At 45.3% G+C, this 70,199-nt stretch overlaps 3 protein-coding genes and 8 non-coding genes across 11 annotated transcripts; 4 read left to right on the plus strand and 7 right to left on the minus strand.

The window, feature by feature from the left end:
* Positions 1 to 14,296: 14,296 nt before the first annotated feature.
* LOC142593331 (gallinacin-9) lies at positions 14,297 to 16,825 on the minus strand. Its single transcript, XM_075708317.1, has 2 exons — positions 16,768 to 16,825; positions 14,297 to 14,430 (listed from the first exon to the last, which is right to left on the minus strand). Exons 1-2 carry the CDS (start codon positions 16,823 to 16,825, stop codon positions 14,297 to 14,299), a joined length of 192 nt encoding a protein of 63 aa, XP_075564432.1.
* A 7,955-nt stretch (positions 16,826 to 24,780) lies between these two features.
* On the minus strand, positions 24,781 to 25,231 carry LOC142593327 (gallinacin-10-like). Its single transcript, XM_075708254.1, has 2 exons — positions 25,174 to 25,231; positions 24,781 to 24,917 (listed from the first exon to the last, which is right to left on the minus strand). Exons 1-2 carry the CDS (start codon positions 25,229 to 25,231, stop codon positions 24,781 to 24,783), a joined length of 195 nt encoding a protein of 64 aa, XP_075564369.1.
* A 16,758-nt stretch (positions 25,232 to 41,989) lies between these two features.
* On the minus strand, positions 41,990 to 42,061 carry TRNAW-CCA (transfer RNA tryptophan (anticodon CCA)). The gene has a single exon. It is a non-coding gene; the product is annotated as a tRNA-Trp (tRNA).
* A 674-nt stretch (positions 42,062 to 42,735) lies between these two features.
* Positions 42,736 to 42,807, plus strand: TRNAW-CCA (transfer RNA tryptophan (anticodon CCA)). The gene has a single exon. It is a non-coding gene; the product is annotated as a tRNA-Trp (tRNA).
* A 1,002-nt stretch (positions 42,808 to 43,809) lies between these two features.
* Positions 43,810 to 43,882, plus strand: TRNAR-ACG (transfer RNA arginine (anticodon ACG)). The gene has a single exon. It is a non-coding gene; the product is annotated as a tRNA-Arg (tRNA).
* A 2,478-nt stretch (positions 43,883 to 46,360) lies between these two features.
* On the plus strand, positions 46,361 to 46,433 carry TRNAR-ACG (transfer RNA arginine (anticodon ACG)). Its single transcript has one exon. It is a non-coding gene; the product is annotated as a tRNA-Arg (tRNA).
* A 1,768-nt stretch (positions 46,434 to 48,201) lies between these two features.
* TRNAR-ACG (transfer RNA arginine (anticodon ACG)) lies at positions 48,202 to 48,274 on the minus strand. The gene has a single exon. It is a non-coding gene; the product is annotated as a tRNA-Arg (tRNA).
* A 930-nt stretch (positions 48,275 to 49,204) lies between these two features.
* On the minus strand, positions 49,205 to 49,277 carry TRNAR-ACG (transfer RNA arginine (anticodon ACG)). Its single transcript has one exon. It is a non-coding gene; the product is annotated as a tRNA-Arg (tRNA).
* Positions 49,278 to 51,755: 2,478 nt separating this feature from the next.
* On the minus strand, positions 51,756 to 51,828 carry TRNAR-ACG (transfer RNA arginine (anticodon ACG)). Its single transcript has one exon. It is a non-coding gene; the product is annotated as a tRNA-Arg (tRNA).
* Positions 51,829 to 52,830: 1,002 nt separating this feature from the next.
* On the minus strand, positions 52,831 to 52,902 carry TRNAW-CCA (transfer RNA tryptophan (anticodon CCA)). The gene has a single exon. It is a non-coding gene; the product is annotated as a tRNA-Trp (tRNA).
* Positions 52,903 to 63,650: 10,748 nt separating this feature from the next.
* Positions 63,651 to 65,930, plus strand: LOC104036457 (gallinacin-11). The gene is made up of 3 exons (XM_009490075.1): positions 63,651 to 63,708; positions 64,653 to 64,781; positions 65,803 to 65,930. Exons 1-3 carry the CDS (start codon positions 63,651 to 63,653, stop codon positions 65,928 to 65,930), a joined length of 315 nt encoding a protein of 104 aa, XP_009488350.1.
* Positions 65,931 to 70,199: the final 4,269 nt, after the last annotated feature.

Genomic DNA, 70,199 nt, shown 5'->3' on the forward strand with positions numbered 1-70,199 from the left:
AGTGGTGGACTTGGCAGTGTTAGGTTAATGGTTAGACTGGATGATCTTAAAGGTCTTTTCCAACCTAAACAATTCTATGATTCTATGATTCTATACATGGATCAGTATCACACAGGTATTCAAACACTAAATATTTACTTCAAAGCTTGTCAAGATATTACAGTTTCTGAGCCATGAGCACATTTGTTGTTACTCAGCCTAAGTCCTTTCTGGGACACAGAAGCAGCAGTTCCTATTTCTGAAGTGCTTCTGCTCTAAGTCTAAACCATATTAATAATGCCATCCTCTATCAGGACATCTTTATGGACTGTTTATTCAATATAATCCAGGAAATGACACTGCCCAGGGTAGGGAGGGTGGGTAGCACATGTAAGAAGCACTGCTGAGGCTCTATCTCCTCTTCCACGGCAGTGACCAATGTAGCTGGCCATGTGTTTTTAAACCCCTGACAGTCCACCAAGTCAGCCGTGGCACAGAGGAGGAATTTTCTGCATTTTTTTTTTCCACAGGAAACACATTAAAAAAAATTCTCTGGATCTCCAATACTGATTTTATTGGAGCACAGAGTCAAATGAGAAGATTTTTGGCACAGAGAAAATGCAGACCTCCCTGTCACCTGCATCCACTGGTGAGCAAACGTTTCCTCCAGGTTTACCTTTATGTGGTTTTCTGGTTATTATAAACCCCACACAGTCCCTTTTTGTGACAGCAAGAAATGTTCTTTCTTTCCACCTTTCCTTATCCCCACCCTGACAAGATGCCTGGTCCCTCTTCCTTTGGGACCTTCTCCTGTGCTACCTCGTCTCCTCTGATGAGGATAAGCCTCTGCTTATCCCACTCTCTGCTCCAGAAGTTTTATGCCCCCCCCCCCCCCCCAAAAAAAAAACCCAAACCAATAAATAATTGTCCATGAGCCAACAATTTGAAGTCAAGCCATGCCTTGCAGTAGTGGATTTGTTAACCCATGACACCGGGAGTTCATTTCCATACTTGAAGGATGGTGGGAAGACCCGGACACACAGAGCTGCTGTCAGCTTTGCCGCCAGACACTTCGCTGTGCGGTGTCCCATCAGGCAGGAGGTCTGGATCTGGGGTGCCCTCGTCTGGAGGTTGCTGCCTTGCCGCTGGGCTGTGCAATGCTTGTGCATCTGGTGTTATAAACGGGAGAGGTGGGAGGAAGCTGTGGATGCACAGCGGTAACCAGAGGTTTGACAGCACATGAGACGGGTCATCAGTGGCACCCTGGCTGGGCGGTGCCTCATGTTTGCATAAATCTCCATTTGTCGTCTTTTTTTTTTTTTTTTTCTCTTTCCCCAGGCATCTTCAGGTGTGCAAAGAGAGGATTAACAGAGAAGTTACTTTATTACAGCTCTTAAACCCAGCTTGCTCATTTACTCAGCATCCCGGGCCCCGTTTTGCAGCTGGACTGGAGCAGAGCTGAGCACCTGGTCATGGAGAGCTGAAACCTGGGCTGCAGTAGAAGGTTACAGGGGGATTGACAGAGAGACAGAAGTAAAAGCTGTAGGAAAATAACACTGAATGATTTCCTTCTTTCTTCCCTGTACCTCAGTGCTTACTTTTACAAAACATATATAGGTGTTCTTTTCTAAATCACAAACTGCAGCCTTCAAAGGATGCTCCCTGCCAAGTTTTGCAGCATGACCTGAAGTAGCAGCACTCCCCATTTCTCTCCCAGAGACTATTCATTTTCATTCCAGTTGTTTTCCCTATTGACAGTTACACAGCTGTGTCTACCCTATTCCCTTTGGAAAAGTGTGTGGCTTGAAAAAAGCAACATGGACTTGCTTACACAGGGCAGAAGGGTCATTTTCTGGATAGGGCTGGTGCTGGAGATGGGAGCTGAGTGGCAGCAGTTTTCATGGACATCAATTGCACTGGTGATGCTGGGATGGAGGAGGAGTGCACAGGGACTACCTGGTTATGGCTTCTTTATGTGAAAGAAAAAACTAGGGTTGCCTTAAAAGATGCTGTGACATCTGATTCAGTCAACCCAGTACCGCAGCAACCCCAAACTTGCATGAATCATTGCTGCTCTTAAATTGGGCCATAAGTGTAAACATGCTTTAAATCGCCTTGAACGAGAGGAAGAGGAGGAACCTGAACTTCTGTGATGTCTTAGAGTCCTGAATTTTCCCTTTACAACAGCTCTGTCCCTGAGGCTACGTCCCACTGTAATAAAAGGAAATGTGTAACAGAATAGCTGCCACTGGCAGTGTCGCCAGCTTCCCCTGGTGACTGCTGCGGTGCTTTATAGATCTTCTGGACCATGTAACCAGGAGGACCATGATCCTTGCTGCCCAGGAGGGCTGCTACACTTGGATAAGGAAGGGGACTGGAACAGGCTGTTTGTCTCTGCAGGATTCTATGCAGGTGATTTTAAGAAATCTCAATGCCAGGAATATCTTCCTCAAGACCAGCTATAATCTTTGTAGTTGCATGAGTGCCCTGAACAGAAAGCAAGCTCAGAGGTACACCCTCAAGTTATTAAAACCTATGTTTTGGTCCCAGCTGGGTCAACTCTCCATGTGGCATAAAGGCTGGCTTTGCAACACAGTTGGTGAAGCACAGATAAATATTACTGTTGCTCTGTAGACGTAAAGCTGAATTTCTGCTCTCTGGTTTCTCGAGCAGCACATTTGCCCTCACATTTCAAGGGATTTGGAAGCAGCTGGCAAGCCCTCTGTTTGCTTGTGTCTTCTCTGAACTCAGGGGTCTCTGCGGGTGGGAGAAGTGCAGCCCAGCCACAGTGCCCAGAGGGAGCAGGGGGCAGCTCACTCTGCACTGCTGCACGAAACACCAGGCAGCATCTGTGATTTCCAGGCAGGTTTTGGCCAAGTCACATCTGGGCAGGTTTCCACAGGGCTGGCCAAGGCCACTGAATGGACGGCAGAGTTGTTCCCTGGCTGGATTTCATGTGGTTTTTTTGCAAATTGTGGACTTGTCGTGAGGACAAGCATTGGGCAATTGTACCAAAGTTCTGTCACCTCTTCCTGTCATTTGCACAGAGGACACAGGAGGAAAAGGATGGCAGAGAGAAGGTGAAGGATCCTTACGGCTTCACGTTGACTGAGGACATCCCATCATCAGAGGTAAGCTGCGGCATGACAGAGGTGATATATAGACACACAGGGTTTAACCCAGTTGCCTTCACAGCAGCATCTAGAGCAATTTGCGGTGCTCTGCTGAGATCTCTGCCTGGGGCTGGTGGACAAGGGTCAGGATAGAGGAGACCAAGTCCTGCTGTAGCAGCTGGGGAGGGCAGCTGGGACACAGGGGCATCTCAGGTGGCACTTGGCTAAGTGGGAGCAAAGGAATTGAGACCTGCATATTTACTGAGGACAGGAGTCTATGGCGTGCTGAGTGATAAAAAGCCAGCTGGGATTTAGAAGAGTCCTTCCACATGTTCATATTAACAACATTTTATTATAAACATATATGTATGTCAGTGTGGATTCGCTCAGAGGGCTGTAGAGAAATGGGAGAGTAAGAAATACCATCATTATAGAAGATCATAGAATCATAGAATGCTTTGGGTGGGAAGGGACCTTTAGAGGCCACCCAGCCCAACCCCTGCAGTGAGCAGGGACAGCTTCAACCAGAGCAGGGTGCTCAGAGCCCCGTCCAACCTGGCCTGGGATGTTGCCAGGGATGGGGCATCGCCCACCTCTCTGGGCAACCTGTGCCAGTGCCTCACCACCCTCAGTGTAAAAAATTTCTTCCTTATATCCAGTCTAAATCTATTCTTCTTTAGCTTAAATCCATTATTCCTTGTCCTGTCACAACAGGCCTTGCTAAAAAGATTCTCTCCATCTTTCCTGTAGGCCCCTAAGTACTGGAAGTACTATATATATACTTAATATATCCTAAGTACTGGAAGGTCGCAATAAGGTCTCCCCGCAGCCTTCTCTTCTCTAGGCTGAACAATCCCAACTCCCTCAGCCTGGCCTCAGAGCAGAGCTGCTCCAGCCCTCAGATCATTTTGGTGGCCTCTTCTGGCCCTGCTCCAGCAGCTCCATGTCCTTCTTGTGCTGAGGGCCCCCGAGCTGGACGCAGGGCTCCAGGTGAGGTCTCACCAGAGCAGAGCAGAGGGGCAGAACCCCCTCCCTCGCCCCGCTGGCCACACTGCTGGGGATGCAGCCCAGGATGGGGTTGGCTTTCTAGGCTGCAAGCACACATTGCCGGCTCGTGTCCGGCTTTTCATCCCCCAGCACCCCCAAGCCCTTCTCCGCAGGGCTGCTCTCCATCCCTTCACCCCCAGGCTGTATGGATACCGGGGGTTGCCCCGTCCCAGGTGCAGGACCTTGCACTTGGCCTTGTTGAACCTCATGAGGGTCCCACAGCCCCACCTCTCCAGCCTGTCCAGGTCCCTTTGGATGACATCTCGTCCTTCTGGCATGTCAACCGCACCACTCAGCTTGGTGTCATCTGCAAGCTTGCTGAGGGTGCACTCGATCCCACTGTCTATGTCATTGATGAAGATATTAAAGAGCACCGGTCCCAATACGGACCCCTGAGGGACCCCACTTGTCACTGGTCTCCATGTGGACATCGAGCCGTTGACCACGACCCTCTGGATGCAACCATCCAGCCAATTCCTTATCCATCGAACAGCCCACCCATCAAACTCATATCTCTCCAATTTAGAGAGAAGGATTTTGTGGGGGACTGTGTCGAATGCTTTACAGAAGTCCAAGTAGATGACATCCATTGCTTTTCCCTTGTCCACGGATGCAGTCACTCCTTCATAGAAAGCCACTAGGTTGGTCAGGCAGGACTTGCCCTTAGTGAATCCGTGCTGGCTGTCTCAAATCACCTCCCTGCCCTCCATGTGCTTGAGCATAGCTTCTAGGAGGATCTGCTCCATGATATTCCCAGGCACAGATGTGTATCTTTAAATAAACAATTACTTAAATTAATGTCCTGACTATTCCTGAGTAAGTCCTGAGTAAATAAAAGAATATTAGGTTTATTCTTTTCTATTCATATGTTCTTCAGCTAAGATAAAATATAAAGGAGTTTAAAAAATCCAGCATTTATTTATCTTAGAATATTTATATATTATTAATATATATACAGATATACACAAGCATACAAATATATATACACATATATATATACAGACACACACACACACGCACTTATATATATATATATGTGCTTGCATATGTTCTATGTATAAAAAAAGAACATGATTTTTAGGGCTCCATGCAGCATCCTTTGCAGTACTGCAGAGAAAGGAAACTGAATAAGACATTCAGCTGTCAAAATGCTTTCAGTATACAATGTTAATTGATATGCAATACACATTCTTTTATTACATGTGTTTAATTGCCAAGAAACAGGTTAGGGAAATGTATCACTTTTGTGAGCTTGAGTAGCTAAAACAATTTAAAGTCAATAATAGTATACTGTCATTAAAATAGAAGTTTAATTGCCGTATTTAAGAAATGTAAAGCAAGTTTCCTATCCAGTAAAATGACACATATAATCAATTAGTTGAAGATCTTATTCTAGTCTTGATTCATATTTGAGCTTTGATCTGTTTTGTACCACTTTGGGCAGGTGGCACAGGCACAAGATGGGAAACAGGAGAAAAGAGTAATTTTATCCTTTTTCAAGGCCCTTTTCAGGAGGTGACTGGTTGACAGACCCCAAAGCTCAGTTCAAAGCTCTGTGCCTCTAGGAACACATTTATGGATTTAATATTCACAGTCTGTATTTCTGCCTCTTTACATTTCATCATTTGATTGTTTAAATATTTTTTTTTAAAAGAAAAAACCCCAAACCCAAACAATAGAAACAAATGCTCCTGCCTACTGTAAAGCACATATATATGTTCCATCAATTGAATTATATAGGAATGGGATTTAAAATAGCTGTCTCCTTCTGGGTGGTTAAAGCACCTGTTTGGATTTTTCCTATCATATCACTTTGGCCTAAGAAAACAGGATTTTGGGCTCCTGTGACACAGAAACTGTTGATTTCTAAAGGAAGCAAATGTGACCCACCTCCCCAGGCGCTCATCGTTGTCTGTCTCCAGCTGCCGAGGTGAAAGAAATCCCACACTCCTTGTTCCTGGACCAGCCTCTGTTACCCGTTAGGTTCAATAGGATTTTCAGAGCAAGGAATGGCTTCTTGTCCGTTGCAGGAGTCCACAGAAGATTGCAAAACACTGAGGGCTTTGAGGTTGGACTGCCAGAAAACATAGTTCATTAACATATCAATGCTGAGAATCAGAAGGCATCAGTAAAATTAAGAAGAAAGTCCATAAAACACTGCTGCCAGAATAATTTACGTACTCTTGATTGAAGAAGGCTGCTGGAGAGGTAAGCAGTATTAGCTCTTCGTTGCCCTCTTCTGGGAGGCAGGTGACCTGGGTAGATGGATGTTGTTTGGATGGCTGAGTACAAGGATGCTGGGGTTTTTTTCTAGACTCTTAGCAGTATGACAATCAAAACACAACATCTTTTTCTGGGCTCACCTGGGTGCCTTCAGGGTCCAGTGCTGCCATCAGTCTCTCTGGGCCAAATCCTCTGGGGGCACACGTTTTGACCAAAACGTGTTTTGCGGAGGTTGTTTCCTTTGGCCACTTAGCAAGTGGATGCGTGGAAGTGGGTGCCTCCCTGAAAGTTTAATTATTCAAACAATAGTTATTTCCCCTGCAATGAGTATAATACAGATGTGGTAAATGCATGAAAATGAAAATATTATTGGTGCACAGATAAGCGTGCTCTTCTGTGTGGTTGCGCTGCTGCAAAAGGATTGCTCAGACTAGGCTGGGTGCTCAACTTCTCTCTGCTCTCAAGACACTATCTACAGCCCACAAGACCGATCAGGAGCTTTTTTATTTTTGAAAGTCTTGTGCAAAAACTGAGCTTCTCCAAGGTAGCTGTTTAGGTGCTGTGGTAGGTATCTCCAGGCTTCAGAGAGGACTTTCTGCAGTCAGCACCAGGCACCATGGCCACGGGGCAGCCCTGTAGAATTAGGTCCCCACTGGAGCCAGACCAGAAGTTTTCAGTGTATGTCCCAGGATGCTTTTTTCATAGCCCATGATGGATCAATGCATTGTACACAAACTGGGGTGGTGTAAGGTGCTTTTCGGAAGAGCCAACTCATGTGCCAGAGAAAGGGGAGGGAGTTCATGAGCGGTCACCATTCCTCATCGGCTGCTGGGAAGTGACATTTCCACTGCTGGGAATCGCAGTGAGAAGCCCGTGTCCTTGGCCAGCTGGTCTGTGGCAGCTTTGTCATCAATGGTAATATATAAAGAGAGTTGTTTTGGGGCAAGACATCACTCTCTGAAGCTCCACGTTGAGAGGAACCAGGTAGGACAGACTGGCCACCATGCCACCTCTCTACCTGCCCCCTACTGATATCTGAAGTCCTCTAGGGTGAGCTGGACAGAAACACATACCTTTTTTATAATATTCTTTACTTCTCTAGAAAGAAATTAAACATTCCAAGATGTATAATTTTGCAGCTTAATTAAATCCTCATAAACAACAGAAATGTAAAATATTTGGTATTTCAGTAATGCATTTGGCTGATTATCATAGTCAATAATTGTGATTCTGAATGATTATAGTAGTTTGTATTATTTTCAAAAGTGAATTGGAATCTGCAGCAAGAAATAATGGTGGAGAAACACTTTGAGGCTTTCAGCTGGCACACATTATGTATGTAGATGACTCCTTAGATTTTTCTGCAAAGACATTTTCAAGGAATTACTACTGGCTTGTAAGCTACAACAATGACTTTTATTTCATAGAATCTTAGAATGGTTTGGGTGGGAAGGGACCTTCAGAGCCCACCCAGCCCAACCCCTGCAGTGAGCAGGGACAGCTTCAACCAGCCCAGGGTGCTCAGAGCCCCGGCCAACCTGGCCTGGGATGTTTCCAGGGATGGGGCATCTCCCACCTCTCTGGGCAACCTGTGCCAGTGCCTCACCACCCTCAGTGTAAACAATTTCTTCCTTATATCCAGTCTAAATCTATTCTTCTTCAGTTTAAAACCATTATTCCTTGTCCTGTCGCTGCAGGCCCTGCTCCAAAGCCTGTCCCCACCTTTCCTGCAGCCCCTTCCAGCAGTGCAGGGCCGCAGGAAGGTCTCCCCGCAGCCTTCTCTTCCCCAGGCTGCACAAGCCCAGCTCTCCCAGCCTGGCCTCAGAGCAGAGCTGCTCCAGCCCTCGGACCATTTCTGTGGCCTCCTCTGGCCCCGCTCCAACAGGTCCCTGTCTGTGCGGTGCTGAGGGCCCCCGAGCTGGGTGCAGGGCTCCAGGGGGGGCTGAGCAGAGCGGAGCAGAGGGGCAGAGCCCCCTCCCTCGCCCCGCTGGCCACGCTGCTGGGGATGCAGCCCAGGATGGGGTTGGCTTTCTAGGCTGCAAGCACACATTGCCGGCTCATGTCCGGCTTTTCATCCCCCAGCACCCCCAAGTCCTTCTCCGCAGGGCTGCTCTCCATCCCTTCACCCCCAGGCTGTATGGATACCGGGGGTTGCCCCGTCCCAGGTGCAGGACCTTGCACTTGGCCTTGTTGAACCTCATGAGGGTCCCACAGCCCCACCTCTCCAGCCTGTCCAGGTCCCTTTGGATGACATCTCGTCCTTCTGGCATGTCAACCGCACCACTCAGCTTGGTGTCATCTGCAAGCTTGCTGAGGGTGCACTCGATCCCACTGTCTATGTCATTGATGAAGATATTAAAGAGCACCGGTCCCAATACGGACCCCTGAGGGACCCCACTTGTCACTGGTCTCCATGTGGACATCGAGCCGTTGACCACGACCCTCTGGATGCGACCATCCAGCCAATTCCTTATCCATTGAACAGCCCCCCCCATCAAGTCCTTATCTCCCCAATTTTTCAAATACTTTAATTATTTGAATAATTAAAGTTTCTGAGTGTTTATTATCCAGAGAAATTAGAATGTTTTAAGTCATTATCTACACATATCTGAAGCAAAGTATGTTATAATTAAATAAAATGGACATTTTAGTCATTAAGCAACTTGCTACAAACAGGAAGCACCACACCATATGAGTTGCCATGAAGAAAGTTAATTCCATCCCAGCCAGACCCAGTACGGTTGTGCAAATAAAAATGGATAAAACTCTACATGGACTTATCAATGATTTTGTGCACGTAGCAGCATGACCTATAAGTTATAAAGAGGGATTTAAGAATATCTTGCTTATTTTATAAGACTTGGATAAAAGTTAGAGGAAATTATTTATATTTCTTACTTTTTTTTAAAGGCCTAACATCCAGGGTGTATAGGATTGAAACACAGGAGTCTTCACTGGAGCTGGTATAGGCTATCTCTGCAGCTGATGGAAAGAAAATCACAATATTCATCTCATTCTTTGAAATTTTATAGATGTAAATACATTTTCTTGATCTTACGCAATGTGCTTTCAAAGATATCTTTCCTCAGAAAGTGGTATTTCACTAGATTTGTTCTAGAATATTTACTCTATTGTGTAAATGACAATTTTTATCAAAAAATTGCAGCTTATATGTCATAAATAGCGTTTAGATTGGGTAATCACAAATGCAGGACAAATGCATGACCTCTTTCTGTTTTTTTTCTTAGTGGCTGTTGTATTTGGTGGCACTGAATTCGGACATGAAGATCTTTTCCCTTTTTTTTGCTCTTCTCCTCTTAATGCTTCAAGGCACTTTAGGTAAGAGTTACATAAAATCAAAGGAAATACAGAGGGAAGATTGTGAGTATGGAGTACCTAAAATAGAAATAGAAATAAAATGGGTTTTAGCCCCTTTTGCCCAAGGCCAGCTAGCACTGCCAGCATGTTTGGCAGATTTTAGCAGTGAACAGACACCAGCTGGGTCCATTGGATGCACTGAATCCTCCTGCTTTGGAAAATAAGGGAATTTAATGGTACGGATGTGGCCGGCCTGCAGGCAGACTAGAGTATTACTGTCATGCTATAACCCTAACTTGTTCTTAGTCTTCTTTGGGAAGGAAAATCAAGACTCTGGGTTTTTTTTCTTTTTTGTGCAGGTTTCATGCGTGCACCTAATAATGATGTGCAATGCAAACAGTCTGGGGGTACCTGTTCCCCTGACCACTGTCCTCTACCCACTATGAGGTCCTTCGGACGTTGCCAGCAAGGGGTCCCTTGCTGTCGGACTGTGGTGAGTTATGGATTTGATGAAGATCAGGTGTTTCTTGGGGGAATGGGTTCATTGCTCACTTTCACACATCCAGTCTGCATTTTAGACGCGAAACTCCTCTAGTGCAAGCCAACAAGGGAGAAGAGACTCTATGCTCAGTTATAGGATTTCCTGAGGATTTCCTCACTGGTTCCCTGTGGACCATTAATGATGTAGCCTGAGTGCCTTATGGGAAAGACCATGGTCAAATCTCTTTGGCAGAGATAAGTAATTAGCTAGAAATTAACTCTTTCTCTGCTGTTCCCATTAGCTGGTTCAGACTGCTCATGATGAGTAATACTGGCTTCAAAGAACTCGTCTCTCAATGTGCACACTGTCTGGAGACCTGGCACATTTGCTTCAGGTTCATAGGAAAACCTGCATGTTCCACATTGCAAAGTCTGCCAGGTCTTACAGTCAGAACAACAACCTGAAAGTCCTATTGTTCTGCTAGATGTTTTCTCCAGTTCCATAATTCTCCCCTTTTAGGCAAAACTGAAATGTAAAATCTTAGTTTTTCCTGAATTCCTTACTAGAATCCTAAAGTTCAGCCTATATCTTTACTTCAATCTGAAACTGCAGAAACAAATATCCACGATTCTAGTATTTCATTTTCTGTTCCTTTTGCTGTAAGATGCTGTAGCTAGTCTTATTTTTGGAGGCTCTTTCTTAAATTTTGTTCAATATTAATAGCAGGGATGTTAAAAACAAAGCATGAGCAGCAGATGTACATAGAGAAATTCCTCTCCACTCCAGAGATTTTAAGATGAGAAGGAGTCTTCAGGTACAGAGACCTGGCAATTCATTATTAAATAAAATACAAAGACAATTAATGTTTAAAAATCAGCAGCAGCAGGACTATGGGTATCCTACTAAGAACTGGTGAGTTATCTGGGAATATCAGCTCTTGGTGCTTACTCAACGCCTTCTGTGCTTCTTATTCAAATCTTTTCCTGGTTATAAGTACAAAACCTGAAAGTTTCTTTCCTTTTCTGCAGTATGATCAGTGACCATTAGCGTCTCAGACTGGCTAAGCAGAGCTTCTGGCTATTTAGGACATGCGTCATCCCATCAGAAAATCTGGAATTTTGAGCTGAAAATATGCATTTAACACACACACATGCACACATCAAAACATGAACAACAAGTGAAAGGAAAAAACCTCCTCCACAAACAAACTTAACGACCCGAAGAAACTCCAAAGCACTTCTTGAACCACCCAGAAAAGACCAATATTTCCCATTTTTCTAAAATGTTTTTCTCTTGAAACTATATTGTGACAACCAACATCTATCCCAAAAAGCAGATCACCAACATGCAGAAGTCTGTCCTCACAAGAGGATGCAGAGCAGGTTCTTCCTTTGTCCCTCAGAACAGATACTCATTATTTTCTTTTCCTTTTAGAGTTAGCAATAATGTGATTAGCAGTAGAAGACAAAGTCTCCAGGAGACACTGAATGCCCAGCTGGGGTGTTTGTATTTCATGGTCTACATATCTCCATAAATTTTAATAAACTTGCTCCAGAAGACGTTGTGTCTGATTCTTATACTTGTGAGGCATTGTTTTGGTGTGTATTTTTGCTGGAAGATCTGGCTCTCATCTCACTTGGGGTCAGTGTGACATGTGCCTTGTGGTAAACTTCTCCAGGAAGAGAAGAAACCGAACCCACGTATGGACAGGGGCGTGGCCTGGTCCTATTCATTATTAGGTTGACCTGTAACAGTCAAGAATAACTCCTCCAAACCCACTGTGATTAGGCAAGTAGAAAGCTAGCAGAAAGTGACCATGTTTAGGGTCCATGGCAATCCTAAGAACATCCATAGCAACTTGTGGCATGGAGAGCACGGATACTTTTAGTCATCCCTTATCTCAAATCCTTTTGGCCTTTGCATTAGCACTCTGGCATGTTAGGAATGAGGAAGGGAAGCAGGGGATGCATCTATACCTTCTAACAGCAGGTGCTGACTCCAGGCTGAAGGACATGCAACACCCTGCCTCCAGACAGCAGAGTGCAATGATAAATAGTGTTACTAGTTTAGGATCCAGAGAAGTAAAACCCCGTTGTCATGATGCTGGACTAGACTAGAGGCAGGAGGAGCAGAATGACATGAATGTGGCAAGGTGGTTTCAAGACCTAAAGAAATTTGCCTTCTGCCATCCCGGGTTTCTCTGCATTGCCATTCCCAGAACTTCAGGTTAGGCTAGAAAATGCAACCCTGTAGAGGAGTGAGCCTGTCTTCTGAACCCCAGCCTGGTGCCCTGGACTGGGATGGCAGAGGGAATGGGCTCTAGTGCTTCTTGATTTATTAATAAATATGTTGCCACACATATGGCTGCAACCCAGACACACTGTGGGACGATTTAACAGGACTCAATGACACATACACTTAAATTAACTTAATTTAGTTAAATAAACTCCATTTACAGGTAGATTTTTATAGACAATAACAGCAAAAACCATCCTGACATACATGAGCAAATGTCAGCAATGTGGTTTCACAGTGACTTGCTTTTATTAGAATTGAAGCTGCAAATCTCTTTATCAGGGTACAAGAACTCTTCCTCAGATCTTCTTGTGCTCCTAAGGGTCTTCATCCCCATGGGAAAGGCTCCCCAGGCTTGCACCGAGGCTGGGATCCATTGATATAAAAAATGGGAGATAGATGTCCAGAGCTCTTGTCTATGTGGTCAGTGAGGTGTCATTTTTAGGGACTGGGTGTCCTGCAAAGGAAAATCAAGTGCTTAGCTAGTCCATCTATCTCCATCCAAAAAGTCAGTTATACCTTGTCATCTCAGGCTACCGCGGACAAAAGGTAACACATAGGGTTAAAGACTACAAGAGATCCTTGTGATCTGGACTGCTGACCTGTGTTTCTGGCCATAAGACAACCCAGATAAAATGGAGGATGTGGATGTTACCACTCAGCACACACCACAGCTATTCAGCTGCAGCTGCTGAAGACCCAGAATACCTGCCAGGATATAGTTTAAGAATAAAACTAATTTAGGAATAAAGACCTGCAGTGGAGAAAGTGGCTGATCCTCTCACTGTCCTCCATGCCCTTCATGCTTTTTTTCTATGAAAAAGGTGACAAGGCTTATCCCTTTTTTTGCACCTTTCAGCATTATGTTTCACAGAAATCCAATTAGGTTAAACATAAATGCAAATAAATAAAAATAAAAAAAAGAAAGAAAGAAAGAAAGAAAGAAAGAAAGAAAGAAAGAAAGAAAAGCAAGATGTATGGGGTCCAAAAAGGGGTAGATCTGTTGCATCTTCTTTGGTATGCAATGTCACCAACTGTAGAGCTGGACTGTGGCATATTACAACATCAGTCCACATGGGATATCTCCTACAGATGCAGATGCTTTCTCCCTGGTGCTGATGAAAAAATGCTTTATTCCTAGAGGGTGGAAAATGTCCTGTGGCACTTTGGTCTAATATCTGGCACTTTGCACGAGACAAAGTAACCCAGATGGAGAACTCCATCCCTGGTATGAATCCTGTCTTGCTTAACTGTGCCAATAAGCCTTCTTTTTGGTAGTGTGAAGCTCCATGCTTCTGCCTGTGTGGATTGAGGGGGAGTCCTCACAGCTGTCTCAAGTCAGTTGTGTCCACCCTGCTTGGTAGAGGCAGAGTTTGAGCATGAGCTTGTTCTGCCCTGCTGGCAGACTCGTGCTGGAAGAAGTTATTAGTGATATATATATGTTATTAGCGATATTAGAGATTGTTAGTGATATGGAGATTCAAAGGGTGAGCTCAAACCTACATTAGTGTCACAGCTGAGGTGCAGTCTCAGAGAGCTTATGGAGAAAATGGCTCCCTTGCTGCAAAGACAGCCAGCCCTGGCTCCTTCATCTGCAAACTCCAGGACCATCCCTGCTCATCACCAAATTCTCCCTGTGGTTTTTCAGAGAAAGCAGACTGGCATTTTTGACACCACAAGGCTCTGCCTTTTTGTTACGAGCCACAAAACCCAGCAATTACAGGTTTTTTTCTTGAGGGTGTAGGGGGCTGGAGATGGCCTGTTGTGTCCCAAAAGGGGGAAAAGCCCAGTAAAGTCTATTTGTTCTTGGTGCAGTGGCATTTCTCTGGAGGACTTTGTCTTACCATTTGCAGCATTTCAGCTTCCCACCACGGCAGGTCCCAATGTCAGTCAGAGGACCAGAGCATGCAATAAACGAGCAGGAGCCCCGGTTTTGCCGGCATGCTAAGGTGTCAGCAGCTTCTTGGCTGTAAGCTGCAAAAAAAACCCAAGGAAAAATTCATGTTGATTTCTCAAGGCAGAGGATTGGAGAGTTGTGGCATTGGACTACATGGTGTGGTATGTGGTTTCCTGCCACAGTGCCTGGTTTGTGATTGGGGTGACCTGATCACACCTTCTTAAGGTCTTTACATCCATACGAAATGCAAAGTAACCAGAAGAGCAGGTTGTAATGCTAGCATGGAGAGACAGTCTGCCTGATTAATAGTGACCTGAAGATAACTGTCTGGAGACATGTGCTTGTCATTCCAGTTACACACAGAAATACCATGTTATGTGAAAAACCCATAGGAAACACAGAAAAATGTATTTTTAAAATTACTCTCACATTACTCTCAGAAAAAAAGCGATGATAGTCAAATATAAATGCCTGACTAAACTTCTTCAAGCTTTCAGTCCAAGTTTCAGCAAATGTAAAGCATGTTTATGACCCATAATCTTTATCTCCTACTTGGAATATCTTCCTTGCAGGAAGCACTGAGCATGATCTTAGAGATCCTTTCCAATCTTAATGATTCCTAGTTTTTACTTTCATTAAAAATCATCCAGCCACCAAACCAGGAAACACAAAATTGCCACTCTACCCTTCATTGGCTTAGTGGTGGACTTGGTAGTGTTAGGTTAATGGTTGGACTGGATGATCTTAAAGGTCTTTTCCAACCTAAACGATTCTATGATTCTATGATTGTGTAGCATGCTCACAGGAAACCTGTGCACTGTGTTACCATGTAAAATACAGTGAAGCTAGCAGATGGCATAAAATGTCACAAAAGATAAATCTTAATCACAGCCAAATCAATGGGACTGTATGCTTGCCCAACTAAAATATTTTATACACTAAAGCATACACTATAAAATAAAGTCAGTGACTGTTGTCACTAGTGTTGTATATGGTTTAGCTAGATGCTGTGCTGGTTTTACCATGCTGGTATGTTCAGAACTGAAGGACCAAGTGCTCAGGTTGTGGCAAAGACTGCAGCTCCACCCTCATCAGGGGAACTGCCCGGGCTTATCCCAGATGAAATGCCAGGCTCAAGTCTGGATTCAGAGTATTTCCAGGCTAAACTTTACCTGTTCCCACTGGAATATTCAGCCTGAGATTCAAATTGTGTTATTTTTGTATGATTTAAATGGATCTCATATCACCTGGAGCCTTGTATACCTGTGTACTTAAAAGGCAGAAGAGGCCTTATCAGCTGCCCCAACTTCTTGCTAAGCACAAACCTGATCATTACACCCAGTACTTTATGTGCCTAGCTCAATCCACACCTGTCATCAAATTGGACTCTATCCTTAATTTGAAAGGCATGCAAGCTTTATTCTGAATTAGATCTACCACATTTCAACCCATTTGTCCTAGTGGTTCTCAACTCTTTTAATCACTTATTATTCAAGGATTGTGTGTTGCTGATTTCACTCAGCTGATTTTAAAGACATCATTAGATCTTGGTTTCCCTTGTCTCCTAAATTAAAAAGCCCTATAGTGTTAAGGGTCTTTTCTATGTGTAAGTTATTATGAAGAGATATAGAATAACTTGTTGCCCTTTCCCAGAGACTCTACTGGGATTGCACCACCCCTATAGCCATCTTAGGGGTCACAGTTTCTTTGAAATTGAGAATATGTTTTGTAATGCATAAAATAGGAATCCAGAAAGAAAGAAATCCAGAAGCACACAGTACAGGCTTTGCCTTCTACAGGTACCTGCTTTTGGCCTAAGTAGTTCTACATTTCTTCATTGAGTAGACAGACGTTTGCTTGTGCAGGAAAGTAAGTACAAATTTGAGTCTACAGCAAACCAAAGCAGGGATGGAGATATCTTAAACTTCTCTGAAGTCCCCCAGACAGCCTGGAATGATGCATATGATCCAAATCCACTTAGTGCACATGGACAGTATAAAGTTCAGGCAAAACCCCACAGCCATAACCACTTTTTTCTAAACATATATGAGGTCTACTAATCTAGAATACACAGTCAGGAGGGAGGGATGCAAATGTGAGAAGAGAAAGCTCTCACGTTGCAGGATGGCATCTTCAGTATCAGCCTAAGAATTGCCTGAATACACAGGAGCATCTTTTTTCATGTCATCATGTGACTAGAATGTGAGATGCATAGGGCTAGAAAGAGACGGTCAGTAAGACTATCAGGGACCTTGACTCAATAGCTTAAAGATCAGAACTATGACTGGGAAGGGGTCTTCTAATATGAAAATCATGGAGTCTGAGAGCAGAGAGGTAATCGGAACCTCAGCACTGGGCTCTAATGGACTTCTCTGCACCCTTTTAGCCTCCATCTCCTCTATTTTCTGTCTTACCTGGAGCAGCCTGGAAGAGGAAGAAGAGAACAGCAACGAGGAAGAAAAGGATTCTCATGACTGCCAGCAGGTAGTGGGATGGTCTTTGCAGGTCTGAAGATGGACAAAAGCTAGTGTCCAAGGCAGAAGATGGCTAATCCCTGTACTTATAAAGGCTCTGGGATGGAGCAGTGCAGGCGACTAGGTGGGTGGAGGAGTGGCTGTCTGAAGAACAGAAAGTTCATTGCCCTATTACTATAGAGATTGGTGATGTATGAAGATGTTGCAATCTAACACATTTGAAGATGCGTGACCTGAGCAGTGACCAAATCACCCTAGCTGAACTGAGCAGCCAAAGCACTCTGTGCTCACATGCCCTGTGCCAGCTGGTGGGTTGCACCCGGGGAGGACACAGGATTGGAGGAAGAGGGAGGTGGGTTCCTGTGATCTGCAATACTGTAAACCATGCAGATCTGCTGATGCCCCATGGTCCTTGGCCATGGTCTTGTGACCCCCGCCAGCCACCAGGCACAGTGAGTGTAGCAAAGGCTGGACAGCTGGCCTGCATGGCTGCGTGAAACAAGGAGGCAACAGACCTTGTTCCTTGGGTGCAGGAAGGGGTCAGAGCTTCAGTCCCTGCTTGGATCAGAGTTGTAGGGCTGCAGCTGAAGAAGGCAGGGTAGGGGTGTCTCCCAATCTCTTATCACCTTGTAACCTTTTTCTGTACTTGAAAAAAAAAAAAGGAATTTTTTTTTATGCATGTGAAGGACCAGCTGTATATAAGATGGACCAGAGGAAGTGTTACCACAGCTTTGAACAACCCTCTTAATACTTGTGCTTGTCTCCAAGAAACGCCACTCCTGAGACATATGAAAAATGCAAGTGCAGGGGTTTTTGCAGATAAACAGTATAAGCCAAGAATCATTAATGAAATCAAGTCACGAAGGTGCTTAATTTTTTACTGCTTCAGTGAGAGCAGCAAACTGAAGCGATGGAGAGTAACAGCAGGAGGTGAGCTATGCCTGTGTGCGGAGGGCAGAGACGTCTGCATCTGGTAAATTGGCTGCAACAAACTGGGTGTAGGACATGAAGCGCATACTTCAGTTTGTGAAAAACCACATTAGCTCACTCTGTCAGGACTAGGATTTTAGAAGCAGGCAAAAATCTTCCTTACAGTAGAGGACTGATGAGGACGTTGAGGAAGGGCAAGAGGAGGCTGGTAGCAAAGCAAACAAATTCCCCTCCTTGCTTCATGAACTGTTGTCCCTAATCAGCAGGTCGGGAAACTATGCAATGCTGGCAGGACAGATAGAACTGGCAACATTGCCATTGCCCCCTGAGGTCCAAGGGAAGGAGGGGAAGCCCCATATCTATCTGTCTGATGTGATGGGCACAACATCCAGGGGATGCTTGGAGGGTATCAAGCCCACATCTCCCTCCCTTTGCACCTCCCAGACTGCCAGTGGTGGGTTGACCCAATATGTGATGAAGTTCTGGGGGAACATGATGAGAAAACAGAGCTTCAGACCTCTTCCAGGGGTCTGTGAGAACTGGGGTGGGCAGTGATGGTCTAGGCAAAGGCCATGTATTTTTGTATACTTTGCCCAGAGCAGCAGCTGAGGCAGAGACACAGGTTCTTAAACAGGCAGGTGTCTTAACAAACCCCATCCATGTAGATAAGGGGTACGTGAGGTGAAATCATTTGCACCCCATTGTGTTCTGTACTGTGTCGCCTCCTTCTTCTGCTTCAGGCAGGGGGTGAGGAAGAATCTTCTGTCATCTCTTCTCTGCTCTCCTCCTGAACATGGGAAAAGAAGATTTGAGGAGTCAGTCTTTTATGTTAAAACACCTTGTGTGTGTATGTGTGCTGGATTTTTTTTCTTTTTTTTTTTTTTTTGTTAAGCAAGCCACAGGGAACATTGACCAGCTCTCTGTTTTCTGATCTGTGAGCTAGAATGTAGACACAACCCTACAACCCAAAACACTCTGTGCACCTGCTCAAGGTTTCAGGCAGGCACCCCATCCACATGCAGCCTCATCTTCATTTGTGAAAACAGAGCACGGCCAGAAAGTAAGAAAGGGGCAGTCCGTGATCATAAACCATGGCCAGCATTAGGCAAGCCATTAAGGGTGAAGCTGCTAGGTAAAATAACAGGATTTAATGGAGATGGAAAATGCGCTTGTCTACTCCTTGCATAATCCTCGTCCTGCCTGTCCCAGGCAGCATGAGGGACAGGGGCAGCACGAGGGGCAGGGGTGTTTGTTTTGGGGATTGAGGCTGCTGAGAAAACCCTGCTGGGGTCTGCCCGCAGCGTCACACATGGTTCCATGCTCTTTGGAACCAAACAACATCAGGGAGAGGGAAGGAAAGGGGGAGCAGCTCCATCCTCCTCACCTCCATCCCCCAGCTCCAGCTGGAGAGCAGCAGCAATGCTTGTCCTGGGTCTAGGCTCCCCCCATTGAAAGGTAAATAATCCTGGGGCAATAACAGCCCCCTTGAAGATGGCTTGGCACTGGGGAAAGGGAGCCTGCCCCACTCCTTGAGCACCAGGAGAAGATGCTGGCAAACCATTGCCAGCATGGAGAGAAAGCGGTAGGGCTGTTAGTGATAGGAAGCCGTTGATCTTGAGGTCTCTTTTAGAGTTAATATTTGACCTGGTAGCAAAGGAGTGGGTAGGTGATTTTGTATGGGACCTATCCTTGTGAAGAAATGGCAATTCATCACCTGGAAAAGAGTAAATTCATCTCTTTGGCTCACTGTTCCTGCAGGGGCCTTGTTGGTCTGTTGTTTGCCTCTTCAGCTTGGGAAATTGCCACTTGTGTTCTGTTTTCCGGGCTGCAGGGCAAGGAGCGCAAACGTCTTTGGACCTGAAGGACAGTCCCTGCTTTTAATTACAACTGCTGGACAACTAATCTGCCAGAACAGAAGGGAAGAATTAATTTAGTGAAAATCTCCTATGGTCTAGGAGTAAATAAACAGGCGGCAGCAAGCAATGGTGTTGAGTTCCGTTGTCCCAAAGTCAAGTGCAAGGAAAAAATGATGGTGAGAGGCACGGGTGTTTACAGGCACAGGGAAGATGACAGTGGGCGGAAGGTACACGATGTTCGTTCCCCTTGATGAAGCAGTTGATAGAGGCTGCTCATGCATGAAACTACGTTTCAGTTGGGGAACTCCAGTCCTAGTGACTGAAGTGCCTATCCAAGATCAGCCATGGGACCATCTCCAATCTGGCTCCCTACCATGGAAGAGAGCTGTGAGGGGAAGAAGTCACTGATCAGCAAATTTTTGGAAAGTCCCTATCTCAATCATTTTGAAACTGTTTCATTCATCAGGTGATCAACGAGGAGATTTTCTGAGGTCCTGCATTAGCTTTGGAAGGTGTGCATCGATCAAGAGGTCTCTTTTCTACCATCTGGCTTGTACCATATTTTGAGCTGCACTATCAAAGAGTTTGGGTCCAGCTGCTTCCTGCTGGCTCTCCAAGGGGAAAAAAAAAAAGGTTTCCTAGGGAGGGATGTTCTCAATAGACATGGGATGAGGAATTTCTTGGGAAGAATTCTCAGTGGTCAGTGCATGACAGAGAAAAGCCAGCAAACTGGTGCGGGAGAAGCAGGTCTCTGTAGGGCGAGCGACACAGGAAAGCTGTGTGACCCATCCCACGTGAGGCCAACCTCAGGCTCCACTCAGGGGACATAAGGATTGCAAGGGTGCAAAAGAGACTCAGTGGGATCCATGAAAATTGGGCAAGAAGGGGAAAGTAAGCCTGAAGTTACCCATGTATGGCAGTGAGAGTGGCTGCTGGGGTGAAACAAAAGACCTTGACGGACATGAGGTGCAGCATCTAGAGACAGAAGTGGAGATCACCCTGTTTGGAATAACACCTCTATGACTTAAACAGTAGAGATGTGTTTTATTGGGACAGGAGGGAAATCTGAGGCTCAGTCTGTCCTGAATTTATCTAGACTTAATACCAGAGGTTTTTTTCAGGAGAAACTTGAGGGATGGAGAACAGATGATCCATGTTTGTAGTAGTAAGTTGAACAGGACCAGGTTATGGGCAGTGAGATGTCCTTGCTAAATGGTTAGCTTGATGTTTAAACATTATCAGGATCTTTGTTTGGGTCAGCTAGCCACCTTCTGAACAAATCTTGGGCATGGTTCAGGGACAGTTCTTGGTACACACCTTGAATGCAACAGTCTTATTTTGGACGCAAAGAGATCTGGTGAGTAGTAGTAGTACACTTCATCAGAAAACTGTCCCTGGACTTTTTAGTTGCTAATATAAATGTAAGATTTCTCCAGTCAGGCAGATTACTCAAGGCAGCTTCAAACACAGGCTACTGCTAAATCCTCAAGTCTTTTTTGTCAAAGAAGCCACTGAAGTAGATGGAATATGTAGTCCTTATATGTCATTTAATACTTACAGAGTACGGTCCTGTTGTAGATGTTGATTCAGAAAAAAGTGGTCTAGCCCATTTGACAGATCCAAAGCTGCAGAAGTCAAAAGATATTTTTTTTTCTTGCACAAATACAGTTTATAAAAATTTTTTTGCAAAATCTTTGCAAAAATAGCAGAAGTGTTGGACATGTTGTCCTCCTCAGACTGACAGGACTGGCATTTTGTCAATGGGGAAGTTAAGCCAAGAGGAAGGAAATAAAATGCCGCACAGCCTCTGTGCTAATTTGACATTTTTTGATTTCTGCATTTCCATTGTGTTTCTGATTGGAGTTCTTTTTAGACTCTTTAGATACAAAAAAAAGGGTACAGTTGTGGGGAAGGAGCATCTCTTTCTTTGGCTTGATACAGCTCCAGATTCAAAGACATGAGGATCAATTAAATGAAATTGTTTAAAAATAGGCTGCAGTGCCATGGTGAAACCCCCAGTCTTTTTCTAATGCACCTGGATGAAATCAGCCCTATGATGCCCTAACCTCCTTTCAAGACAGAGGTAGGAAATTTACTCAAAAACAATGGACTTCTTGCCTCCATGACTAGTTGTGATGGGAGAAAAGAAATTGAGTGTGCATCTGTAACTATTGGAGGAAACAATGAAAGACACCTTGGTTTTGCATTTTAGCACTCTAGAGCTCATGCTATATCTGTACTACTGAATAAAACAGGACATTTAATTTACTTTTATGACTGCTATTGAACACAGGTCTGATGTTTTCAAAAACAGTCTATGTATCACCCAGATCTTATTTCTGGGTAGAGATGGTTCAGACCCCATCACTGTGTTTATGAAGTCAGGTATATATATACATATATTTATATTTTTTATATATATATATATGTATATACAAAATTTGCAATACTGTAGGTGTATGTCATCCAATCACTCACTATCAAGAGTTGCTTGTACAGTTCTTCACACTCAACACTCGTTCTTGTCATCCTGAACACTTTAGTGTCACCATCAAAACTGGTTGCTGTTTTAACCATTCCCTTTTCCAAATCACTTGGGAATATGTGAGACTGCACAGACTTATTTGTTTAAAAAGATAGCATGACTCAATGAGCCTTGAGTCAAAACCACAGAGAAAATCAGTTAGTAATAATAAAAGAACACCGTTATTGGTTTAAGAAGACATTTATTTTTGTGTGTGAATAAAATAATAATATATATATTGCTTCACATCCTCCAAGAGCTGCATGAGCCTGAACTGATTGAACATCCAAACATCCCTGTGAGGTAGGTTGGAATAGGTGGCCAAGGTGCCAAAGTGGCTTGTGTATTGAAAGCAAAAAAGGGAGTGACGTCAGTGAGGAAAAACCTGGATCTCCAGAAGCGGTGTGCTAACAAGACGTGCCCTCTGGAAGCTTCTTTCAGTGCTCATTTGCAGGAGGGTTTAGACAGAGGAGGAATCCATCAAAATCACCTCCTCAAGGCAGTGGAAATGTTGCTGGTACAATGACACTAACTCAGGAAAGCCTTCTCTTCTTACTCTGCCAAAATCCTGTAAGGTACAAAGGGTCTTGTTATTTTGCTGATGTATAGTCTAAGGTCAATCTCTAAAAGCCTCAGTACCTGCTAATTACCTTTGAAAATAAATGTACAGGGTAGGGTCAGCCTGCAGGTTTAAAAACCTGTATTTAGATGCCTACATGTGGGCTGGATGTCTAGGTCTGCAGACATCCAGTCCCCATGAACTATGGTCACTTGCAAACTAGTTGTATTACCACTAGTAATAATATTTTAATTCAGATCACCCCATAACAAAGATCAGAGATTTGATTTAATTACTTAATCACACAAGTCCAGTGCCATTTGAAGAGCTCTGGCATATCTGCTTGGACTCGAGCCATCTTTTCTGAAATGCAATGTTTCCCATAGGTCATGAGTTATCTCAGCCAGACCTGTATATATTGTTTAAATACTCCAAGGCACCTCAAATGACACTAAACATCGCAATGTAGCTCACTGAATCAAACTCCTTGTGTCCACTTTAAAAGATTTCTTTCCAAGCAGCTCAGCTGGAAAAAAAATTATATTGTACCTCAGAATACCCTGTTGGTTTCAACTTCTACTGCTGTATTGATCAACCCAGCTGAAAATCTAACAGCCTAATAGGAAGAGTTTTAATCCTGAACATTGGCATCCATCAATATCACAGATGGGTACATCCTTCTGAGAAAGAGTATTTCTGTAGAAAAATTAACACCTGGAACCAAACTCAAGAGTTCTTGTTCCTTTCCCAGCCCCAATTCTCCTCAGCTCAGGCCCAACAGATGTTCTTACAGAAGTTTGATGCTGGTGATCTGCCATCTGCTCCTACCAGTCTGTTTGTTATCAGTAGAAATTGCTTCCTAAAGAGAATGATCATTAGCAGAGACTGAGGGATAGAGTCATCCCTTTATAAAAACATCTAATATCAGGTTGCTTCTGTACCATTTACTTTCCTGAGTTCCTAAGATGCTTCCTTAGCATTTTAATCTCCTGAAAGCAAACATATCCTGATATTGGTATAACTTGGGTTTCCTGAAACCACTGTCTGACTGAGGATCCTCATGCTGAACAAATGCTATGAAACTTCTTCCCTAGAGCCATCTCATCGCACTTTCTTCAGTTTCTGGGAATCTTTAAACCCTAGCAAGTCTATAAGTAACAGAAAAAGGAGTTCTGGGAAATTCAGAAAATATGGATTAGTCCTTCCTTTATTTTGAACCAGGCTCTGTCCAGTCACATCAATGGTTGAGGATCTCCCTGAACATCTCCTGTTGGGATGAGTTATGTCATCACACCTGTCCTTTTCATCAAAAGACACAGGTAAATCTCCTAATTTGCCAGTAAAGTTAATGTATGTGATAGTTACTGCAGATGTCAATGATCATCACACGGTAATCAGTTGAACAAAACTATTGTAAGAATTCGATGCCTGAGGAGTATGTGTTAAAGCTAAAGTGCATTCCCCAAAGCATGTTCAAAGCCATAAAGAAAGAAGTGTTGCTATCAGGGAAACTGCAGACATTATTAGAAAATGGTCTCCAAAGTCAAAAGTGCAATGCACACCCAGTTGTCTCCAGTCACTAACAAATTCACTCTTCTTCACCTTTCTACAAGCTGCACAGTGGTGGGAAGAAGAAGAGACTGGAAGAGAATGAGAAGCAGAGTTCTATGAACACTTTCCGTCCTTTAAAATTTATTTTTCTAGGTCATATTGGAAATGAAAAGAACAGAGGAAGAGAGGAGACATTGTTTCCCTTGATGAGTGAAAATACTGTGAGATGTTTTCCTAATAATTTATTGAAAAAAAGTCCTTTTTTTCCCCAGAAAATTTCAAAATAAAGGGGAAAGTATTGAATTCTTGGAAATTTTGAACCTCCTGAACTTTTGCTCTCACACATAACTTCCATCAAAATTAACTGTCTCCTTAAATACACATCTACAATGTATACGTGTTCATCCTCCAGCTGGACTTTCTCACAAATGGCTGCCCTGCAAGCCCCATGGAGCTATGTATATTATTCAAAGAAACAGTAGATAAAATGGCAGAACAAAAATGCCCTCTGATGCCCTTCAGTCCTGCAACACTTACTTTGAACAGCATTTCAGCAGCCCCCCATGGCACGTCCCCGAGGCAGCGAAGGTGGGTGGGCATGCCCCAGCACGGCAGAAATTTCCCTGGCTCCTGCACTCTGTGGTGTCAGCAAAAATAGGATCTGCAGAACCTGTGGGAAAGGGAAGATGTTAAAATATCAGTTTTCAGTCTAAAATTATGATCGATAGATATGCAATAAATCATGTGTTGCATTTTTAGGAAGACAGCCGTCATAAGCACAGATGTTCTTGGTCCCATCCACTGCATAGCACCATCCCGACGGGATCAGATTCTGCCTGTCAGTTGATGGTTACTTTTTTCCTCCCGTGCACACACTTCTGCTTACAAGCCCTTTTGTTCTTTGTAGGATTTACTTTGCTTCTCACCTGGAGCAGCCTGGAAGAGGAGGAGGAGAACAGCAAAGAGCAGGCACAGGATCCTCATGGCTGCCAGTCGGTTGTGGACTGTGTGCCCTTTGCAAAGCGCCTGAAAGATTGACGGAGGATGAAGTTTGTTTGAGGAAGAGGCTAGGAAAGGCACCTGATATTTATAGGGCCAGTGGGATTGTGCAAGTTTGATGGCTGAGTGCTTTGTCAATAAGTAACTGCAACCAACCTTCTGGAAAGCAGACTGGTTATCCCCCTTATCACAGGTTGCAATGAAATGTGCAGCGAACGTGTTGCAATCCCCAAAGGTGAATTTCCACTGACCGCGTTTGGTTATACAATGTGACCATCAGCCAAGCCCCACTGAGCTGCACCGATTTGCATGGCTTTTGCAGACCTGTTTCCAACACAGGCACAGGGAGGAGTCAGGCAGAGGGCTTGGGAGTCAGCCACTGTCAGTCTGGTCCTGGTGTTGACCCTGACTCTCACTGGCAAGTCACGTAACATTTTGTCTCTGTCCCCTCATCCCTGTCACCAGGCAGATGATGTCAAAGGCAGAAGAAAGCATTGGGAAACATTTGAGTCAATGCAGCTTTGCTTTGTCACTTTTTAAACAGGTTTCAGGACATCCTCACCCACTGCAGAGGGCTGACACAAAGCTCTCTCCCTGCTTTAATTCTCACCTATATGCCCTCTTGAGCACTTTGCATTTTTACCAGCTTTTGAGGTTCCCTTTCTGTTTCCTCTCATATTGCCCCTGAAGGTTGGGAGAATGAGCTGATTCCATAAGAATTTATGAAGTTGCATTGTGATTATGGGTGTGATGGCTCTCCTTGCAACAAAGGCAAGGTGATTTCCAGATTCAAAGCGAAATGGTAGCAACTGATTGAACCAGTGACCAATTCCTGGAGGACCTTTCAGTGGCTAATTTTAGCCCTGGCAGAGTTGAGTTTGCAGCATGTGAGGTGCAGACCCGTGACTGGTTTTTAAAAGACTGAGTTCTGCTGAAATGGCTAGGCAGACATAATACCTTGAAGTGCAACATCTTCTCGGGCTTCATTTCAGAGCATGATCCCCATAGCTGTAAATTTTCTGAGAAGCCTTGGTTAGGGGATCAAAACATGGAAGGTTCTTCTTCGTGAAATCCTGGGCTTGTAGATGTCAAAGTACTGTAACAGCTTTGCACCCATGGGAACCGTCCCTTTGCCCAAATACTGTCACACTTAATAAACAGGTTAATCTCCATCAAAGCCCAGATGTTTTTGCAGTTCCTAGCTCTGACATTCTGGTTCAGCGGTCTGCTTCCTTATTACCTTGTTTATTTTATTTAACTGGGAGTTAATGGTATTTTTGTTCTAAGAATTATTAGTAGGATGAAAACATGACCGATGTTTATGTTTAATCTACATACTAATGGGCAAGCTTAAGCAGCTGAGAAAGTAGCAACAATGAGTTACTTAACTGTTTATGCAGCAAAAAACAGTGAGATAAACACTGATTTCCCTCTTCCACCATAAAATCTAATAAACCAGGAAATGCTAAGCACTCCAGAATGTCTCTTTTTGTACCCTTGTCTTAGAAATTATCTCTTTTTTTGCCAGCAACTCTGCAGCTTTCCCCATTTCTAATGGAGAGGAGAGCTGATTTGTCACTCCTCTCTTTTCTCGTTCAGTGAGTTGCCAGTGGGACCTCCTGACAGAGAGACAGACACCTGATCTGCAACGTGAATGTGAAGAAACCAGGAAGCAAAACCCTTTTATTTTTATGAAGACCCATTGAAATGTGACTTTCCCCCATCTGCCTTTCATTTAGACAGGACAACAGTGTTGTGATGTTTTGCAAACAGAAGTGTGTTTTTTGAGCTCTCATCACTCCCTAAAGAAGTTCCTGTTAGGGAAGAGTCATGTTTTCCCCAAATAAAATCAGAATGTGGCATTTGGGAAGGTGGTGACTCCTCTTTGCTATCACATGCAGTATTTCAACAAGCTCCTCTTAGTTTCAGGGCTGTACTGTTTCCCAATTGTGGAACACTATAAATCTATTATGGGAGTCAAATTGTTTAAATTTCAGTGATGCACATTGCCATAGCACTCATACATATTGCTGAACAACTTTATTTCTTGCAGAAGGAAAGCAGCCCTCTAGGAAAGTGAGCAACATTTTAAGCCCTGCTGGCACAGGCAGCCTGAAAATGTCATTCAGAGCAACAGGAAAATTCCATGACTATGGCTCCTAGTAAAAACAGACAGGTGCAAGCTGGTTGCTTAAAACCAAGCCAAATATGTATAAAATGCCCAAAGACCAGAGCAATTTGTGCAGCACAGCAGTGACCTGGGGCTGGAACATGGCAGTGTGCGCGTGGAGCTGTGTCCCCCAGCAGTCAGGGCCAGGAAAGACTCCTGGAGATCTCTGCTGAACATTAACTTACAGCCATGAGCTGGGAACTCAAGGAGTTGCAGATACCTACCCCAGAGAAATCAAGCTCTCTAAGCAAATAGGTGTTGAGGGGACTTTACTTAAAATCTTATGCAAGAATACTGCAATGCAAATAAGACATAAAAGATTCCATGAGAATATTGGTGGCAAATGAGAGAAAGGGAAGACACACATGGCACTCAAAAGCCATTTAATTTTGACTTTGAGATCAGGAAGAGATGGACAGCTTACAATAGCAGAAGCTCCCTCACCTGTGCTCCAACAGCTATTTCCAAAGAAGAACTTGGTTCATCAGCAAACAGAGATCTGTGGATGATCATGAAGGACACAATATCTCAGAATGGTGCTCCCCTTATTTCTCTCTATTTTGTAAATCTATAAGGAGTATCTATCTGTAGTGGATATTTATGTTTTGATGTTTGCAATCCAATTTTGCTGAATTTTGCCTCAGCAGCACAGCTTTCCAAAGGTGATATTGCAAGCAAAACCTGAAATGCTGAGTGGGGCCAGCCCTTGCAAACATCACCTTCTTCTGACTGATAAAGAAGCACACAATCACTGAGTGGATTTCTCGGTCTTCTGCAAAGCAGGCATTTTTCTTCTCTTCTTCCCTTCTTGCCTGACAAACTGTCTCCCGTAAAAGTTCATAATGAGCATCGCATATGATGTAGATTGCTTTTGGCATCAACATTTTCTCAAAGAACTGCTCTTAAACATAACTTAACAGCTAAAGGCTAATAAAATGTTGAGATGAGGGTTTTTCAGAGTCTAAAAACTTATACTTTTGAGAATGGTTATTTATAATGGGGTACATGTATTTGGACACTGGTAAGACTTGATTTTGCCATTTTAACTATAAGTATGCCTTTAAAACTGCATAGACATGTGGTTATTTATGAAAGCATGTGCTTATGTTCCACCAAAAGCAAGTTCATGTTAGCACATACTTCAGTATTCTTCTGGCTTTCCTAACTATGGCACAAATCCTTACAATACATGCAGTGATTTATGTTTGCAGTGTTTCATCTTCCATTAGTCGCCAATAAGTTAATTAATTATGATAATAATAAGTTCTTTAATTCTGCCCTTTGCCTGATGCTTCCAAGTTTTAGGAAACAAGGTATAAGAACATAGACTGAAATCTTACATTCATTTTATCACTGTCATCATCTGCACACAGGGCATTTTTAACAAACACATTTGGGTTTTCCTACTTTTGTAGCTGGCTAGTCTGCTTTTACATGATTCTATGATTCTACAGTTTTCTATGTGGGAAATCAATGTAAATCAATTTTACAGCTCTTTCCTTTGCAGTGTAAGTAATGGGGATGTTCTCTCCCACAGCTGACTGCAGATACCTACTGGTAAGAGGTGTGCACTCTTTGCAACTCTGCCTGGATAGCTACAGGTGAAGCTGGCATCCAACCTGCTTCACCATTGCATTTTACATCTCTTGACATGTAGGCATATCACTCACAGTTCAGGGAAGGAGCAGCTTAGACTAATCAGTCTGCAAATCCATGTGTAGTCTCGACCACTGCCATGTCCATTTATTAACTTGCCATCCCATGGGGTATCCTTTGGCATCGTCTTGCAAATGAGAAAGGGAACATGAAGGCTAATGTTGCTTCGTCTGTGGAGCTATATTAGTGGAAGTCCTCTAATAGAATCATAGAATCATAGAATTGGTTAGGTTGGAAAAGACCTTTAAGATCATCCAGTCCAACCATTAACCTACACTACCAAGTCCACACTAAACCAATCAAGGGTAGACTAGACTAAACCATGTCCCAGAGTGCCACATCTACCAGTTTTTTGAACACCTCCAGGGGTGGTGACTCCACCACCTCTCTGGGCAGCCTGTTCCAATGCTTGACTACCCTTTCCATGAAGAAGTTTTTCCTAATATCCAACCTATACCTCCCCTGGCACAGCTTAAGCCCATTTCCTCTCGTCCTATCGCTAACTACATGGGAGAAGAGCCCAAAACCCACCTCACTACAACCTCCTTTCAGGTAGTTGTAAAGAGCGATCAGGTCTCCCCTCAGCCTCCTCTTCTCTAGGCTAAACAATCCCAGTTCCCTCAGCCGCTCCTCATAAGGTCTGTGCTCTAGACCCTTCACCAGCTTAAACCCTTCACCAGCTTTTTTTTTAAACCCTTCACTTTGCTTTTGTGCAAAATATTCCCACATGTGACTTGTCAGTAGAGGGGGTTATGCCATTTCACATGGGCTAAATGGGTGCACAAGGCTCAAAGCAAAGACCGTTAGGCATGTTTTACCTCTGTTCTTCCATCATCTTGAGTGCCATCCTGTAGCTCATACAGGACAACCAGGTGATCAGGCCCAGTCAGCATAGGTTTATGAAAGGCAGGTCCTGCTTGACTAATCTGATCTCCTTCTATGACCTGGTGACCCACTTAGTGGATGAGGGAAAGGCTGTGGATGTTGTCTACCTAGACTTTAGTAAAGCCCTTTACACCATTTCCCACAGCATTCTCCTGGAGAAACTGGCTGCTCATAGCTTGGACAGGTTTACTCTTTGCTGGGTAAAAAAGTGGCTGGATGTCCAGGCTGAAAGGGTTGTAGTGAATAGCATTAAATCCAGTTGGCAGCCAGTCACAGGTGGTGTTCCCCAGGGCTCAGTATTGGGGCCAGTTCTGTTTAATATCTTTACCAATGATCTGGATGAGGGGATTGAATGCACCCTCAGTAAGTTTGCAGATGACACCAGGTTGGGCAGGAGTGTCGATCTGCTTGAGCGTAGGAAGGCTCTAGAGAGGGATTTGGACAGGATGGATTGATGGGCTGAGGCCAATTACATGAGGTTCAACAAGGCTAAGTGCCGGGTCCTGCAGCTGGGTCACAACAACTCCATGCAACTCTACAGGCTTGGGGAAGAGTGGCTGGAAAGCTGCCTGGCCAAAAAGGACCTGGGGTGTTGCTTGACAGCCGGCTGAACATGAGCCAGCAGTGTGCCCAGGTGGCCAAGGTGGCCAGCAGCACCCTGGCTTGTATGAGAAATAACCTGGCCAGCAGGAGCAGGGCAGTGATCGTCCCCCTGTACTTGACACTAGTGAGGCTGCACCTCAAATCCTGTGTCCGGTTTTGGGCCTCTCAGTACAAGAAAGACAATGAGTTGCCAGAGCGTGTCCAGAGAAGACCAACAAGGCTGGTGAAGGGTCTGGAGCACAAGTCCTGTGAGGAGTATCTGAGGGAACTGGGATTGTTTAGCCTGGAGAAGAGGAGGCTGAGGGGAGACCTTATCGCTCTCTACAACTACCTGAAAGGAGGGTGTAGTGAGGTGGGTGTGGGTCTCTTTTCCCAAGTAACAAGTGATAGGGCAAGAAGAAATGGCCTCAAGTTGCACTAGGGGAGGTTTAGGTTGGATATTAGGAAAAATTTCTCCACCAAAAGGCTTCTCAAGCATTGGAACAGGCTGCCCAGGGAAGTGGTTGAGTCCCCATCCCTGGAGGTGTTTAAAAGACATGTAGACATGGTGCTTAAGGACATGGTTTAGTGGTGAACTTGGCAGTGTTAGGTTAACAGTTGGACCGATGATCTTAGAGGTCCTTTCCAACCTAAACAATTGTATGATTCTATGATTCTATGATCAGTCCTTACTGTACTTGTGATAACTAGAATGGTCCTCTATTAGAGAAGCTCCTTAAACCTTGCAGAGGAAGAAAAGTACAGCAAAGAGCAAAAGAATCCTGGTGTGCAAGAGACTTGCTAGCATCCCTGAAAAGGCACAAAGCTGAGGTGAGCAGAAGAGGAGGCTACAGAGTCTCTGTGTGCATAAGGTTCAGGGATGCTGCAATGCTGAGGTCTGGGAACCTAGTCAATTATTACCTACCCTTAGTGGCTTTGATCTCAGTTGCATGTGGCCTCATGTTGCAATCCATACAGTGAGTCAACATTAAATAGAGCTGTACATGATGACGCTGAAAATCAGCATAGAGAATGTAGTGTCCTCTGCACCCCTAAATCCTGTGCAAAAGGGAGATTCCTCTGTACAGGTGAGGGCAAGAAGGAATAATAACCAATGTTTGAGAGGAAGGCTGGGAGGCGATCTCCTGTATGTTGTGGAGAAAAGACTAGTACTTCTCTGGTCTTGTATGATGAGTTTCCTGATCTGTCACACAGTGCTGATGTTGCTGGAGTAATGTTTCCTGGAAGGGGCTGAGGCTTCTGTGTGGATGATATCAGATGAAATAGCACAGAAGCTTTAATTTTTAAGAATTACTGTGCAGTTAGCTATAAACTAAAACACCAGAAGTGTTTTCATTAGACAGTGAGAAGTGTCTACATGCTTCTCTCTGTGCAGCACCAAAATGGCTACTCCTGTGGTGTATCAGGTGGATTTCTGTTGACTCTGATACTGTCATCATCAAAACTAAAATCACTAGAGCTCCTTTGGCTCTTGTTAGGTAGGAAGCTGCTAATGCTGCAGCCACAAGAATTGGAGTCATATATATATCACAGGTCAGCATGGCATTGACCTTCACCTGCATATGCATGCTTGTTTTAATGTGTAACAGACAAGTCCATTGTGTCTGCTACATCCAAAATCTCATTATAACCTGTCACGTTGCAGCTACTACAGTAAGTAGAGTCTGAACAGTGATTCAGTTGACCTCTCTGTGTCTGGACAAACAGATTAAAAAGTGCCAGGACATGATCACTGAAACTTGATCATCCATAATATTAAATTATTAGAACAGCCCTGGAAGTTTTGGCCTCTGCTAGCTCTCTGCCAAAAATTCGTAGGCTGTTTCAATGATTAGTCCTGGCTAGGAACTATTCCAGCAGGCAGTCTGATGTGGTAACCTTGTTTTGGAGGCCAAGACCATTGAACAATATGGGTATGGTCACATCATGCCATAGGATCTCAGGACCTAGAGAAAGGCCCTGTTACTAGTACAGAAGTATAGCTTTCCAAGTATTTGCAACTAATCGTATTACAGGTATTCATATTTTTGTGGTTTTGCACTAATTGCAAATGAGCCTTTAACAAGGTGCTTGAGCAACCACCTCCCTTCCCTCTACCTATAGGTCAGCTGTCTTGAACACCTCTTTGTCTTTCTGCTAGCAATCTTTCCTGTGCTATAAGTGATTTGGGATTAAGACAACTATCTTCTATGCAGATCGGTGTCCTGATTAAAGTTTGGAGTTGCACAGGGTTTTCTCCCCATGCCTGTCACAGTGATTAGGTGCTTGTGAGTGACATCTAAATCCCACATTGGAAGTCAACCATTGCAGATCTCTGCTTGGGCAGATGATGCACAGTGGAGGATAATACTAAAAGCAAATGTATCACCTATCTAACAAACAAAATATGTCCATGGAGTTATAAAATATGCCTTGAAATATAATCCTTTAAAGAACAAAGAAAACAACCCATCTGGAGGACTCCCTTATAATAAATACCTATTTACTTCAGTTTACCTAACTATTAATTTCTAGCGCTCTGGAAAGCAGCTTACATTTCCTGAGGTCAATATCACAGGCAAAACCCGGTTATGTAAACCATGACATAATCAAGTACATAATCAATTTCCAATGAAGTCATCAGTGCATTGTGTAACGCACGCAGGGGCTGGAAGCGTATGTGGTGTTTGCCTTGTACCACCTGGTGGGCAGTGCCTGGCTGGGGACCAAGAGCTCTTTCCTTGCGCCTTCATCACCAAAATGTTTGCTTCCCAATTTCTAGTTTAAGACAAGTTTCAGTTAATTTGTGGGTTGAAAACACCTCAATATGGTTTTTAATTTCATTATAAATGATCCAGCCACCAAGCCAGGAGGTGTGGGGTTGCTACTCTACCCTTAATTGGTTTAGTGGTGGACTTGGTAATTTTAGGTTAGTGGTTGGACTGGATGATCTTAAAGGTCTTTTCTAACCTAAATGATTCTATGATTCTATACCATTTCTTGGAGGTCAGAGACAGGACCCTAAGCGTCTCCTTGCTACCTGCTGTCTCTGTCCCTTAAATATCTCCTTCAGGATAAGGACAGATAAGCATCTATCAGGTGAGCCTCTGGGAGCACCATCTAAATCTGCTCTCTGCCTCTCTCCTTATTTCATCTCCCCATCCATGGATGGTGTTTCCCCACCACTCTGGCCCCCATGCTGGGGGCTGAGGCTTGATCCAGTCTTAGCTGGGAGCCAGACTGATACTGCAGCACCTTCAGAGGCCAGCCTGAAAGAGTCCCTCAAAAGGAAAGGGAAGTCACTGAGTTGTTAATTTTTGAACTCCCTTTTTCACAGACACACCTATAGGGCATAAGCCAATCTGATTTTCATCTGCTGAAGTTGACAAAATGCTCAAGGCTGTTTGCAGGGACCTAACCCCACAGCAGCTAAGAGGGTCACTTCCAGCATTCTGCATAAAGGTCTCCACAGAGCCACCCACAACTAATAGTTCCCGCTTCCCCGTGCATGACTTTGCTGGGAAACGATGCTTTTAATGGCAGCACCTCAACCCCTGCCTCCTAGGATGGGATTCCTCCTGGGTAATGAGCCAGACACTGCCAGGAAAATGACCTTTGGAAAGGCCAAAACTTGCTAGCAGCATTATGGGTTGCATTTCTCAAGAGTCCTCTGTACAGTTTTCACGCCCACGTCCTTGCTGAGGGTGTAAAACGCAGTTTCTCCCACCTTCACCTTCATCTACAGCCCTTCAGAGGGGGCACTGTGTATGGTTTTGTGGGTGTTGGTACAAAGAGCACATGTAAAGGTTTGGCTTTGGTAAGGAATTAGAAAAATACAGCAAAAAAAGCCTAACTTCTTATCAGTGCAAAAACGTGTCACCTCTTCACAGGCAAGCCCCACAGATCACTGCTCTTTAGGTAGGACCTGCAAGGCCTAGTCAGATCATCTGAAGCTGATTGGGAATAGGTACATATTTGGCCTTAAATCTGGGTTTTCTTTTTTGTCTAACTCCTTCCATTCCAGCCTCCTGGCTTGTATGAGGAATAGTGTGGCCAGCAGGAGCAGGGAGGTGATTGTCCACCTGTACTTGGCGCTGGTGAGGCCACACCTGGAATCCTGTGTCCAGTTTTGGGCCCCTCAATACAAGAAGGACATTGAGGTGCTGGAGCGTGTTCAGAGAAAGGCAACGAAGCTGGTGAAGGGTCTGGAGCACAGGGCTGATGGGGAGCGGCTGAGGGAACTGGGATTGTTTAGCTTAGAGAAGAGGAGGCTGAGGGGAGACCTTATTGCTCTCTACAACTACCTGAAAGGAGGTTGTAGTGAGGTGGGTGTTGGTCTCTTCTCCAAGTAGCTAGTGATAGGACAAGAGGAAATGGGCTCAAGTGGTGCCAGGGGAGGTTTAGATTGGATATTAGGAAAAATTTCTTCATGGAAAGGGTAGTCAAGCATTGGAACAGGCTGCCCAGAGAGGTGGTGGAGTCACCACCCCTGGAAGCATTCAAAAAACGGGTAGATGTGGCACTCTGGGACATGGTTTAGTCTAGTCTACCCTTGATTGGTTTAGTGTGGACTTGGTAGTGTAGGTTAATGGTTGGACTGGATGATCTTAAAGGTCTTTTCCAACCTAAATATGATTCTATGATGCTATGATTGGGTTGGAGCAGAAGGATAGATGATGAACAGGGAAATTTTGGTATGCCAATGGTTATTCTGGTATACCTTCCTGTGTGCTGATGTAGTCTTGTGATGGGTGACAGTGGAGCCAGTCCAACAGTGGGTCAGATGGAGGATGCCAGAGGAAGGACAGGAAGGAGAGTTGTGTCAACGATGCAACTAAACATGACAGGGACCATTCCTAAGGCAACTAGGATGGCTGGCCACATCCATACTGTTAATCTCTTTCACCCTCCAGAACAAGGGGGCTGAATTAAAATGATCTATTGGGAATGCTCCCTGGCCCATGCCAACCCCCAGCTGTGCCCAAGGGATAGTTTGGGTCGGTGCTAGTTGGCCTGTGCCCAAACTGTGCCCAGGTTAGCTGATATTATAAAGCCATGGTCCTGTACCTCTGCCCCTACACTGGTTTACTTGGCAACATGGACATGATGATGTCCCAGAGAATTTTGCTATGGATGTTCTCACAGAAGAGGGTAGATAGGGCCTTTCCCTCTCTCCTTCCCCTCCACTGCTCCTGCCCCAAAACACTCATCAGTTATGGTCGTAGACTATTTGGACTAAAGCTGTTGCAATCACACCACATATAAGTGAAATCTCTGGCTTTTCCCCTATAAACTAATTGGCCCTTTTGATTACAGATCAAAAGGTGATTGATCACCTTTTGTAGTGATTTAGTTTCAAAACCAGTTTTGAGTACAGGAATGTGATTTAAATTCTCAGAAGCATAAAGGAAGGAAGGAAGGAAGTAAAGCGAGTGAGCTAACAAGCAAGCAAGCTGTGGGACCAAATCCTATTTGGCAGAGAGCTCCTGTTCTTACACAAATGACAAAATCCCAGGGAAATATTCATACAAAGAAAAGAAAATGTCATTGATTTTCCATGCACAAAAGACTAAGAAGCAGTTGTTCATCTTCCACTGGTACAAATGTTGTGAAAAGGGTGTGCTGAGAGAACAGCATGGTCATGAGATCAGGCACCCATGAAAAGTGTACCGATAACAGCAAGGTGAGAAGGTCTGCCAGGTCTCCCAGCTCTTTCAGATGCGGGAGTTAATGTTACCCAGATATGCTGCATCTGCATGGCTCTCGCCCTGCCTTTCTTCAGCTGTATAAAGTAGGGACCTCACCCTGCTGGGGAATTGGATAAAGAGCAGATTTTGCCTTTTTTCCTGATGTAAACACGTAAATAAATGTACTACAGGCTGGAACAGTGAGATTTTTATAGACAGCTCTCCATGCCTTGTTAATCATTATTTACTTTGCACTGGATTTTGGCAGTCTCTGTTGTACCCCATTTGGTTCTTGGACAAGCCCTTCCCTAGTGGGAAGTCACCAACTGGAAGGGGAAATAGAGGCACACAGAGAAGCAGGCAGAGGAGGGGAGAGCAGCCAGGAATCTGCTGAGTCTTGTTAAGGTATTGCATATGATTCAGTGGCAGCTGCACTTGCCTTGCTGGGTAATTGTGCAATTAATTGATGCTTACAGCAAACTTAAATTATTTGGGACAGCAATAGAAGTGGTATCTGAGCTACTCTGGCACCATTGTCTGTGTGTCCCTTTCTCTCCTGATCAATGAGAAAAATTGCTCACAATCCTCTTTCCAGTTTGTATATTTGAAAATGATCGGGCAAATTCCCAGGAAAACACGTGGAAAGGTGGTAAACACACAAACCCACCCCATTTCTGGAAGTAAGTGTCAGTGGAAGCTCAGAAAGTGACAGGCTCTGCCTGTCTTTTTCTTAATCTTTTCTGTGGACATCTGGACCACTGTAAGAGACAGGACCCTGGAGTAGATGTGGAACGATTCTGCACAACCTTTCCTAACTTTCATATGAGATGACTTGCCTAAGATCTCACAGAAGGGTGGTCAGGGCAGAACCTTTCAGAGATGGCATGGTGAGCCACATGTGGAGCCTCTGAAGACACATTTGATTCCTTGCTTCAACAACTTGTTCCCAAGAAACTCTTTCCATACCCATGTTGGTAAAACCAGGAGGTTTTCTCTCCCCTCCTTCCCAGGGGTATTGTAAGAATCAATGTATGAAAGGTGAAGATGCTCTGCTGTCCCAGGGGATGCCAATACATCTGAGATGCTATAAGGAAAAAGACTCTTTGGTATTATCCCTCTACCAACTTTGGGAAAAGGGGAATACTATTAGAAGAACAGTTACCTTTAAACTAATGAGCTCTGACTTGCATACCTCTCATTTAGACATTTATCAATTTAAAAAACTTAAATCTTGATTGCATATCACTATCAGCTTTGGTGTCTGCTCACAAGGGTGGTCCCTGTGCTTTGTCTAGGTCTTCTTGGACTTTGTTCTGACATTTGTCCAGTTCCTAAGGAGACAACCTGACATTCAGGAGTATATCTTGGGTCTGTACTTGGAAAAACAAGTGAAAAATAGCAAAGAGACATTTAAAAAAATCACTGTGAATACAGGTCTGGAACCTGGTGTCACAAATACATTTGAAGATTTAATTGGAACAGTGGAATAAAGAAGTTAGATGGTTTTGGCTTAAAAAAAAACTGTCTAAGAGAAAGGTGCAACCATGAGTGTATATATGTGTGAGTGTGTGTGTGTATTTTCAGGTTTGGGGATTGTAACAGAGGTAGATACCAGAAATTGCTTTGAGCCCTTTTTAGTGTTGTTTTGCCCTGAAATAATTCCGAGGAAATATTCCTCTCTTGTGTATTCTTGGCTGATAATCCATCTCATACCACATCTGGTTTATGGTCTGATTTTAAAGATATCAGTGTACTATCTGAAAGCCCTTCTGTCTCCTGATTGCAGAGAAAGATAAATATCAGCCACGTGCTGTCACCAAAATATACATTGGGAAAGAAATAATCCCCAACAGCTTTGCTGGGGCAATCCTGACCTTACATTACAACATAAGAACAGAGCAATGCCCTATTGGACCATCTATGTCTAGACCTTTTTGACCTTGCTGGTACCATCTGCCTTCACAGCTTCCTATGGCAGCAAGGTCAAGAACTTTGGTGTCTGCAAATGTCAGGATGTCTTTCCTGAGTTGCAACTGCCAGTCCAGTGTCATGGTCTGGGTTATTTTCCCCAGGTGCATTTCCCTAGTGTACTTCTGTCATCTATTTTCCCACTCACTCCATTTTATGAAGTTCTTTACAATTGGCACGGCTTTTAAATATCTGAAATAAAATTGGAAACCTCGAGATTTCATTCTTTAATCTTTTTACTGTGCCATTGATGAAGATATTGACAAAAATTTGTCCCTACATTGAAGATTGGGGCACCCTATGGGTGGCTGCAGTTACAGCCCTGGCACCTCCATCCTGCTCCGCACTAAGGCAGTGGTGAGCCTTAGATGTAAATAAGGATAGGAGTAAGAGACTCCAGGGACAGGCCTGACCAGAGAAAATGAGAGACTCAAAACTTGGGTTTTAGATCTTAATAGACTCCACCATCACTTCTCCAGCAGGCACTTTATCGGTGACTCAGATACTGAGAGAAAAAGAGGCTAAAGACCTTGTTATACTGACACCAGTGCCTGTAAGTTAGCCTCCCTCCACAAAAAGGAGGATCTTTATCTTTAAAACAGGCCCAGCAGAACAAAAATTACCTTACCTTGATCACTAACAGGGAGATGTGTCCTTGTCCTCAACTTAGACACTGAGCCTTGAGTTAACAGGGTGGAGGGAAATGAAAATGAAACTTCAACTTCTGGTGCAGTCATGGGATCGTGCTAGAAGCGAGCATAGCCCAGTGACACAGGAGTGGCACAGGTGCTTACACAGCCATAAAAAATTCTTGCTGCCTGACAATATATTTAAAGTATTCATAATTATTTTCACCAGAAACAGAAAATCCAGAACTGGACCCAATCTAGTGCTGTGAGCAGTGGTTCCATCTCAGGAAATTTGGGCTTGTGCTCACAGGCTTCATGTCCTCCTCTGGTCAACCTCACTGTATGTCAATATTTAGAGTAAATTGTTTTGTATAACGGACCTCAGTAGGACTGATCAGAATTTTCTGAGAACTGGATTTTCATTGGAAAATAAAGATATATCTAAACCAGCATTTGTTACAAGGATTTACAGTTTTATGGACTATTTTTAAGCCTTTCTCCCTCACACTTCCCTATCTGATACAGCCTCAAAAATGTCCTTGTTTGTGCAAGGTAGAGTGTTTTAATTAGAAAAATTCAAAGAGCCTCAAGATTATTAAATAATTTGATTATTAACTAACTTATGACAACTTCCCTTGCATGGGAGACATCAAGTTCTACTGCCTGGTAAACTGTCCCTTTCATTAAACCTCATCACCAGCCAGATTTTGCCTGTATTGTGACTCAAGTCACTCCTGCTTTAAAAAAAAAAAAACAAAACAACTTTAAAAAGTCTTATAAGTTCAGCCCATTGAAGAGTGAGAATAATTGTAAATCTCAGCATTTTTTATGAAATGTAAAAACTGTTCCCTTTAGCCGTAGTGAAAATAATACTTCTAACCCGAAGTATATCAGAATAATTCTTCTTACCAGATACCATTCTTTCAAGAGTGTGCTAGCACTCCCAGCAAAAGCATCTAGCAACCTGTACTATATTGGTATTTTTCAGCTGAAGATCCATGAAAGGAAATACCTCAGTTTCTTTCCATTCAGAGAAGTTAAAGGGACAGAAAATCACATTACAGAGACAGAGTGGTGGTATAAATCTTGCCCCTGGTTTAGCAGCGATTGCAGCTCAGTGAATGCACTCAGTATGTACAGGATTTGACATGTACAGATTCCAACTGCAATGTTTTCCCCATGTCACAGCTATGTGCCTTTGGTCTATGGTCAGGAGACATCTCCCCTGCCTTTGGGTGCTCCCCTTGCTTGTTTGTTTTTGGAAGAACCAAGGACATTAAACAAGAGTAAGGTAGCGACATCTGGAGGACAGCCACCGGCGAAATCCTCTGCTCACCCAACCCATCGGTGACACACCAGGAGTTTTGGGCCATGGGATAGGAGCCCTGAGGTCTACATTCATCAGATAAATGAGAATGGGAGTCATGGAAGGACCTACACTTAGTTTTTTGGTACGGGGTTAGGAACAGCGGCAGCACCCCAAAGGACCTTGCCCTCCTTTGTTCATCAAATTCTTCTGCCTTCTGTCTGTGGCTGTGATTCCCAGGCAATGTCAGGCTTAGGGCATCCCCAGGGCTCTCTAGATCTGTGATGCCCAGATGTGGGATGGTCTGAGCCCAGGGCACGTCTGTTTTCCCCTCTGTCTCCATCCTCCAAGACACTTGTGGAAGGTGCCAGGCAAGCTGTGGGCAGAAAGGGGGTCTTCCGGGGCTGGGTGGCTGGACAGGACAGGCTGTGTCCAGGTAGATTAAGCCCCTTTCACTTTCAGGCCAGCAGCTTTGCCAAAGCCCACGTGCAATCCCACCACCCATGAATCCATGGAAATGATCTTTTTGAGACACTCCATCCACGTGATACACTTAGCTGTTCTTCCTCACTGGCTAAATAACATTTGGGTGGCTGTATGAGCTTCTGAAGATGCTAGTCCAGTATAATGTTCAGATATCACCATTCAGCTGTTGTCCAAACATCAGGAACATGCCTGAGTTCATTGGAGGAGTGATCTCAAGGCTGCCTTGTTAGATGAGTCCTGCACTTGTATTGTTCTGACAGACTTTGGATCAATGTCCTCCTCTGTGTGCAGGATGCAGAACTGTGAGACTTTATTTCCTGCTAAATGCCTGATTCTGGCTCAGACATAGCAGCCTGGATCTCCTGTGGGAGGGTGCACCCCTGGTGTGGCTACAGCTGGAGAAATTACTTTTTTTTTCCTCCGTACTCTTTTCTTGCCTTTCTCATCGATCCATTGCCTCTTTTCATTATGCACCCTGTTTATGTCTTTTAAAATTCACCTTTAAAGAGCCCTTAAAAGGGTTCAACTACTTTTAATGAACTATAACTCATGTAAGGTCATTCCCATAGCTTTGAGTCTCCTTTTTTTTTTTTTTTCCCAGACCTCCATCCCCTTTGTCCATCTCATCAAGAAATGCATGGGAGACCAGGAAGAGAGAAAGTAGAGTGTTTAAGATCCTGATGACTACTCCTGACAGCAGGGTTTCAGTTCCTCACAGCCAGGTGTTTCAACAGAATCAAAAGAAAGGCACTGACATAGTGGAGCAAGTCCAGTGAGAGCCACCAAGGTGATGGTGGACTTGGGTACTTGAGATGTGAGGAGAGGTGGAAATAACTGGGTTTATTCAACCTGAGGAAGAATACACAAAGGGAGCTTACCCCAACCTTCAACCACCTAACAGCAGTGTATAGAGCAGGTGGATGTAGACTTTTCTCAAAGTGTACAGGGATAAGATGGGAGGCAAAAACCACAAACAGCAACAAAAGAACATGTTGTCACAGGGTGCCAGGCTCACAAGGGCCAGTGCTGCAATGGATAAAGTGCCCTGCTATGGAACAGGAGGCTGCAGGCTGAGATTTTGTACAAATCTTCATCTGGATTTAGATGCCCTTGCCCTTCTGGAGGGGGATTGGGACCAGGAGAAGTACCCAGACTTGGAACCACACCTGGGATGTCCACTAATCCTGTCTCCTTTGTAGACAGGATAAGGGAAGGCTGAAGATACCCAGATAATTCCCAACACTGGTCCAGCAAGGAAAGACCACTCTGCCACGGCTCATTTACTGCCCTTCACCTGGGCTGTGGGGTAACGGAGTGGGAAGGCAAAAACAAGTTGCCCATCTCACAGTGCTGCCCCACACAGGTGGGATATCCTGACCCCGGTGTGATTTGAACACACAGCCTTCTGATCTGGAGTCAGACGCGCTACCATTGCGCCACGAGGCCACAGCTGGGGGTCCCATGCCCAAATGTCATCCTGGACTTTATGGCCATGGGCTCTTCTTTGAAGGAAGGGGACTTTTGATTCATCTGACAAAGGAGTGGGAGCATCTTTGCCAGCTGCCTTGCTAACCCTGCAAGGAGGGCTCTAAATGAGGTACTTCAGAGGAGGAAGGCCTAAACATGACCATTATCCGGAGCAGCCTTGCAGGTCTTCTCCCAGGAGAAACAAGCTCCTGAGTGTGGTGTTTCCAGAGGGACAGGAGGGATGGTGGCCCACCAGCTCTCTGGGGAGAGAGGCCCCACTCACCTGGCAGATGCACAGCCACCACCTGAAGTCCTGTGGCAGGAGGGGCCCTCACATATTTTTCATGGCCTGGTTGGGGTCACCTTCCTCCCTAAAGGAAGATAGAGTATGCTTTGAGTTCATCTGCCCCCATGTATCCTGCTCCTTCGCTGTTCCCTCTGCACCTCTGCCCCATCCTTCCCTGAGCTTTCACCCTCCAGCCTGGTCACTGTGCTGTGGGAAGGACATGGCTGCCCTCTCCTCAAGGGGTGGCCTTGTCCTCTCCACCTCCCACAGCCCTTCTCTTGGGGTGGCCTGGTGACCCCGGGGTGCTGCCCATGGAGATGACACCCCCACCGCTCAGGCTGAGGTCCGTGCCGGGGACCTCCAACCTGACCTCGTGGCGCAAGGGCAGCGCGTCTGACTCCAGATCAGAAGGTTGTGTGTTCAAATCACACCGGGGTCAGCCTTGGCGTGCCACTGGCCACCTTCTGTATTGCCCCTGCTTTTCCGTGGGGCTGCTCTGCAGGGCTCTGCAAGGCATTGGCCAGCTCAGATATAGGAGGCACCTCGGGCTGTGGGGGAACCGTGATGCCCAGAGCTTTCCTTTCAGCCAAGTGCTGTGCTCTTTGGTATGGCTCCAGTTGAGAGGTTATGGGTCATGAGTGGAGGCCAATGCAGGAGGGGGTTTGTGGTGGGTGCCTGCCACAGTTTGCCTCATCAACAAGCTGAAGAAAATGAAGTCTTCCTCAGGGAAGGGCAAGAAGCTTCACAACTGCATGCTCAGTCACTCCGGGGGCACCTGCGCTTACCCTCGGGCAATACTTGCCTGGGAGGGAAACATGAGCTGGTACAGTCAGGCCGGTGGACTTCTGGAAGGCGTCAAGTGCAGTTACTCAATGAAAGATCATGGCGACAGGGAGGCATTTCTGAAGAACAACATGAGAGGCGTTTTCAAGAATAATAAGAAGGAGGACCTGGGGAACTCTAGTCCGATCAGCCTCACCTCGGAGCCCGCATGAAGACTATGGAATAAATACTCCTGAAAGCCATGCGCAGATGAAGGGAGGACATGAAAATGACTGGAAACAGTGATGGTGGATTTAACAAGGGCACACCACTCTTGGCTAGCGTGATAGTGTTCTTTGAAGAGATGATTTCCTCGGTGTTCAAGAGGACACCAAGGAACATCATGTATCTTGAGTACGATTTGATCTCTGACCGGGTCTCCCAGAATGTAGCAGGACACACAGACAGAGCATCTAAGCTGAATCACAAGGCAAAGCAAAGTGGCTGGACCAGGGGGCCAAGGCGGTTGCAGTCAGCACTTGGCAGTGCAGCTGACGTTCCTCACTGCTTGATGTTGCACTGGATGTTCTTTGGTGCCTTCGTGACGGGCGCAATGGGCGCAGAGGACGTTCTACAGAAGGAAGGATGCGGGCAGCCTGCCAGGGCTGCTGAGGGAGCAGGGCCAGTGGCGCAATGGACAACGCGCCTGACTACGGATCAGGAGACTGCAGGTTCGACTCCTGCCTGGCTCGACACTTTTAGCCTGGCGGCAGCTCCTCCTGCTCCCTCTGTGCGAAGACCTTCCTTCTCCTGCCTGTCACCCGTCCTCATCCGACCTCTGGGCCTCCTGCAGGGCAGAAGTGCTGGAGCGTCCCATTGCCATGCAGGAAGGAAAGAGTTCCTCCAGCCCTTATGGTGGAGCTGGGCACCTTGTCTCATCACTCTCCTCTACACAGTACTGACACCCCTCTATTCCCACTGCTTACTCATGTTCCACGCTGGCAATACTGCACACAGCTTTGGGCCCCCCAGTATAAGGACATTGCTCAGCTGGAACAAGTCCAGCGGAGGGCCACCAATATGGCCTTGTGTTTGTCCCATGGCTTCTCCTCATACTGGCTGTAAGAGGAGAAGCCATGGGAACTGGGTTTATTTAGCCTGGGGAAGAGGAGGTTTAGATGAGAACCTGATAGCAAACTTCCAGTACCTATGAGGAGGTCGTCAAGCCAGGCTCTTCACAGCACTTCATGGTGAAAGGATGAGACACAATAGGTATACATTGAAATGCGATGCTCTGTCCAAATACGAGGGGAAAGTATTTTCCCCAATTATTTGCCATTCATGAAGGTGGGCAGGAGAGAGGGATAGAGAGAGGAGGTGAAAAAGGGAGGGAGCTGCAACCAAGGCATGGGAACAGGGTCTCAGCAGGTAGGTTTTCAGGGGGTGCAAGAGGTGCCCGGTGGGTGTTGGAGTTAATGACTGAGGTGGGGGAGACATCTCACTTACCCCGCAGGAGGCTCAGCTGCAATGCCCAGCTTATCAGGGTTGGGGTGAGTCCGGGGTCTCCTGGGAGCTGTAGTGGCCAGCTCTGGGGTGGTCCCCCATGGGGAGCACATCCCCACCACCCAGGCTGGATCCATGCTTGGGGGCTGCATCCCTCCATATCGACCTTGTAGCACGAGGGCAGCACATCTGACTCCAGATCAGGAGGTTGTGTGGTTGAATCACACCAGGGTAAAGGTTGCCCATTTCTGTGGGATGCTTCTGAGGTGCTTCCTCCCCACATGGCAGGACTTTACTTTTGTCGCTTCTAAGGCTCATGAGGCTCCTATCAGCCCGTTTCTTCTGCCTCACAAGACCCCTCTGCAGAGCAAGCCTGCCCTCCAGCATACCAGCCTCTGCTCCCAATTTGATGTTAACCAGAGACTCGCTGAGTGTGCACCCCATCCTATCATGCAGGTTGTTAATGAAGGCATTTAAGAGTGTCAGCATCAGTAGCAGCACCTGCAAGCTCCATTACCAACAGGACACTTGCTACATTTCCAGCTGGTGATCCCAGCACTGGGTCTGGTGGTCCAGCCAGGTTTTCACCCACCTTCTTAGCCTCTCATTCAGTCCATATCTTTTCAGTCTGGCTACATGAAGACTTGGAGACCCTGTTTAAAAGTCAGGATAAACACGTGTTTCTTTCCCAGGTTCCAGCAAGGCAGGCAGCCTGGTAGGTCAGGTAGGACCATAGTAAATCTATGCTGGCAGTTTGCAGCTACTTTTGTGTCCTTCATGTGTCCGTTTTGCTCAAGTGATTCCTGACTTGATCATCCTCTGCCGTGAATAATCCACTGCCATAGGCTCTGTCAGAAGGTAAAGGGACATAAAGCTGCGAGCAGACCTCATCAGTAAAGACAGAGGCAGAGAAGGCATTGAGTACCTCAGCCTGCTCCATGTCTGTTGCTATTTCCCTCACTCACTCAGAAGTGTTCCCACACTTTCTTTTAATTTTCTTTTGCTGCTTTTCTTTTTTATTCTAAAAGCCATTTTCTTGACCTTTCACATTGCTACTAATCTCAGCTCCAACTGAGCTTTGTTTTTCCTGTGTCAGCAGCTAATTCTATCCATCAGATTGGGGGAATGATTATCACCCTGTTTGCCACTTGTGGGACCACATGTGGAGTCTGTGTCCAGTTTTGGGCTCTCCAGGACAAGACAGACATTTACAGACTGCATTAAGTCCCAGAGATGGTCATCCAGATGAGAAGGTCGTGGAGCGCCTGATGAGGAGTGGCCTAGAGAGCTAGGTTTCTACGATACAGAGAAGAAAAGGTCAAGGAAGGACTGCAATCTTGTCTTATGCTCTGTGTGCCTACAGAGAAAGTGGAGCGAGGCTTTTCTGGTGGACATAGAGGATGGAGCTCAACAAAAACAGATTACCTGAAGGAAAACTTCTATTAGACGATAGGGAAAAAAATTCACGCATCTGAAGTCACACATTAGAACACGGTCCCAGAGAGATTTTGGAGTTCCCATCCTTGGAGACATTCAAAGCCTGGATAACAAAATGACCTAATGTGAAAAACTTTTGTGCTCTGAGCAGGGGATTAGATCATTTGGCTTCCAGGGATCTCATAAAATCTAATTTTTTATACACTTAACTAAATCCTCTTGCACTCTCCTCTGCTCCCCTCACAAAGCCCATCCAGCGATGGGAAGCCCCCAGAGCTCCAGGAGGACCAGGGCCAGTGGTGCAATGGACAACACGCCTGACTACGGATCAGGAGACTGCAGGTTCGACTCCTGCCTGGCTCGCCATTTTCCTGCCCACAGCCTGGCCGTAGTACTGATGGTGACAGGGGACCACTTTCTCCATGGTGGCCTGCCTTTGCCTGGAGTTTCTCCCTCATTTCTGGGCTTCCTGCACAGCAAAAACTTCCCTCGCATCAGGGGAGGCTCTGACTGGATATACTGGCAAAAAAGATTTCACTGTGAGGGTGGTAAATCACTGAGAGAGGGGCCCAGAGAGGCTGTGGTCTCTCCATCTTTGGAGGTATTCAGCGCTCAAGCAGGAAAGGACAAAGCTATATTTGCTCCATGTTGTCAGTGTCTTGTTTGTACTGAGGAGGTTAGTCTTGGGCACAGTGCCACAACGATGGTCTCAGAAGTGCTGGATGGAGAGCAATAATCCTTCCTCTTCATCTGGTAGCTCTTCTTGGTAGGACAGCCCAGCATGCAGTTGGCCTTCATGGTTGCAAGGGCACCCTGCTGACTTTTGTTCAAGTTATTGTTCTCCAGCGCCCCTGTCGTGGTTTAACCCAGAAGGCCGCTAAACACCACACAGCTGTTCGCTCACTCCCCCCGCAGTGGGAGGGGGGAGAGAATCGGAAAAAAGGTAAAATTCATAGATTGAGATAAAGATGATTTAATAGGACAGAAAAAGAAGGGAAAATAATAATAATGATAAAAGAATATACAAAATAAGTGATGCATAATGCGATTGCTCACTACCTGCTGAGCAATGCCCAGCCAGTTTCTGAGCAGTGGCCCCCCCCCCCCCCCCTCCTCCCCCAAGCCAACTCCCCCAGTTTTTTGTTCAGCATGACATCATATGGTATGGAATATCCCTCTGGGCAGTTTGGGTCAGCTGTCCTCGTTGTGTCCCCTCCCATCTTCTTGTACACCTCCAACCTTCCCTCTGGCAGGGCAGTATGAGAAGCTGAAAAGTCCTTGACTTAGTGTAAGCACTGCTCAGCAACAACTAAACCATCAGTGTGTTATCAACATTATTCTCATCCTAAATCCAAAACACAGCACTGGGTCAGCTACTAGGAAGAAAATTAACTCTATCCCAGCTGAAACCAGGACAACCCCCTGTGCCTTTTTCTGCACAGCTGTTTTCTGGGCAGTCTGTAGTGCTGGATGGGGTTAGCCCATCCCAGAGGCAGGACATGGTGTTTACCTTTGCTGAACTTCCTTCACCCTGTCCAGGTGACTCTGAATGACAGCCATCCCTGCCAACGTCAGCTGCTCCCTCCTCACTGGTGTCATCCATGAACTCACATAGGACTTAGGATTCATCCTATCCCAGTACTGAGTATGTCAATGAAGAAGTTCAACAGCATCAGTTGCAGCATTGACCCCTGAGGAGCACTAGGAGCAACTAATCACCATTCGCACCTCCTGCCCCTGACCACGATCCTTCAAGCCCAACCTCCCAGCCCACTTTCCACCCACCCATTACCCACAGTTCTTACTAGTGAGGCTTCAGTCAGCTTTCACTCAGTAGCACTCAGGGAAACAGGCAGGAGATCTGCACAGGGCTTATGAGGAAAACATACACTCAGAGACCCCAGAAGCAACCTGCTGCTCAGCAGTCTAGGAGGTCAACAGGCCAGGCCAAAAAGGACTTGAGGAGTGGTGGCTGTTGAAGCAGGTGGCACGTTCACAGCTTTGACTAAGTCATAAGATGATGCTCCTGTGATGCTGATGTCAGAGAGATGGGAAAAAAGCCTGGAAGGGGAAGGACCTCATGAAGACAGCTGTCCCCTGTCACCTCCACAGCAGCCAGGCAGTTTTAGGGTGAGCCAGGCAGGAGTCGAACCTGCAATCTCCTGATCCGTAGTCAGGCGCGTTGTCCATTGCGCCACTGGCCCCAGCCTCTGGTCCCACCTGGTGCCCCCACCGTGCTTTCTGTACCGCCTGGGTGCGTTGGTGGTCAAAGGGAAGTGGCAAGACCTCACCTAGCTCCCTCCTGTCCCATCCATGACAGCCTTGCCCCACTCACCTATGGGTGAGAGGTCAGTATGGGTCCTGCTGGTCCCATCACCCAGAACAAATGAAGCCAGGCAGCAAGGGCAGATGGTGGCCTCCACCCCCTCAGCTGCTCCGGTGGGTTGGAGGTGACATCTTGCCTGCCCCATGGAAGGTGTGCCTACAATTCCCAGCCAACACAGGACTTGGAGCCATGGTGCACAGCTGAGAATTCAGCTCAGCCCAAGGCCATCTGTTTTTTTGTCCACTTACTCCTGCCTGATGACAGAGGCAGAGCAGGTAAGCTGTGGGTAGAGAGACCTTGCTTGATGGCCAGTTGTTCTGGGCTAGCCTGTACGTGGGCATCTTCAACCTTCCTTGCCTAAGCCACATGCAAGGTGAAGGTACCACAAAGGTGGTGACAAGCCCATGAGCCTTCCAATGTGGGAGTAGCAAAAGAACACGGAAGCAGGAACTTCCCATTGAATAACAGAGTGATTTCAAGTTGGAAATGACATGTGCCGTTCTCTAGTCCAAATTTCCACTCAACTTATGACACTCAGATCAGTGCCTTTCCTGCTTGAGCGCTGAATACCTCCAAAGATGGAGAGACCACAGCCTCTCTGGGCCCCTCTCTCAGTGATTTACCACCCTCACAGTGAAATCTTTTTTGCCAGTATATCCAGTCAGAGCCTCCCCTGATGCGAGGGAAGTTTTTGCTGTGCAGGAAGCCCAGAAATGAGGGAGAAACTCCAGGCAAAGGCAGGCCACCATGGAGAAAGTGGTCCCCTGTCACCATCAGTACTACGGCCAGGCTGTGGGCAGGAAAATGGCGAGCCAGGCAGGAGTCGAACCTGCAGTCTCCTGATCCGTAGTCAGGCGTGTTGTCCATTGCACCACTGGCCCTGGTCCTCCTGGAGCTCTGGGGGCTTCCCATCGCTGGATGGGCTTTGTGAGGGGAGCAGAGGAGAGTGCAAGAGGATTTAGTTAAGTGTATAAAAAATTAGATTTTATGAGATCCCTGGAAGCCAAATGATCTAATCCCCTGCTCAGAGCACAAAAGTTTTTCACATTAGGTCATTTTGTTATCCAGGCTTTGAATGTCTCCAAGGATGGGAACTCCAAAATCTCTCTGGGACCGTGTTCTAATGTGTGACTTCAGATGCGTGAATTTTTTTCCCTATCGTCTAATAGAAGTTTTCCTTCAGGTAATCTGTTTTTGTTGAGCTCCATCCTCTATGTCCACCAGAAAAGCCTCGCTCCACTTTCTCTGTAGGCACACAGAGCATAAGACAAGATTGCAGTCCTTCCTTGACCTTTTCTTCTCTGTATCGTAGAAACCTAGCTCTCTAGGCCACTCCTCATCAGGCGCTCCACGACCTTCTCATCTGGATGACCATCTCTGGGACTTAATGCAGTCTGTAAATGTCTGTCTTGTCCTGGAGAGCCCAAAACTGGACACAGACTCCACATGTGGTCCCACAAGTGGCAAACAGGGTGATAATCATTCCCCCAATCTGATGGATAGAATTAGCTGCTGACACAGGAAAAACAAAGCTCAGTTGGAGCTGAGATTAGTAGCAATGTGAAAGGTCAAGAAAATGGCTTTTAGAATAAAAAAGAAAAGCAGCAAAAGAAAATTAAAAGAAAGTGTGGGAACACTTCTGAGTGAGTGAGGGAAATAGCAACAGACATGGAGCAGGCTGAGGTACTCAATGCCTTCTCTGCCTCTGTCTTTACTGATGAGGTCTGCTCGCAGCTTTATGTCCCTTTACCTTCTGACAGAGCCTATGGCAGTGGATTATTCACGGCAGAGGATGATCAAGTCAGGAATCACTTGAGCAAAACGGACACATGAAGGACACAAAAGTAGCTGCAAACTGCCAGCATAGATTTACTATGGTCCTACCTGACCTACCAGGCTGCCTGCCTTGCTGGAACCTGGGAAAGAAACACGTGTTTATCCTGACTTTTAAACAGGGTCTCCAAGTCTTCATGTAGCCAGACTGAAAAGATATGGACTGAATGAGAGGCTAAGAAGGTGGGTGAAAACCTGGCTGGACCACCAGACCCAGTGCTGGGATCACCAGCTGGAAATGTAGCAAGTGTCCTGTTGGTAATGGAGCTTGCAGGTGCTGCTACTGATGCTGACACTCTTAAATGCCTTCATTAACAACCTGCATGATAGGATGGGGTGCACACTCAGCGAGTCTCTGGTTAACATCAAATTGGGAGCAGAGGCTGGTATGCTGGAGGGCAGGCTTGCTCTGCAGAGGGGTCTTGTGAGGCAGAAGAAACGGGCTGATAGGAGCCTCATGAGCCTTAGAAGCGACAAAAGTAAAGTCCTGCCATGTGGGGAGGAAGCACCTCAGAAGCATCCCACAGAAATGGGCAACCTTTACCCTGGTGTGATTCAACCACACAACCTCCTGATCTGGAGTCAGATGTGCTGCCCTCGTGCTACAAGGTCGATATGGAGGGATGCAGCCCCCAAGCATGGATCCAGCCTGGGTGGTGGGGATGTGCTCCCCATGGGGGACCACCCCAGAGCTGGCCACTACAGCTCCCAGGAGACCCCGGACTCACCCCAACCCTGATAAGCTGGGCATTGCAGCTGAGCCTCCTGCGGGGTAAGTGAGATGTCTCCCCCACCTCAGTCATTAACTCCAACACCCACCGGGCACCTCTTGCACCCCCTGAAAACCTACCTGCTGAGACCCTGTTCCCATGCCTTGGTTGCAGCTCCCTCCCTTTTTCACCTCCTCTCTCTATCCCTCTCTCCTGCCCACCTTCATGAATGGCAAATAATTGGGGAAAATACTTTCCCCTCGTATTTGGACAGAGCATCGCATTTCAATGTATACCTATTGTGTCTCATCCTTTCACCATGAAGTGCTGTGAAGAGCCTGGCTTGACGACCTCCTCATAGGTACTGGAAGTTTGCTATCAGGTTCTCATCTAAACCTCCTCTTCCCCAGGCTAAATAAACCCAGTTCCCATGGCTTCTCCTCTTACAGCCAGTATGAGGAGAAGCCATGGGACAAACACAAGGCCATATTGGTGGCCCTCCGCTGGACTTGTTCCAGCTGAGCAATGTCCTTATACTGGGGGGCCCAAAGCTGTGTGCAGTATTGCCAGCGTGGAACATGAGTAAGCAGTGGGAATAGAGGGGTGTCAGTACTGTGTAGAGGAGAGTGATGAGACAAGGTGCCCAGCTCCACCATAAGGGCTGGAGGAACTCTTTCCTTCCTGCATGGCAATGGGACGCTCCAGCACTTCTGCCCTGCAGGAGGCCCAGAGGTCGGATGAGGACGGGTGACAGGCAGGAGAAGGAAGGTCTTCGCACAGAGGGAGCAGGAGGAGCTGCCGCCAGGCTAAAAGTGTCGAGCCAGGCAGGAGTCGAACCTGCAGTCTCCTGATCCGTAGTCAGGCGCGTTGTCCATTGCGCCACTGGCCCTGCTCCCTCAGCAGCCCTGGCAGGCTGCCCGCATCCTTCCTTCTGTAGAACGTCCTCTGCGCCCATTGCGCCCGTCACGAAGGCACCAAAGAACATCCAGTGCAACATCAAGCAGTGAGGAACGTCAGCTGCACTGCCAAGTGCTGACTGCAACCGCCTTGGCCCCCTGGTCCAGCCACTTTGCTTTGCCTTGTGATTCAGCTTAGATGCTCTGTCTGTGTGTCCTGCTACATTCTGGGAGACCCGGTCAGAGATCAAATCGTACTCAAGATACATGATGTTCCTTGGTGTCCTCTTGAACACCGAGGAAATCATCTCTTCAAAGAACACTATCACGCTAGCCAAGAGTGGTGTGCCCTTGTTAAATCCACCATCACTGTTTCCAGTCATTTTCATGTCCTCCCTTCATCTGCGCATGGCTTTCAGGAGTATTTATTCCATAGTCTTCATGCGGGCTCCGAGGTGAGGCTGATCGGACTAGAGTTCCCCAGGTCCTCCTTCTTATTATTCTTGAAAACGCCTCTCATGTTGTTCTTCAGAAATGCCTCCCTGTCGCCATGATCTTTCATTGAGTAACTGCACTTGACGCCTTCCAGAAGTCCACCGGCCTGACTGTACCAGCTCATGTTTCCCTCCCAGGCAAGTATTGCCCGAGGGTAAGCGCAGGTGCCCCCGGAGTGACTGAGCATGCAGTTGTGAAGCTTCTTGCCCTTCCCTGAGGAAGACTTCATTTTCTTCAGCTTGTTGATGAGGCAAACTGTGGCAGGCACCCACCACAAACCCCCTCCTGCATTGGCCTCCACTCATGACCCATAACCTCTCAACTGGAGCCATACCAAAGAGCACAGCACTTGGCTGAAAGGAAAGCTCTGGGCATCACGGTTCCCCCACAGCCCGAGGTGCCTCCTATATCTGAGCTGGCCAATGCCTTGCAGAGCCCTGCAGAGCAGCCCCACGGAAAAGCAGGGGCAATACAGAAGGTGGCCAGTGGCACGCCAAGGCTGACCCCGGTGTGATTTGAACACACAACCTTCTGATCTGGAGTCAGACGCGCTGCCCTTGCGCCACGAGGTCAGGTTGGAGGTCCCCGGCACGGACCTGAGCCTGAGCGGTGGGGGTGTCATCTCCATGGGCAGCACCCCGAGGGTGTCCAGCAACCTCTCAGCTGCAGCTACAGAGGGGAAGGATGGCCAAGGTCTGGCTGCAGAGGGGAGTCCAGGCTGGAGGATGAATGTGCAGGGTGGGATGGGGTGATCTGCAGGGTTAGTGCATGCAGGAGCCAGGCTCAGGGATGCTGTGAGGGACAATGATGGCCCAGGGCAGAACACAGGAAAAAGACCATGTCCCCTTGTCGTGGTTTAGCCCCAGCCAGCAACTAAGCACCACGCAGCCGCTCGCTCACTCCCGCTACCCCGATGGGATGGGGGAGAGAATTGGAGGAGGAAGAGAGAGAAACACTCCTGGGTTGAGATAAGAACAGTTTAATAATTGAAATAAAGTAAAATAGTAATGCTAATAGTAACGGTATAATAATGATGATAATAATAATAATAATATCCAAAGCAAGTGATGCACAATGCAATTGCTCACCACCCGCCGACCCATACCCAGACAGTTCCCGAGCAGCAATTGCTGCTCCCTGGCCACCCCCCCCCAGTTTCTATACTGAGCATGATGCCATATGGTATGGAATAGCCCTTTGGGCAGTTGGGATCAACTGTTCTGGCTGTGCCCCCTCCCAGTTTCTTGTGCACCTGGCAGAGCATGGGAAGCTGAAAAGTCCTTGACTAGCATAAGCAGTACTTAGCAACAACTAAAAACATCAGCGTGTTATCAACATTCTTCTCCTACTAAATCCAAACCACAGCACTATGCCTGCTACTAGGAAGAAAATTAACTCTATCCCAGCCGAAACCAGGACACCCCTCCTGCAGCACAGCCTGAGGTGGGCTCTGAGTATGTACCCAGAAATTGTGTTAGACAGTGTTAAAAGCAGACAGCCCATGGGCTCATCAGTCACAGATGGATGCTACAGATCCTGATGTAGGCAAACCCTGTTTTGGCTGGGAATGGCAGCTGGACCTTCTGCAAGGAAAGCAAGACATCTCACCAGTGCAAGGTCCACCAACAGTGCAGGCAAGGTTCACTGCCAGCTTTGGCTGACCAGTCCTTTCCCCATGGGTGGTTAGTAGAAGGTCGTCATGGACAAAGGTGTCAGACAGGAGATGAAACTGTCCTTCTTCCTTTCCAACTCCATGCCTACCCCAGCATGCTGGAGGAAGTCTGCTGGATACTAGGCTGGCTGGGGCAGGGACATGGTGTGGGCACCATATGGGCAGGGGGCCGGAGCCAGTGGTGCAATGGACAATGCTCCAGGAGACTGTAGGGTTGAGTCCTGCCTGACTCGACCTAATCCTGCCCACAGCTTGGCCATGGTGGAGGTGATGGGAATCAGGCTGCCCTGGTGTACTTCTGGAAGTGGTGGGTAACAAGCCTTGGGTATTTCCCTGGCTCTGGCTTATTCCCTTGCTTTGTCATGTATTCTGCCAGCAATAAGACATTTTTCTATCAGAAATCCATCAGTCCTTTTTCTCAAAACCAGCTGTTGTTATACCTTGTTCACATATGTCCCATTTCATCTGGACCTCCTGCAGGACTGGATAGAGGCAGGGTGACTGCGCCTCCCTCTGTTGCATTCCCTTTCTCTTTCAGAGCATTTTTTTTCTGCTCAACCCACCTTTGCTTTCCTCCACCTCCATTTTCATTGTTCCTCACTGCTCTACCTTCTGCCTAGTGTCGCAAATTCTGTCGTCTTTGCACTCAGTTCCTGCTTGCCCCAGAGGTCATGTTAAAAATCTTAGAGTTAGACCTCTGACACTGTTACTAATATGTCTCTTTCCTTTTAAAGAAAATAAACTCTTTAATGTAAGTGTACAAGTTTGTGATGTAAAGCAGAATTTATTGTTGTTATTAAGAATTATTCATTTCAGAAAATCTTTCAGGAATGAGGATAAAACATAGGAAAATAATTAAGAAATGTAAATAAAAACTACAGCACCCAAATGAGGAATGGCATAAGTGATAATTTAATAAATGCATTTTTTTCCTGCAGTGGATATAGTTATCTAGCTACACTTAAGGCAGTTTGCTTGAATTGCATAGCCAATGGACTACTTGTCCACCATATGTATGTACTATATACAAATACATAAGATACACAATATTCATTTGGAGAGAAAGACTGCTGCTGAACTTTATTAGATTTCTATTTGTGGATAATTGTTTGGGAGTAAGTCACAGCAATTTCATCTGGGCTAGCAGTAGGTTACATTTCCACATGGAAACTTTCTTCACTTGTGAAAAAAGAAATCTCAGCAGAAGACTTTCTGAAATCCGTAATTTTCAAGCTTTTGAAAATGAGTTTTATTTTTAAAAGAAATAACTGGCATCATGTGGTTACTGCTCTCCGACTGTATGAGGTAGCATTGATTAGCAAGGCATGAAGCGCTAGGGGAAGGTCTCCTGGGGTGGGATGCTGCTTTAGACACCTGAATGTGTCTACAAGGAAGATGCCTAGTTGTGCAGAGCTCCCATTATTAGTACAGTTATGAAGTTTTATAAAGTTATATAAAATTATATGAGGTTAGAAAAAGGTTAACTTTATAGTTATATACTTATCCTGAATTTAGGCAACTCACTCTGGTCCCTAAAGTTTGGTGTCTGCAACCAAAAGCCATCCCTGCTCTCTAGACTTATTAATAATAGTCACGTATTTACCTTGTGAATTATCAGTGCTGAAGATGGAGCAAAGAGGCAGGCACCAACCTTTCCATCTGAGCAAACCCTGCCCATGAGAAGGGCTTTGCTGTCCCTTCCTCTGCCAGCATGTCCTCCCGCAAGAGGGAGCCATGAACTAGCTCATGGGCTCCACAAGCTGCAAAGCCAGGCTGGACAGGCATTTTGCTCAGTGAAGAACCCTCCATCCCAAGGCCAGGCTGGAAATTCAGTTTGTTTCCGTCCTAGAAATACAGTTCTTTCTCCACAGCCCTTTTTTTTTTTTTTTTTTTTTTGGCTATTCAGTCCCACTGGTCTCTGTTAGAATTTCCCCCCCACCAGCCCACAGTTTTCTAGAAGTGCAGCCTCAGATGCGGTCACGGGGAGCTTCACCTGCTGCCTGCTCCCTGCTGACCACCTCACAGTGGCACCTCTCCTCATCTATCCCGCTCTTGTGTACTTGCTTAGTTTCCAACTGCATGACATAATGGGAGAGATTCAGCTGCCTAAATTTAGGCATCTAGCATTGTGTTATGGGATATGCTGCCTGATCTATATTTGCCTCTCCAGAAGCATCTGAGTATCCCACAGACCTCTGTCCCATGCAGATATCTTGGATGCTCCAGGACATCTATAGTGATATTATGTTCAGGCAACCAAATCCTGCCTGGGGGTGGGAGTCCGCTCAAAGATTTGGACAATTAAAGTAGGTGTCTCCACGTAGGGGTATATTTGTGTGCTAGACAGCTGATACACTGCTAGGGCCATAAAATGGCTTAAAGAGGTGCAGGAGATATTTCTGGACACTTGGCTTGGCTGTGTTCATTTTTATTTTTAAGCAGAATATATTGATGTTGTGCTCTCAAAAGATGTGTGAGTCCCAGCGAAAGATTCATAGTTTTCTGAGTCTACCAAAAGGAGAGAACAAACATTTCACATGATGGTAGAGGTTTCTCCCTCATTGCTGTCTGCCACTCGGATCTACATTTCTTCAGCATATCCCTACTCGAGGACATGTAGCAACAATGATTTCACCTGGCAGACACTTCTCAGGAGCCATCATGGTGATTTCAAGGTGAGAACTGTCTAGTGGAGATGTCTATGGCTGTCAGGCCCATGGCTGAGGAGCTCCCTGCAGCACTGGAGGGCTCTTCTATGGCCAGACCCTCTGCAACTTTAGGAGAATTTAATCCATTGCGTCACCCAGTTTTCATCGTGTATTGATGACTGCTGCACACTTCCCCACCAATTGCAGCAGGAATGCAGGTATCTTCTGGAAATACCTGTAAATACCTACTCATTGCTTCCCATGCCCCCATCAGAAGAGGTGACCTTCCTGGTGGGAGTGATACCCATAGAGTACATTTTTCAGGCTATTGTTAAATTAGCTATTGTAACTGGGTGAGGTGGGTAGGCACGCTACTGTAAGGGCATTTTATATTGCTGTGGAAGTCAGGATTAGCAAGATCTACTCCCCAGCAGAAAGATCACTAAAGGGTTTATCTCTATTCCCCAGAATAAGAAATAGAAACAACTATTTTCCAAAGACTGTCTGTCTCACCTGCCTCAGACACATACCTCAAGACAGAGTTGAAGAGTCCTCTGGAAGTCCTTGTGTCTCCAGTGACTCCAAGGGAAAACTAGAAGATGATGTTAGATTAGACAGCTGAGGTGGGTTTCATCCCACCTGTTTTGGAGGTTGACAGGTTGGAGATGCCTCCATCTGAACTAGTCTTCTGCATTTCCTTCATAGTCAATGGACAGAATTCTTTGTCAGGTGGTGAGGGAGTTCCAATGTTTACCAGGCTTCTGGGAGCAAGAAGGACTGGAAACAGGGGTTTTACTTCAATATGTATAGCATAACCCTTGGACAAATTTGCTAGCGAACACCTCTGTGCATCACTTTTCCTGAACAATCACAGGGTCATCTCTGAGTCAGGAGAGGTGATCTGACCTGCTCCAAGCAACAGGTGCTCGGGGGGAAAACCCTTTACCAAAGTGAATTTCACTCCAAATACAAAGGGTTTGGTTTTTTTTTTTCTGAGATAGAATTTTTTATCATAATTTGAAGGGTATCATGATCATATAAATGCTTATAGCCTGACACTGAGAACATTGTGCAATGGCTGGAAATGGTAGGGAAGGATTTTGAATGTAAGATTATTGGACAAGCATTCCTCCTCTACCAGGTTATTAACACACTTGAGGTGTTGCATTTGTCCTTCACTTCCCATGAAAAAAAAAAGGCAAACGTTTCCAGTCCATCATTAAACAGAACAGGTCCGCTTTTTGCGATTTTAAAAATAACTTTGCAGAATTAGAAAGCTGGGTTCTTGCTTCAGTCTGACTAAGTACAATGTTGGGTCCTGTCTGAGGCGGAGAGAGTGGGGGTAGAGGAGTACAGGACACAGGATTTGGGTTGTGTTTCTGGTGTTTTAGGGGATGAGTTACAAGGATGGTAGGTTTGGGTTCAGAAGATCAAGGGTGAAGAAAAAAAGAGAAGAGCTGAAGGAAAGCAAAGCCAAAGCCCCAGGAGAAGAACTGGGAGGTGAAAATCCTTTTTCCTTGCTCCCTTACATCCAAGGTTGTGCATACAGTTGACTTCAATACCCCTATGCCTCTCTATAAGATGATGCTCTGTGACACCCTTGCCAGCCCATCATGTACATGACTCTTTGTACCTATGTATCCCCCTCATCATCTGCTGCTGAGAGGGGAAGATGGTTTTCCAGAGTCCCTGATCTGACAGAAAGATTATTAGCAGGGTCCTTAGTGGTAATTTCCAGGGATCCTAAAGCAATCGCATGGCAAGACAGACCTCCCCTCTACCAGTGCACGTGGATGGATTTTTACAGGGCTGGTCCACTGTATAGACTTCTCCTCCTGTGAAAGAGGGGTTTTTCCTTCCCCCTCTTCCACCACCATCTCAGAGAGCCAACTGATGCTGCAATATGGGGACAATCGTTTTAGCAAGGCCTGTTGTGACAGGACAAGGAGTAATGGTTTTAAACTAAAGAAGAATAGATTTAGACTAGATTTAAGGAAGAAATTTTTTACAGTGAGGGTGGTGAAGTGATGGAATGGATTGCCCAGAGAGGTAGTGGAGGTCCCATCCCTAGAAACATTCAAGGTCAGGTTGGACGGGGCTCTGAGCACCCTGATCTGGTTAAAGCTGTCCCTGTTTATTGCAGGGGGGTTGGGCTGGGTGGCCTCTAAAGGTCCCTTCCAAGCCAAAGCATTCTGTGATTCTAAACTGCCCTGTCCTGTCAGAGGCACCTTTATTCCCCTGGAAATGCTGAAAGACATTTTTCACATGTACACACCACTGGCATGGAAAAGCTCTTCTATAGATATTTCTACCCTACCTTGATTTAGGACCCCTCCTTCCCTTTTCACTACCTACATCACATTCTGTAGCTGGGATTTTCAAGGATTCATCAAGAATCCTTTGCTGTCATGTAATAAAAGTGAAACTTGAGCTAATAAGTTATGGCAGCTTAATGGGGCTATGGATTTTATGGAGTTATTCTGAGATTTTCATTTGCCTGCTTATACAAATACAGGCATGCCTTATCACTCTCTGTGTATGAAAGCCTTTTTCTCTGTATATCTTCCATGAGTCTGAGACCAAGCTCCAGCCATGAGGACGTCCTCATACCTTTTGATTACTCTTGTCATTTTAATTTTCTATGATTTTCGAGGTAAACCTGGGAGAGTGCTAAAGAACCAATCCTATCATTTCAAGGAAGGTGTCCAAAAGTGCTTCAATTATTTAGGAGCCTGGGAGAATTTTAAACAGTGCTTAGGAGCAGTTCTTCAGTTGTGCAGAGTATAACAGCACCCCTGACTCCATGGGACATGAAACTCAACCCATATAATGGAATGATCAAAACTGAAAGCCAGGAAGCTTTGAAGGTCACCATAAGCAGGCAGTGCATCAGTTTAGGGAGCACTGTTGTGTCCTGTAAGCTTTCTTGCTGAAGATTAATCCATAGCTATGGTACAATGTGGCATTAAACACCCTTTAAAGTTATGCCATTTCCACAGATTGTCGCTGGTTTGGGTGCAAGAAATGTTTTCCAGGTCTCAGGAAAACTCCCATTGAAAGCTGGGCAGGAGAGAAAGTGCTTCTGGACTACATGGTCCTCCATGCTTAGAGAACCCACCTGCAAAGTGAAAGATCTGGGGTAGCATTGTGGTCTCCACAGATCAACAGCTTGATATAGGCACCTGTGTGCAGTGAGATGCCCTAGTGTACCTGAGATACCATCTCAAGGGGGCAGATGGGACACAGACCCTGTGGGACAGCTTAAAACCTTCTAGATGGGCAGCATGAGCCTGGCAGGGTACCATGGCCCACCTCAAAGAGCGCTGTGCTCCCATATGCAGATATCACAGTGGAGCCCACAGGCTGTACGGCGCATGGGGTCTAGAGACCTATTCAGCAGCTCACATGTGTACATCGCAGTAGAGGTGAGCTGAGTTGACTCTGCTGACTGCCCTGCCTCACTCTTCCCAGCAGGCTTCATCTGCCTAAACATAGGTACTTGATGCTCTTAGTGAACCCTTGGTTACCTGGGGTACTCAAGACATTTGCACAGGGTGAGGAGGTATGCTACTGGCCAAGCCTTATACCCAAGGGTGCCTAAAACATCACTAGATGATTACTCTGTGGCCACAGAAATCCCCTACCCACTTTAATCCCCTACTTTCTTTAATGCAGAAGGAACAGCAGGAGACATCATGAGAGACTTGCTCCAGAAGAGCCTGTTGGCTAAGGCAGTGTGGAAAACTAACAGGAGAGAGTTTTAGACCTAAGTCTGCCATGTCTCTGAGGACTACCTCAGGCCATTAGCCATCGAGAGTAGACCCCGGATCCTTTCTTAGTTAAGAAATAATAGTTTGATGCTTGTATGAAGTTTGCAACAATTTGGCCCTGAAGTTGTGAAGGGATCTGCAAACTGTTTGCAGGTATTCGTTACATTTATTAAATAATTCTGTAGAGAAAACAGCGTGGGTGATATATCTGTTGGAGATGCTGTTCCTCAGCTTTTTTCTACATACATAAGACAGGCTGGAGTTTGCTTCTTTTTGCTGCTTAAAAGCCTGGATAAAACTAAGGCAGCACCATTTCATGGGGGCCTTTCTAAAGACCCAAGTCTCATTTCCATTGTGTCTTACACCTGCACAGCGCAGAAAGTTTCCTTGCAGTATGAACGGGAATTTTCACATTAAGTGAAATGATGTTTGGGTTTTTTTCAATGGCAATTTCATGGCAATGACTTGGAGAAGTCCCAGTTCACTTCAGTCAAAGTCAAACTCATTTCTGTTCTCCAGCTTGATGCGTCACTCAGAAGTTCAGCTATGCGTGCAACACAGGCTGTAGATTACTTGCAGGCAACCTAACCACAGACCCATTGATCTGATAACATTTTGTGCCAATCTTTTCTCATCAGAGTACAAAATGTTTTCTATGTGCAGGCAGCAGGACTTGGGATGTCTTGGACACTTTCCAGTGTGATCTAAGAGGAAGCTGCAGACATTACTCTCACGTAAATGAGTATCTGATCAGAAGCTGCTTCTATAACAAATACAGATACTGTAAGAAATATCCAGGAATATTCTATGTTCCCAAAGAATAAAGAAAAGAAAAAGGAGGCATGTTCTTAGCTTCAAAGATATCTCCGCTCTTTAACTTAGGCTCCTTCATGATTCTTCAATAAAAGGATTTTTCTTCTATTTTTGGTGTTGAGTATATGCTTTCCCTGTTTTCCTTCTGGAGTTACCTTCTCACACTGCTAGATGCAATAACTTGGTTTAAGGGGAAAAATTCCAATTTTATCCACTATAGATATAACAAATTAAGACATGTTGTTCTGACAATGTGCCAGATTTCTGTATCTCACACAAAGGAGGAGGATTAATATTTTACTAAGATTGTATTTTATTTTGTTAACCAATATTTTATTAAGCTTCTGCTGTAACTCATATTTGTCAAAATGACTGAGAAAAAAATACATACATATCATTCATGAAATATTCCCAGTTTGTCTGAAGACAATTATGTGGATGACTTAACAATTTTGATTAATGTGCAAGATTAAGAGTTTGGGAAAAAAAAAAATCTTCTACAATTCACCTTACCAGAAGTTTTAGTATAGTTTCTCAGGCAAGTCTCTCAAAAGGGAAAAAAACTAAACCAGTTGGGTATCTAAATCCATACGTATTCAGATACATGAAACTAGATATCCAAACATGAAAATTAGGGGTAGGCTTGCTCTTTACAAATAAATACGGATTTTATTACACCAAGGCAAGCTGTAGATGCAGCTTGCATTCACTGCAACAATTCATATGGAAGAAAGACTTTTCAGGGCTGTTTCATACAACACTGCTGGATAAGAGGATGTTATTACTTTTTTTGTTGGACAGCTCTGTAGCTAGGATATGTGACACCCTGCTCCAGTTCTGTTTTTCCCTGGGGTACTTAAAACCATTAATGCTCTTTTTCAGACTATCAAGTACTAAAGAAAAATGTTCATTTTACTTTCTTTACCCTGTTGAATGTGGTATAAAAAAAATTCATACATCTACTGGAGTAGGGACAGTACCCCAGGTCTCCTGGCTTACACAGGGAATGTCCTGGCTGACACAGCGGTGTTTTGGGACAAGATTCCTTGCTACTAGAAGTGCTTTATTTTGTATTAAACCTTTTGATCATTGCATCACAAAGCAGGACCTTACAAATGATTCTACAACCTTCTTTTTTTTTTCTTTTTTTTTCTTTTTTTCTTTTTTTCTTTTTTTTTCTTTTTTTTTCTTTTTTTTTTTTTTTGTTTTTTCTACAAAATGACCACAACCGAAGTTCACAATTGAGAAGAACATTTAGCAATTGACCCAGTGGTCCACACATAGAGTCGAGAGACATTTGAGAGGCCCTGTGACATTAGAAATGTTGATATCTGCCTGGGGCTGACAGATATCATGCAGGAGCTATGGGGGATCTCCACCCTCATGGAGAAGCAGATGGAGGCCAGGTGGGTCCCTGAGACATCTTTAATGACAATAGATGCTCTTAGCTCTGGACTTGGCCAGCTAAGTATAAGAGTCTACAGTGCAGGTTTCTGCACGTGTATTGGTTCGTAAGGTCCCACTATAGCTAAACAGGTGGCCTGAGTCCTAGAACCACTAATTAAACATCTCATTCCCACACAGCCACATCCATTGTAGATGCCTACATCTTGGTATCTGAGTGTAGCACTGACCACCGCCATTGAGCTTCAGTCAGTTGACCACACGAGTGTCCAGTGCCATTTTAAATAAGTTAGACCATACACACGGCCATGCATTTACCACTCTAGTTATATGCAGATGTCTCAGAGGTCCTGTGTCTTACCAGGTAGTCCCATGAGATTCTTTGGATACCCTACAGCAGCCCACAGAAGTTAGGCCTATATATTTGGGCAACTGAATTGAGTCCATAATATCAACCAACTAATATTTTCAGAAAGAAAACTGGTTATTTAGTTGGTTCAAATTGCATTTTTCAGGTAGGGAAATAATGCAAAAAATCATTTCTTTGCCTTAGTGAATGGAGACTGCAGACATTGCAGCAGCACCTTAGCAGCATCCTCTGCTATACTCAAAATCATCAACAGTCTTCTGATATTCCCAGGTGCCTTCTCTCCCACCACAACAATGGCTAATTTTCTCTGGGTGGTCCATTACCAACCACCTTGACCTTTGAAGGTAACAAGTAATGAAGCTCTCTGGGTGGGTTGGTATTGAGAAGCAGCCTTCGCAGTGGAGGGGTGGGGATGTATAGTTATTTCTCCACTTGCTTTTGTGACCCTCTGCCATTGTTCAGGTTCAGCTGTGCGCAACGGTCAAGCTGTACTCATTGCCTTCTGCACTCACCACTGCCAAGGTCCCCCGGAGAGCCAGGTCTGTTCCCACAGCCCTATAAATGCAAGAGTGCTCCCTCCTCCCCTGCGCAAAGGTTCTGGCGTTGTGGCTCTGTCTCCACGCTGCAGCTGAAACCTTCCACCATGAAGCTCTTCTCGTATCTCATGGCTCTTCTCCTCTTCCTCCTTCAGGTTGTTCCAGGTAAGGAGCAAGACCCACGCTGAGGTCTGCCTGTGTAGGAGGTACAACTAGCTTGTGCAATGGTGCAGGCTGTACTCCTCCAGGCTCTTCAGCTCCTTTCATTACAGCCATTCCCTATTTCTCAGTCTAGAAGCAAAAGTGAAAAATTAATCTATGATGACCAGATGTCAAACCAGAACCTCCTCACAGAAGTCACTACCAGGTGTTGGCTCCTTAGGATTCTTTGAAGCCTCTTTATGCCACTTTGCAGCACTATAAGATGGTACCATGGAAATAATCTGCCTCTTCTTACCCCAGGGTCATAAATTGTCTCTTTTGTGTATGGTAGAAGAGTGGCAGAGGTGTTCCCTTGTATTACTCAAGTTGAACTACACCAGTGAAGTTTACTTAAGTTCTCTGAATATGCTCGTTCCCCTTCCTCAGCCCTTCTGCTGCATGGACTCATTTACTGATTGCGCTTTTAGCCTAGCTTTTCTTCATGCTTAATGAAACTCCCAACCATGGACTAAGTCTTTCAGAGAAGGAAGGAACTGGGCAAACCTCTTATTCCTGTTAACTGAGACAGATCCCCGCTTTTCATTTTTTTTAAGTCATAGGTACACCTCAGGTTATATGAGTACCATGCTGTCCCTTGCATGACCAACCTGCAGCATTGCAGTCCTAGAACTTAGAAGCGTCCAAAGTCTGGGCTGTCCCTACCCGCTACAACATGCATGACCAAGATATGTTCAGAAACTTGCCATCAACAGCTACATTTTTCTCTAATTGTACAAAGGCCTTCCTTGGAGTCCTGTGAGGTCCCAAAACTTTCTGAAAAGATGTCTTGGGCTTTGCCGGTATTTGTATCAGACCCCTAATTGGGGTCCATGGGGTTTCAGTAGGAGGAAGACGATGAGAAATGGACTGATCCTGCAGCACAGCTGGGAATCCCATTCTTCCTGTAGGTCTCAGCATGCCCAAAGACACCTTACGTTGCGTTGGATACCATGGTTTCTGCTTCCATTCAAAATCCTGCCCAGAGCCGTTCGCCGCGTTTGGAACTTGCTCTCGGCGTCAGAAAACCTGCTGCATAGGTATGTGTGGAAACCCTGCCCAGACAGGCAACATTTGGAGAGGAGATTACTAAAGTCAGCAAAGCACACTTGCTCTGTCTCCAAATGGCTTAAGCCACATCCTTCCATCTACAAAGATGGACCTGGCTGTTCTTCCATTAATGGCAGTGTGGAGCACAGGACAGAATTGCCATTTTGGGCTGGCCAAATACCACGTAGCCCAATGTCCTGTCTCCAACAGAACAGATGCCTGGGGAAAGAAAACAAAAACTGTGGCCCACACAGAGTCCTTCTTCCTTGATATGTCTTCCTATAATCATCTGTTGGGGGGTTACTGGCTGCATCCACACTGCTGTGTTTAACAGGTGCCAGCTGACCTCTTCCTTGTAAATTTATGTAATCCTTTATGACCTGCTTATTTTTGGAGTTCCTCAATAGTCAACACATATCATTAAGTCAATATATGTTTTATAGCCAACTGTGCTAATCAGACCTAAGGTTCATCTGATCCAGCATCCTGTGTCCATCCATGGCCAGAAGTGGATGTTTCTATGCAGTTAGTCTGTGTGTGTAAAATGACTATTAATGAACACCGTAACCATATAATTACACTTACTTACGTATTCTCCTGGCTTTTATGAATTTGCAGCTCAGGACTTTTAGATTTAAGCATCTTTGTGTTTAAAAGTCCTTGCTGGATTTTTCCCCCCTAGATTAGGAATTCCTTCTGTTTGTTTTAAAACCTCTTCCCTCATAATTTTACTCAGTACCACCTACTTCTGTACTGTAAATGAAATGTAGTCATTCTGTATCCACCTTCTTTATACCTTTACAATACCCCTCCTTCATTTGTTTCTCATCCAAGTTGGTGGGTCACAAATTCCTCTTTTTACAGAAGTGCTCTGATGACCCCTGTAGTTCTTCTTTGTGTCCTTGCTTTTGGAGACACAGTAACCAGAACTTCATGATGCTTTCCATGTATGAGTTGGTACAGATGGTGACATAATGTTTTCTGTTTTGACTTAAATCCTTTTCATTGCAGACACGACATCAAACTTCCATACTTGTCAAGATGAGGGGGGTCATTGTGTACCTACAGAAATCAAATGTCTGCAAGAACAAGTGGGACTTTGCCCTCATAGAGAATGGAAGTGCTGCACAGAAGTGTAATAAAGACCTCATGGAACTGCAGAAAACCACAGAAATGTATGGACAAGAAAACAAACAAGTTTTCTTCCTGGTGGTGTAGAGAAGAAGTCTGGTTTTCTCAACATGCAAAGTGTGTAATTAACTAGAGGTGGCATGTCTCTTCAAATAACAAAGGCAATTAATTCTAAATAAACAGGTATAACAGTCGTATATGTATGGAAAGAAGCAGAATGTCTCTCTATTATACCCATACACAGAAATCTGCAGAAACTTTGCTGTAACATCCTTGGAAACCACATTCCCTCATAATCCAAACCTCACCTCCCTCTCTTTTCTGTCTTCCTTTCTTCCTTTCCTTCCTAATAGAAGGAAAGATGATGTCTTTTCCTTCTATTAAAGCAATAGAAACAAGGATTGTCCAACTCGCATGGTCAGGCCATGTCTACACTATTCAACCCCCATTCCCCAAAGCCGGATGCCAGTCAACTGCTCTTCCCCGCCTCCTTGTTTCTATCAATAATCTACACTCGAGCACAGGTCCCACCCATAGGAAGTCTTCATGTGTGACTGGGCAAATCTATCTAAAACCATCTATCTAAAACCATTTTATGCAGTCTGTGCTTCCTTCTGTGGTAAGTTTGCATTTATTAACTGCAGAAGTTTCATTCAAAATGTAGACAAAATGTGTTTACTTCCCAGTGTCATCTCCATGTGCTCAGCAGCTCCCAGTCATGACTTCTGGCTTTCTAATTTATCCAGTTGAAGGCTGAGTAGCTGGACATCTTTACAGAGAAAAATTAGAAGGGGTGGAATTCTTCTCCCAGCCACCTAAAAATGACCCTCAGAGCACAAGCTGTGGCACCTTCCTTGGATGGGAGGATTTCAAACCCTTTCCACACAGGACAAAGCTCCTTGCATCAACAAACTTCCATCATCCTGTTGAACAGCAGAGGTGTACTTTCTGCTGGCCTGAACTAATGCAAATGGCTTGCATGTCCCCACCACACACTTCAGAAGGGTCATTCTCTAAATCAGTGTGTTAGCCATCATCCTAGTCATCCTAGGCTGCTCTTCTGGCCTACAGAGAGGAACAGATCCACTGGAAACATCATTACACTCAACCCTCACTGACCAAACAGTGACCTCCCTCTTAGCCAGCATTTAGACAAGTGAGACAACCTTGGTCGAACACTTTCTTCCTCTATTCTTAAGATGTGTGAAGTGATATTGACCTCTGCCAATGGGAAAACTGTCTTTCCATAGCTGCATCACCTCTCCATGTGACAGTCCAGGTAACCAATCAGGAACTTAACAGGGATTCTTAGTAATTGGTGATGAATGCTCTTCAAGTGACATCTCCAATCAGGTGTTCAAACTAATTTAATTAATTTTCTCCTAGGAATACTCACGATGCAAGAAATTCTTTGCACTCTTTTAATATCTCTGAGGGTGTTTTCTGCCATGTATATTGCTGGTAGTTCAACAAGTATTTTATGTAGGTGTTCCCCAAGTTTGTATCACAAATCAGGCAGGTGTGCGTGGCTTGCAGCTGGACACAGCAGAACCCTTCCTGAAGCCACATTTTTTACCTAGGATGGAGTACTAAAGGGGAAGAAAGGTTTAGAAATTATCTGAGAATTTTTTAAGCATTTTGGCTTTGACTGCCATTCGTATTTCTTGCTAGAGAAGAGGGAGGGCAATTTATGTAACTACACACAGGGAAAAAAATCTCAAGGGAGGAAAAAACCCACAAATATATAAGCATTATGTAGTAGATACCAACCCAGGCTTATCATCTGCCTAGACCAGTTGATCTGAATTATTTTAGGAGTTTTTAGTGTTAGCAACTCTTCCTCGAGGAGTCTCTGCAGGATGAGCAAGGACAGAAAGACGTGGAAATAGAAGCAATGCTGTAGATGGCTTGTCTGCTTCAGAAGTAAGTAGGAGAAGCCAATTTTCTTTCATTTTATAACAAACTGAGTTTTTGTGAAAAAACTGTGACAGTGACTATGTCTGTAAGAAGTTGATTCAGAGTTGGCAAGGGAGTCACCCATTGGAGAGTTGTCCTGAGACTTTAGATTGGGCTTGAAAAACATAATAGTTCCGCTTTCATTAAAAGAAAGTCCTGCTAGAAGGATTTTGGGGTACAAAGCTCCTTCTGCCTTGTTTCTCTGATTCCCTTCTCCTTGTCTCTCATGAGTGCCATTGAAAGTTATTTTCCAGAAAAAATTTATTTTAAAATCTTAATAGCCTAGGTGTTTCTATCTGGCCACCCACTGCTCAGCACCTGCACGTCTCACTGTCTTTCAGACAGAAAGACTCTCAGTGTGCTTAGGAGTAACAACACCGACTGCCCCTTGGGACCCCCCATGTCTACATCTACCGTGGTCTTTACCCAGCATAAATCCAACTCAAAATCTAGAGGCGCAGGCATTAGACAAGCCTTTGGGAAATGTCAAGGATGAAGTCCTGACATGCATTGCACCACTCAGGCACGTTACTGAATTGTGGACACAAAGCAAATATTGGGCTTGCTCTGGCTGTCTCTGAGGCTATGTTGTGTTTGTAAAATAAGCAAAGCCAGGCTGTGGTGCTGGAGCTGGATGGTCTATGCCAGTAAATTGTCAGTGTGGTCTTTGGCATGGTTTTGGCTGTCTCTTTCCTTTTTTTGGAGTGGGGGAGGCTGTTTTAGAGGGATGGGGATTGATGAACATGTTTAGATCAGACAGAAGATGGGAAGGAAGATAGCAGGGGAATCATTTGCAAACCAAACCCAGATGCACAAATAACCAGAGGACAGAGGTACCCTTGGGCAAACAGTTGTGCTCTGGTTCCACAAAGCATTTGGGCACATGTGTAGCCCTAAGCTCCTGAGTTTTCCTGATGACTTCAAAGCCCAAGATCATACTGCCAGTCAGTGCAAGCTGGGGACAGAGTTCAGGTCTTCCCCAACCCTTATATCTTTCAAACTGGCAACTCACTCTCAGAAAACTCGGTATATTTCCTTGCCAATTCAGTATTTGAATTGCTACAACTGCGGTAGTAAACTGAGCTGTCTCAGGGCTTCTTCTCTAGCCCTGAAGCCAAACATCATAATCTGGCCATGTCCACCTTCTCTTCTCCTCCAGAAACAGATGGCTACATCCAGACTGCCTGGTGGAAGTGATCCCTGATCCCAGATACACTTGGCAATTGTTTGGAAGAGAAATAGCTAGCCTGGACACCTTTCCAGGGATGTGCTAAGCATTTCACAGTTTGGATGATCAAATCCCAGTGCTTGTGTCCTGCCCTGTTTTGTTTACTAGTAAAACTATATCCAAGGAGTTCAAGCTTTCATAAAGGGAAGATGTGTGAGAGAAGATTAATATTCTTTTTTCATAATTAGAATTTAAAAAAAAAAACACTTTTTTTTTTTTTTAACGAAATAACCTGATTGATGGCCTACTCCATGACCCACTGAAATCAAGTGAAGTCAATGAATGGGCTTTAGTCTCTGTTCCCACTGAGTTTTTCCACATGTAAACACACCCCCACTACCACACCGGAGTCTGCCTCTCTTGTCTGGTCCCCTGACACATGGCTGGTGGCTCCATAAATCTGTTTCCCACCTCTCTGAGTGTCTTGGAGCAGTGATGTGCCCATGCAGGACTCAGTCTATGCTTGGGTGCCTGGGATATGCCAACACTGTGACCACGGTCCTGCGCAACAACATATAAGGACCAGTTAATGTTACACCATGCTCTGCTGCCGGTGTATATATATTAGGAGCAATTGGAGAAGATGTGGTGTCCTGAAAATATCCCATTCCAGCATGTAGCCATGGGAACCAGGGATCTTCTTCAAGAAATGCTCCATTGTCCATAATCAACATTATAATGACAGTAATAATGCAATTGTTTTCTTACTTTGGCATATCTTGCTTGCCTCTTACTCATTTCTAAAGGACACTTTCTTGTCTAAGACCTGGAGGTGAATTGACGTTGATCAAAGTGTGATTTACTCCCATGTGGAGCATGAAGGTTCTTCCAGAGGTGATGTGAGGACACTGTCCTCACACCAGTCCAGGACACTGGTGAATCAGGACACTGGTTCCAGACAACAGTACAGAGGCATCCAGAAAGTCTAGATCAGAAGTCGGACCTAAGTCTTCCTACGTCTTACCTATGGACTTTCACCATTAAGCCTTACTTTCATTTTCTTTCTTCTCACTGTATTTCCGTTAGTTTTAGCTTATTTTGGTTGGGTGGTGGCAGTTTGTAGTTTTTGCTAATTTATTCAAGATCTCAGCTT

This window comes from Pelecanus crispus, chromosome 3, assembly GCF_030463565.1.
Source record: "Pelecanus crispus isolate bPelCri1 chromosome 3, bPelCri1.pri, whole genome shotgun sequence".
NCBI lineage: Eukaryota > Metazoa > Chordata > Aves > Pelecaniformes > Pelecanidae > Pelecanus > Pelecanus crispus.

Excerpts from the sequence above, each read along its gene's own strand:
- LOC142593331 (XM_075708317.1), bottom strand. The coding sequence starts at position 16,825 with ATGAGAATCCTTTTCTTCCTCGTTGCTGTTCTCTTCTTCCTCTTCCAG. Across the intron at positions 14,431-16,767 it reads CCTCTTCCAGGCTGCTCCAG|CTTACAGCCAAGAAGCTGCT; the intron begins GTAAGACAGAAA and ends TTTTTTTTGCAG.
- LOC142593327 (XM_075708254.1), bottom strand. The coding sequence starts at position 25,231 with ATGAGGATCCTGTGCCTGCTCTTTGCTGTTCTCCTCCTCCTCTTCCAG. Across the intron at positions 24,918-25,173 it reads CCTCTTCCAGGCTGCTCCAG|GTTCTGCAGATCCTATTTTT; the intron begins GTGAGAAGCAAA and ends CCTTTCCCACAG.
- LOC104036457 (XM_009490075.1), top strand. The coding sequence starts at position 63,651 with ATGAAGCTCTTCTCGTATCTCATGGCTCTTCTCCTCTTCCTCCTTCAG. Across the intron at positions 63,709-64,652 it reads CCTCCTTCAGGTTGTTCCAG|GTCTCAGCATGCCCAAAGAC; the intron begins GTAAGGAGCAAG and ends TTCTTCCTGTAG. Across the intron at positions 64,782-65,802 it reads TCAGAAAACCTGCTGCATAG|ACACGACATCAAACTTCCAT; the intron begins GTATGTGTGGAA and ends TTTTCATTGCAG.